This window comes from Zingiber officinale, chromosome 1A (genome assembly GCF_018446385.1).
Source record: "Zingiber officinale cultivar Zhangliang chromosome 1A, Zo_v1.1, whole genome shotgun sequence".
Taxonomy (NCBI): domain Eukaryota; kingdom Viridiplantae; phylum Streptophyta; class Magnoliopsida; order Zingiberales; family Zingiberaceae; genus Zingiber; species Zingiber officinale.
In genome coordinates, this window is record NC_055987.1 from 86153191 (window position 1) to 86225279 (window position 72089).

General features: G+C 39.4%; 1 protein-coding gene across 1 annotated transcript; it reads left to right on the forward strand.

Annotated features, from left to right (window-relative positions):
* Window positions 1-6385: 6385 nt before the first annotated feature.
* Window positions 6386-53859, forward strand: LOC122026611 (protein SUPPRESSOR OF GENE SILENCING 3 homolog). Its single transcript, XM_042585348.1, has 6 exons — window positions 6386-6751; window positions 9464-10534; window positions 33155-33452; window positions 52514-52758; window positions 52934-53091; window positions 53505-53859. Exons 2-6 carry the CDS (start codon window positions 9470-9472, stop codon window positions 53728-53730), a joined length of 1992 nt encoding a protein of 663 aa, XP_042441282.1. The 5' UTR covers window positions 6386-6751; window positions 9464-9469; the 3' UTR covers window positions 53731-53859.
* Window positions 53860-72089: the final 18230 nt, after the last annotated feature.

Here is a 72089-nt window from a genome sequence, read left to right on the forward strand (position 1 = left end):
GAGCTACGGACATGTATGTGCCTCGGTGGATGCACAGGAACCTTTTCACCATCCTATATAACGAGCTCATACTTCGCCGGAGGTACGCGTTCTACAAGTTTTGGAGCTACTTTTTCTACCACTTGCTGGCCTGACTTGAGCGTCGGAGGGTCGCCGTCGGGAACCCCTTCCCGGCCCGACTTCTGTGCAGGTTCGCCGGAGCTTCGTGAGACTAGCCGGAGATCTACATCAGCAATCCGGAGAGCGTCACGTGCCTAGCGTCCGTTGATTCAGCATTCGGACAGGATCACATGTAAAAATAAGTCTTTACATATTAATTTTTGTGTTAGTTTATATGATTTTTATTTTGTTAAAAATGATACTTTTTATTTATTTATTTTCTGATACAGGTAGCAAAAGAAGATTGAAATGAGAATGATCTCCTGAGTACCAGATTATCTTTTATTTTATCCTTGATTTTGAGATATTGTGGTATGAGATTGTTGGATATTATGTTTGTTACAATGTAAGATCCGACAATTAAATAATAAGGGTTATTGGAGTAATAACCTTATTGGATTTTCTATAAATTTTTAGAAATTTTTCGGAAATTAAACGGAGTCTGTATGCCACGTTTTAAGGGGATCAATTATTGGGTTGTGAGAAAGCCTATTTGGAATACCTATTTCAGTTGGAAGTTGATTTAGGAATAAACTTAGTGTTTAATTAAATTTAACCTAAGTATTAAATCAAAACCACCTCCTCTCTTCATCCTCATCCGATCCCCTTCTCCCATCTCCGCAAATTCTTGCCTCGCGAGTGCCTTCTTCTTCCTTAACTCATCACCGACACAGATGCCGATCATCAACACTGATCGTCGACTGGTGACCTACCTTAACGCCGGCACAGATCCATCATCCTCGACCTCGAGTTATGCCTTAGCTTTAATCGACGTCGCTGAGCCCTAACCTCTCGGTTTGCTTTCGATTTATAGCCATCGGTGGTCGAGCGCTACCCGAGCGTCGTCGCTTCTCTATTTATTTCTCTCTCGATCTCACGGCGCCGCCCGATCGTCGTCTGCCTTGTCGCGCGACACCTATCGGTCGATGCCACCGATGCCGCCATTGTCGCACGTTGCCGGTGGGGCAAAGGTCCGTCGATCTTCTTCCTCCGGCCAATTGCCACCTACCTCTACAATTGATCGCTACCGATCCACCTTGTGCCCTAGTTGCCACCATCGGAGAGCTTCTGTTCCAATATGAGGCCATCATCCAATCCACTACCGGTAGCTCCTCCCCATTTCGTTCATCTATAGTACTATGCATTCAAAATGTTTTCCCTATTGTAAGTTTCCTAGTTGATCGGAACTGAAGAGTGTCATCCACAACAGATGGCCTTCGGGATCTCATTGTGAGCAGATTGTTGACCTCTCCTGCTCACTGCCATTGTCGTTGAGCTCAGTTGCCAGGGATTTATTGTAGGGAAGGGGGTGATTGAAGAAGGTAAGCCTTGATTTTGGTTTCCAGGGTTTGTGTAAACCTATTTGCTTCCATAAGTGGAATAAGATTTGGATTAATCTTTGGATGTGGTTGACTGATGGTTAGGTTTTGGTGTCAACGGATTTAAGCTCCTGCTGAGATATTGGAAGCCGATCCTTATTCATACATCGGTGTAAGTCTCCATTACTATTTTTCCTCTATGATTTCCACTGTAGACTATTTTATCAAGATTTTTCCACTGTGATTCATGTTTTGCTCTGATTAAATTGTAATTTGTGAAGGAAGAATTCGATATTGGATTGAGTTAGATTATGTGGGTTAGATTCATGATGTGTTGATTATTATGTGGATTGATTGTTATTGAGACGAATGTTTTTGGTTGAATGGAGAATTGATTCATTGTTGGAATTGGGTGAGTTTTGGATTGATTGTGAGTGAGATTAATTGAAGTGGATGAATTATGTGGGGTGGATGCATGATGTTTAGTAGATGATACTAGGGGTTGAATGATGAGTAGTTGAGATTAATCATTAATTAGAGTAATTAATGATCGTTTGGATTAGGGTTTTCCCTATTAGCTGGATCTTAGGGTTTAGCTAAATATTGCGTATGTAATTAGCTAAATTGTAAGTATGTGATTTGCAGAACTTTGATTCGAGACGAGTATCTCGATGTGGGATTGTTTGGCATGATCTACAATTAAAGACGGGTACTTTTAACTTATCTTCTTTTGATATTGTCAATATGATATGCATAGTATGTTATAGCTAGTGGTAATTGTTAGGTTTACATCTGCCCTGGTTTGTCACTACCTGATACCTGTGCTATGCCTTTATTTTATCAGATATGTGTTTAGGCCTATATCATCTTGATTCTTGCCCTGTGCACTTATGTTCATAGAAGTAGTAATATACGATGTATTCCTGGTTACAGGACTAGCTATTAGTTATACCTGACATGTGTACTTAGACATTATGATACCTTGTTTATTGTTATGGATTCATTGTTCTTTTTGGTACATATTAGATGGAGGCGCATATTGTCAGGTGATTACATGCTTAGTGTCATGCACCATCTTACATGATTGCATGTTGTGCGATGGTTGACACCTTTGTAGTTGAGCACATCGCAATTACATGATCTGCACACACAACCACTCATGGGTTAGTGGTACATCAGGTAGGGTGTGTGCAGTTGCTATGTTAGGGCTCCGTTGGTCCGCTCATAGGTAGTGGTGACGCAGCATGGTAGCGGACATGGATCCCTCCTCTTGACTATGACACAGGGAGATGAGAGTTTCAGCTCCCTCATTTAGATAGAGTAGGAGGATAGGTGTACTCCGACAATATCCTGTCCACTCGGTCACTCAGGAGTAGTGATGATAGAGTGCACAGTTATCATAACCCTACCCATTCAACCTTATCATCGCGATAACGGTGGTTGACTGGCGTCAGGGGTGACCATGTCATTTGTACCATATGCATGGATTGCATTTATTTGTGTGTGATTGCTGCACTTTGGATGCTGCATTTTGGTGGCTGCATATGATTGACATGCATGCAGGAGACATTATGTATTTGGTCTGATGATCCTGCATCTGTTTGTATGGTTCACACTCTTATGTCAGGATAGGAGGTCCTGATGAGTACAATTTCTTCCATTGTTCAGTTTGCTTTACCTATTATTGTTCAGGGGACTGTACTGCATGATTATTACTATGCATGTTTGCTAGATACCCGCTGAGTTCATTAAACTCACTCTGTTGATTTATATCTATTTCAGATTGAAGCCGTCAGGAGGTTGCAACTGCTAGTCCCCTTCCCATGTCGCGATGGTTTCTATTTTTGGTCTTTTGTTTCCTTGCTATGTAACCTATAATTGGTGATGTGTAGTTCTTACACTCGTGGATTTTTATATTGAGTTTGGGTTTGCTACCCTCGTTTTTCCACTGCGAATGTTTCTCTTGGTGGGTTGTGTTTCCCTCACTGTAGTGGAGTAGTTTATATATATCTGTGATGTTTTAATACCGTTTCACTTCTTTTCGTATTGTGTTGTCAGTCGGAGGCTGTCTTATTTAAATTGCGCGGAATGCTTTATTTACTTTATGGTATATGTTTCGGTCGTGTTGGTTGAGGATTGTGAGGCCCTGAGGGCTATGTATTCAGGATTCATATTGTCACCGGTACAGGGAAGATGCTGCCGGATTTTCGTCAGTAGGGACTCCTCCAGGGGCGTGACATACAACTTGGTTGTATTTATTTTTGTTGTTGTATTGTTGACTATTCTAACTTGGTTAGTTGTATTGTAACTTGGTTAGTTGTATGTTGTATTGACGCTTGGTTGATGAAACATATTGTTTGTTAGTTATATTTGGAGATATGAAAGATGTTTGAATATATTTGTGATGATGAATGCTTTTGTTTATGTTATTGTGTTTGTATTCATTTTGTATTTATGTCATAATTCAATTTTGTTGCACTTTATGTATATACGGTAAATATAAAAAAAGAAAAGTTATTAGGAATTTTTATTACTTTTGCGATGAATTTTGTGACGAAAAATAATTTATTGTAAATCTATCGTAATACACTATTTTTATCAAAATTTTGCAACAAAAAATAATATTTGTCGTAATCTACAATAAATTCAGATTCGTTACAAATCTATAACAAAAAACTGAATTTGTTGCAAATTTACAACAAATTTGAATTTGTTGTAGATCTGTTCAAATTCATTGCAGATCTGCAATATGAATCTAGAATTCGTTACAAATCTACAAGGAATCTGAATTTGTTACAAATCTGCAACGAAATCAGAATTCTTTTAGATTTGCAAAGAAATTCTAAATTTGTTGCAATTTGCAACAAATATAAAAATTTATTGCAAATTGTGATGAATTTAGAATTCTTTGCAAATTGCAACGAATTTTGATATTTGTTAAAAATTGCGACAATTTTTTATATTCGTTGCAAAAACTATATTTTTGGTTGTAGAAATGTTTGCGACTAAAAATTTTTTTAGTTGTAAAATCAGCGACAAATTTTGCAACGAATAGGATATTCGTTGTAGAATTTGCAACGAATTTTTAATTTTTCGTTGCAAAATTTAGGGACGACTGATTTGCGACGAAAATTTTTTCGTCGCAAATTTCGTTGCAAATGCATTTTGCAATGATTTATTTTGAAATTCATGGCTAAATTTGTCCCTAAATGATTGATTTTTTTATTGATTTTTTTTTATTTTGGTAATATACTAATATTAACTTGTATTCTGTTTATTTTTTTTAATTATTATTTTTTTATTATTGAAAGTTGTATACAATATATAATAATTATTTTCATTATTTAATATATAATCTCTCCAAATCTAAAATCGAAGGATATATATATATATATATATATATATATATATATATTCTATTATTAAATTTTCATTAAAAACTTTTCTATTTAATCTTTTTGCATTTAATATTACCTAAGTTTATATATTTTATTTATCTATGTTTAACCAGTCATATAAATGCCCAACATTAAGCTGTACTGAAATTAGAAATATATTTTCATTCTTGTGTTTTTTTATTAAATCCCTATCCAATTAAGCACTATTCATTGGTTAAGTATTTTGTATATATTGTCATATAGTTTTACACATAATTCAATCCATTATTCTAGTAAAAAATCTATTTAAATATAACTATTTCTATTTTTAAAATAATCAAAAAATTATCCCTCTTTCAAAAATAAATACTAGCAATCATAAAACTACAAAATGTAGTAAAATCGATTTCTTTCACTAAGGGTAAAACTCCCCACATGTACTCCATAGTCTACCCCTATATGCCTATCCAAATCTCTTGAAATATAAACTTTTATGCAAACAATTTAAAAATTCAATCATATTTAAAAGATCTAACCCAAGTATAAATTTCATTTTTTTTTACATAAAACTTAATAAATAAAGCATAACATAAAAATTCTAAAATTAAAAGGAGTTCTGTTATTACCATTATCATCACGAAGAATATCCTACTTTTAAAAATATAAAAATAACATCTTATCTATAGTTTATTCTCACTATCTAATTGTAAAAATATGAAATATGAGTTTGATTATCTTACACTTGTTTTAGTCAAAGTTGCTATAATCAAAATAGCTATAGGATTATATATATTCTTACAGATTTAGTTGGTTAGAGGTTGATAATTTCATTATAGTGATATAAGAGATCAATTTCTATCCTCTAGCTATTTGACGGTTGACTAAAAACTGATTTAATAATTTATCTCCCTTTACTTAATTCAAGGATGGGATGTGAGAAATGTTTGAGATGAACGTATTCATCTTTTACTATTAAGAATTATATAGTTTTGGCTAAAATATTTTTAAGATAGTGAAAATTAGGAGATTATTTTGATATTATTTAATAATAATAATAATAATAATAATAATAATAATAATAATAATAATAATAATAATAATAATGTCAATTTAAAATTCTATCGAACATTATGTAACCGAAAACATTATATTTATAATCCTTGTCTAATATAATCCCTACTCAACTTCTGAAACATCTACTACATATTTATCAAGTCATTTTGCTGGTGAGCTGTATTTTGTTTTTTTTTCTTCTAATTATGCCATCTATTAATTCTAACTTCTGAAACATCCACTACATATTTATCAAGCCACTTTGTTTTGCGAGCTGTATTTTTTGTTTTTTTCTTCTAATTATGCCGTCTATTAATTCTAGCTAGTCTATTTCAAGTCTTTTAACTTTTGAATGCATGGAATTCTACAGTTGTAATCCTATAACCGTATTTTTGAGTTTTCCAAAAAAAACACTGTATACTACATTAGTGTTGACAATTGTGCGAAATTGCAAGTATGAAAAGTAATGACATGCCGTGACTACAATCAGTCCGCAGTACAGTTTGGGGTTAATTTTGAGACGGGATCCCCGCGTCGTCGCAGATGCTTTTAGGTCATGGCGACGCTGCGATCTCACTGGTCTCCGATCCCTACGCTCTCTGATCCAATGCCCTCCCTGTAACGCCCTCGCCTTCCTTTTCACTCAAACCCTCCGCTAGTGAGACCGCCGGCGCCGGCGCCGGCGCCGCCACCACTCCGCTGCTTTCTCCTCCTCCCCTCGTTCGCTCTCCTCCGTCGCCAACACTCCCCCTTTTCACTCATCTGCGGTGCAGGTGCGTCCGCTGCCACCGCTGCTGTCCCTCCACACTCTCATCCCTCTCCGTTGCCGGCTGTGCGGTGCTCGTACGTGATTGGTTACGTTTCTTGATATAGAAAATTTCATAGTTTAATTTATTAAATTTTGTTAATGATAATTTTAGGTGTGCAATTTGTTGTTAGTGATAATTTATTAAATTTCGTAAATGATAATTTAAGTGTTTAAGTCGTTGTTGATGTTAATTTTTTTTACATAAAATTCCTTGTTAATGTTTAATTTGACACATGAATTAAGCACTTGGTTGTTTGGGAATGATCCGAATGAACTTTACCATATGAAACATTTCAACTCCTCTATTTGATGAGATAGTTTTAAAATGAACTATATTTGGGATATTTAAAGTAAGATAATCTTCATGCTACAAAATTAACAATATATTTACTATAACAGCAATATCCACAAATGTTCAAAACTTGAAACATATAATGCGCTATAACAACTCTCCCCTTTCCCCTTGATTTTCTATCTTACTTTAAATTTTGCATGATCCATGAACTAATTTAGCTCAAGGTTGTTATAAATGAATATAAATATAATATCTTTCAACAAAGCTTTGATAGTGCATGCATTGTAGAGTCAATTTGTATTTTTTGGGTTTTAATAACTCATTGGGTTTTTACCAATTCCATAATTTAAATCTACTATTGAATTTTTAAAAGAGTTGTTTAAATTTGCTAAGATTTTATGATAATCTAATCATTCTTTCATGGTCATTAAAAGGGGTTAGGATCGTTGTATTAATTTATCTTTTAATTTAATAAAATTTCCCCTATTTATTCATCGAGAGTTTGTGTTTGGCATCATGATTTGTTCATACTACATCACTTTATTTATATGAAACAAAATGTTAGGCAATCTTAGACTCTGTATATTCTGGAGGGTGGATAGAAGAGGGAAAAGAATTAATGGTGGAAAAGGATTAATTATGGAAAAGAAAAGAAAGAGAAAAAGAGGGAAAGAAAGGAAGAAATGAGGAGAAACTTGCAGCAGTGGCTAGGCTATGGCCATGAATTGTGTCCAGACCACAATCACAACCATGAGCTCACCTCGACCTCATTGTTGGGGGTTGTTGGTTCGCCAAAGCTTGTTGTTAGGGGTTGTTGGGTTATAGGTTTACTTGAGAGTTTGGTTAGGGAGGAAAGAATATTCGTTCCATCCAATTTCAGGTGGAAAAAGGGTAAAACTTAATCCACAGAGATTACAAATCCTTTCTTTCCCTAATTTTGTGTCAAGTAAATGGAGGAAGTTGTCTTCACTCTCGTGCAATCGATTCTTTTCCAAGTCTATCTTTTGTGGTAAACAAGGCATTAGAGTAAAAGAAAAATAACAAGGTTGCAGTAAAACACAACATTAGAAACCTGAAAGCAAACACTATCCATATAAACAACAAGAAAATAAGCTAGTATTAGAACATCGTATCGTCATCTATTTCAATCCATAGTATTAACTTGGAAGATGATGTTTTGGTTCTATGGATTGAAACAAATGATATTATTTTTTAATACCAACTTATTTTCTCATTGTTTATATGGATAGTGTTTGCTTTCACATTTTTTTATTTTATATTTTTTCAACTTTGTAGTTATGATGCTTTTGCTCTATGACTTCATTTCCTATAATGGAAGAGATGTAGCATGAACAGATCACGCCAAACACAAACTCTCGATGAACGAATATGGAAAATTTTATTAAAGTGGAAGATAAATCAATACATGGTATCTTATCTCCTTTTATGCATTGAAATTATGGTCGAGTTTTTGTAAAACATTAAATAATAGATCTATTCTAAAAAACCTAATGATTTATTAAAATCCAAAAAACCTATTAACTAGTTAAAACTAATTACTTAACCCTAAAGAACTCTTACTAATTCAAACTCTTAACTACGTTTGGAAGGAAACAACTAGGAAAGAAAGAGCACAAGGAAAAAATTTCTGTATGACTTTCCTTTGATGAAAAGATGACATGAAAAAATTGTTTATCCGGTTGTTTTCTTTGATGGAAAGAAATAAAGAGTGAAGAAATTTCCAAACTTTATTTGTTAAATATTAAAAAAATGGAAAACATAAATCAGAAATAGATTATAATAGTTTTTTTTTTTTTGAGTTTTTAAAGCTTGGATTTGAGTTCCATTACAGATGAAAATGAGGCTTCTGCTCAAATAGGATGGCAGTAGTAAATCAGAAAACTAGGGAAAGATTTCCTCAACTTTATCCTTCCCTCTAGTCTTTTCACCAAAGGAAACGGAGGGAAAATGCAGCTAGAACAAACTTTGTATCACTTTATTTCCTTTATATGTTCCTTCCCCCTTAGGAAGCATGCCAGAGGCTAAACCTTTTGGGTGTTGGCCTCCATCATGAACTAAGAATAACCTGATCCAAAGCTTTCTAAGTCATAGAATGGAGCATGCAATATTCATTGGTAGTTTGGCCTTAAAACTAGCATCTACCTTAACTATGTTTTACTTAAAATAATAGAAAATTATGTAAAAGGATGCATTAGTTGATTTGCACCAACATGTGAAACACCCTATAAAATTATTTTCCAAGTTTACCTCTAGATTTTTCACACAACACCAATATTGTTATACACTGTTAATATTAAAGATAAACTTTCGAAAATTTTATGAGCACTAATGGGTTGTATATCAACCACTAGATTAATTTGATTTGTCCTTTTCATATTATATTTAGAAATTTCAACGTGGGTAGTGATGTACTTCACTTAATGGTAAACAGAACACAATGAACTCCAAAAAAGGTGCAGGTAAGGTTTCTTCCACTTCAGCTGTAGGGGGTAATTCATCACGAGGTAAAGGTGCTGAAGATCCTGATTCTGGAAAAGGCAATAATGTGTTGAACAAGGGCATGCCTGGTTTGGGCTTAGATTCTCAGGAGAATGGGTGGGAGGTGTATGCAAAAAAATCCAAGAACAGAACTGGTGGAGCTTCATCAAAACCTTGGGAGTCTTCAAATACTTCTTCTAAACCTTTGGGTCATGTAGAAGGGATCCCTAGGCAAGGATGGGGCACAAATGTAGGAGTTGGCAGAGCCTCTGGGAATAACTGGGCTCAAGCCAGTGATTATCGTAGGCCTGGCGGCAGAGGAATTGGTAAGCAGCAGCAACCTACTAAGGGCTGGGAGACACAGTACGTGGCCCCACCTGCTGGTCCAGGTGTAGTGCCACCACTGCAACACGGTTGGCAATGGGCTGCAAGAGGCGGGTCATCAGGTTCTCAACCGAAAATCTATGGACCTGTCTCTCAAAATCAACTTCAGGATGGTTCCTTCGGTGGAGATTTTGACTCTGATGATAATATTGTAACTAAACAAAAAGATCATGACTCTGATTCTGATGATGATGATTTGGTGGATGATAGTGATGGTGATCTCAGTGATGACTATGATTCGGATGCTAGTCAAAAGAGCCATGAAACTAGGAAGAAAAACAGATGGTTCAATGGTTTCTTTGAGGAGCTGGATAAACTGACTGTTGAAGAAATCAATGAATCAAATAGGCAATGGCATTGCCCTGCATGTCAAAATGCTCCAGGTTCTATTGACTGGTATAAAGGACTACAACCTTTAATGACCCATGCAAAGACCAAGGGTTCGACAAGGGTAAAACTTCATCGAGAACTTGCTTTACTTTTAGAAGAGGAGCTTCGTCGAAGGGGAACAACTGTTGTACCTGCTGGTGAAGTATTTGGTAAATGGAAGGGTCTGAAGGAGACAACTGACACGGAAATAATCTGGCCTCCAATGATGGTTATCATGAATACTATACTTGAACAAGATGATAATGACAAGGTACATAAACACATTTATTCCTATATTTTGTCTTTTCTAATCAGTAAATTTATTTTGGTAGTGCCTGCTATAGTGCTTTGTGATTCAGTTATAACTTTTGGTTTTTGTATTAGTTTAGTATAATTTTCTTTTTCTAATGATTTGTCTGAAATTAATTAATTCAATTATATTCTTCTCTATTGTTTGAGTTCTTTTGTAGCCTGATTTTTCTTCCTTGAAATTTGTCTAATGAGATTAACAAAATTAAATAAATCAATTAGATATTGATTGCTCATCTTGTCACGCCCTAGGGAAGTCCCTGTCCGAAGAAATTTCGGCATCACCTCCCCTGTACGGATGACAATATGAAACATTTCTACAGACACAATATACATCAGCCTATGGCGGCTGGATTATACACACAACCACGCAGTTATATATGCAGCCAACTCGGCTGATACTACAAAAATACAACCACGCAGTTATATATAAATCTAACAGCCCACTCGGCTGTACCAAAACCAAACACAGCGGAAATCCAATAGACAACACATACAACTATAACAAAGGCTGGCAGGCTGAGCTTACATCACACAACAAAACAACACTCCGAGAACAAAGCGAACCTAAAGCTAAATACACAAATTATATCAAAATCTAAATAAACAAAATGGAGCGGATCTTACGATGTAACGTGGGGACCGGCGGTAAGATACTCCAAGCGACTCCATAAACAACATGGTACCTGAAAAGAGTGTCCACGGGGTGAGTTCAACAACTCAGTGGGTAACAACTAATATCATAATAAAGAAAATAACAACCTAATCGTGCGTACGGTCTCGATACTGAAGGATAAATCGAATGAATAAAGTAGGAGAAAAGCATCTAACGGGACCGGGGTATAAACAGTGTCGCTGACGAGAGTGTCATAAATCACATGCATGCGTATCGATCGTATCATCCGTATAAATCGCAGAAGTAAATCGTGAAACAGCAATAATAAATGCATCGTCGTATGATCAAATGTTATGGTCACCACGGCGCGATCTCATCATGTGATAGTGAGACCAGTGGGTAGGGTGTGACAACCATACACTCTGCCATTGCTCACGATGGTGGCGAGGTGGACGGGATCTTGTCGAGTACACTATCCTCCCAACCCAAATCATAAATGGGGAGCTCGATGCTCTCTCTCCAGTACACGGCGGGGAGGAATCTGCCACTACTGCGTGTCACACTACCGTGAGCGGACCAACGGAGCAAAGCAGTCGAACCGCCTGGCTACACTGCTACACTAAACCGGCCGGAGCTAAGCAGGAGGCAGAACCGTTACGGCTACGCTGGTCACCGGACCAGCGGAGCAAACAATGTAATCGCCACACACTGCGATATACCACTAACCCACGGGTGGTGGTGTATGCAGATCGTATCGGCGATGTGCTCGACAATAATGGGCGGACTATCGCACAGATGCATCGTGCGAGATGATGCATGACACTAAACATGGCAATATCCTGAACAGTATAGCAATATCCATATATAGATATAAAATGTGTACCATAGGACAATGAATCAAATCAAAGGTACACAGATCATATAAGGTATCAAAACCCTAGGTCCTGTACATATATATAACATGATTGTGTCACTACCCCTATAAGCATGTATAATCAGATAATTACTAACATGATGTGCATAACAAATAAACAAACAAACATGTAACAGATCGGGTAGTGATCAACCGAAGCAGATAAGAAAAACACAATCGTTGCTATTTGTTAAAATCATTACTATGCATATCAAATGACATAAAGTCAAAGTACCCGCCTCCAAATCGAAAAGTCCCAATCGGTCCAAATTCGACGTCGAGATACTCGTCTCGCATTAAAGTCCTGTATTACCAATATATACAATTTTTATTTAGCTAATATCCAATGAAATAGCTAAACAAAAATCTCTAACACTAATAATAGGGCAAACCCTAATTAACACATAAACAACTAAATACACAATCCATTTCCTATACTTAATTCAACCCATAAACCTAATAAATCTACACATGATCGTCTAACTACAAAACATATCAAATATTGACCCTTACTAAATTCACAGCCGAGGATACTGCTACCGGAGAAGGGTAGCTGCTGGAAATTGTGACCGGAGTTGTGAGTCACCCTTAAACGGTGATGCTCGAATCCACAGCCAATATTAACCTAGAGTATGGATCGTTAGTCAGGAAATACACCAGTATAAATTGATTATCTCATACCTAAATCAAATCTATCATCACAATAGTCCAACAACACAGAATCTACAACAAGGGTACGATTCTCTACTCCTTACCTCACCACCTAGCCACTGTTGACGCTGGAACAAGATGGGCCGGACCAAGAACACCACAGAGTACAATCTCCCTGCTGGAATCTTTCCCACTGGTCGGATCAAGTTGAGATCAAGAAATAGAGATAACAAATCAAGCAACGACCAAATTCTAACCCATCTCACCTTCTTCCTCTCCACTGGTCGAAGGTGATCAAGAATCCGACGACAGTGCTAGGGCACGGGTGAAGTCGGCTGTCGGCACTAGGGCACAACTTCTATCGGCTACACCTTGGCTGGCGCCAGCGATCCGGTGGAAATCAGTCGGTTCCCCCCTCACTGCGACGGCTAGGGCTCGACTCCGGGTCGGAGTGGCAGCGACGCTGCTCGGCGCAATTCGGGGAGAAGAAGTAAAAGGAGAGGAGGAGAAGAAAGCTCGGCGCCGCGCGGAGGAGAGGATCGGGAGAAGGGCTCGGTGAGGAAAGGGAAGGAGATGAAGAGGATCGGCTCAGGGACGAGGAGTGGCTTTGTACTTGGGCGGAGAAAGGAACCGACGAGGAGCAGCGATTAGGGCACATGTCGCGACGGGAAAGAAGAGTGGCGCGCGGGTTTTCGGCGAGGAAGGGAAACGAAGAAGAAAAATAAAAATAAAAAGAAACGAAAAAAAGGAATTATAAATATAAACATTTCCTCGCTTAAATGGGTAGCCTAAACAGGCTTTTCCCGGTGCCCAGTTTTTATCCCCGTAAACTCGTCCATACGATCTCCGAAAAATTCCAGAAAAATTTCCAAAATTTCCGAAAAATTCCCTAAAAGTGTTATGCCCATTTTCGGTATTTTACACATCTTGGGTATTGATATTCATTCAATTAATGTGTTTGTCTTATTTGCTTAATAGTTGAGTGCTCAAGAAATTGGCTAAAAACTTTGTTTTCCTTTAACTTCCTTAGCCCTTATAACTACTCAAGCTTTCCCTTACTGATGCATAGTATCCGACCACTTTAGAACTTTAATTCATGGTTTAGTGCTGAGTGTTTTATGTAAATTCTGATATTAAGCTACATTTAATAGCTCAGGTATTTGATTTGAACGGTTACTTTTGCACTAGCTCAACTTAGGATTTTAACCAATAATGTTCCATGCAAATGTGAATCTTGACTCCTTTATCAAGAATGAGGTTCTAATAATACATGTTGTAAGTAGTCCAAAGTGGCAGAACTTTTTGTGACAATATAGTAAACCCTAGAGATGATACATTTACATGCTCAAGGGACATTGACATTATTGCTTGGTGTCGATTTGCTAAATGTTTTTGTATTTCACAAGAATGCTATATAGATGCTACCTTTACAGGAGACCCGACCACGGTTCGGAACTGTTGATTCAATGATTCGAAAAATTTTGATCATTAATCTTAACATTTAAAGGTGATTACGATTCATGACTTACAACTATCAGTTATGGTGTAGTTCGTGGTTCACGACGGTTCAAAGTTATTATTTATATTTTATTTTTTTTTAAATTTAAAAATTTATAAAAATAAAAAAAGACTTATTGATTTATTTAAGTTGCATACATATCCGTTTAAGATATAGAAGAATCAAAGTTTATTTAATTTGTTTACCTTTTTATCCCTATTACTTTAGAAAATGACGTTTTTACTCACTTCTATTTCCCATTTCCATAGTGGTAGTTCCTTTAGTATTGAAATCTTCTACCTTGTCCTCTAGAAGTTGCATTCATTGAGTTCCTTTTACGACTCTCGTGCAATCAATACTCTGTGTTTTAGCCACTTTACTTTTTAATCTATATTTTAAATAATCTTTGTAAATATTATATAAAATTCTTTTTGAATTTTGTACAATAAAAGCAAGATCAAGAGAAGATGAATCTTTAAATGAGATTAAGACATAATTCATAATTAACATTCCATGCAAAACATCTAATTTAAGTCTAACATCTAAAACAAATGCAACTTAATAAATATAAAAAATATAATAAAAATATTACTCTTATTTTGCCTTCATTGCTAACACACAAGAAGATAAAAATTCAATGATATTCATTTAAAATTAAAGCTATGCTACAAAAATCCATTACAACTAAATGAAAAGTTCGGTTGCGTTCTTAAATATTTTTAAAATTTAATAAATACTACTATATATGTTATATTAGTGCGAAAATAAATATACATTGGTATTATTAACATTTTATGCAAAAATTAAGACAATAGTTCTCTATATTGAAATGAATCTTGTAATAATTTATACGTTCAGTTCCAACATGTTGGTACATTATGTGGAAATTTTGTAGGTCACATTCTATTAATTTTATAAAATCTACCCCTTATTTCATTATATTAGGATGTGACCATAAATATGAAATAACAATTTTATATAATCTAAATTGTTTTTCTAAAATTTTTAATTCAACTTTCATGCATAGATTTAAAACATGACATACACATCAAATATGAAAAATATAAACCATTAATAGCGGATTGACATACAATTTTAAGTTCTTACTTGCAGTATTAAAACTATCATTAACAAATAATATTGAAAATATTTTAGAAGATAATTCATATTCTTTTAAAATTAAGCACATCAGTAAAGATATGTTGTGATCGGTGTGTGCTTCATTAAACACTTGATATGCTAGTAAATGTTTTTGGTTTGACCGAGAGTTGTCAATCCAATGACAAGTCACACTTATACATGAATGAGTTTGCCAATCGTCACTTCAAATATCAGAATATAAAGATACCTTTTTATTTCATTTATTAAATTCCTTAAATAAATCCTTTTTTATCTTGTCTTACTAATTTTGTAATTGTTCAAGTGAGTCTGGTTCAGGGAACATATTTAACCGTTCCGTTAAGTAATTTTTGACAAAAATCCTTAAATGTACATTTAGAACCAAAACTAAAATATATATGTTTAAAAGAAATAAATCTAACTTATGATTCTTTTAATTTAATATTAAAATATTTAAATAAATTAGAATCGGTATCTTCATTAGTCTCCATTAGTCGATGAAAATATGAATAATTGTGTTTGAGAATTGACTTCAAACTCTACTCAATGCTTAGTTTCAATATATCTCTAGAATTTAGCAATGATCCTTAACTACCATCCGATTGGAATTTGTAAGATGCATTGCAATATATACATTTTGCATGCATCTCTTCATATGGAAGAGGAATTTTCTCATAATGTTTAGTAAAAATAGATGATTTGAAGGAGTATCTCGAACCTTGGAAGTTTTGATACTTTTTTGTCTCAGTTGTCGGAAATGGCTTTGGTTCATCATCAGTAAGTTCACTGTCATCAAGATCCAAATTCGGAATTACCTTCTCTTTTCTCTTTCAAGACTGAGATAAGCTTTCTTCCATTTGAATTGAAGACGAGAAGTTGAAAACAATCGAGCTTTGGGTATTAAGAATCAAGATTAGAGAAGTTAATGTAAAAAGAATGAAATGGAGTTGTCTATATTTATAAAGTTTGGAGAATAACAAGTAGTTAATCATATTCATTTATCAAAAATATGATTAAATAATATGGACCATTCAAATAAAAAACACCTCAAACTGTAGGAACTATCGGTTAATGGAAGTTTCTAACGGCCGAAACCGCTGGTTCAAACGACCCTCCTCTAAAATGTCGATTTAAACCATCGGTTCACCGATAAATTTGGGTCGGAACCATAAACGACCCGTCTAGAGATAAGTTAGTTATGTTCTAACCGATTGGACTAGGTCAACGGGTAACTGAATTGGTTACCATTTCCATCTGAGTCTAGCAGACCCGGCCTTTAGGTAGGTCTACTTTACAATGCACCCAAGAAAGCTCACAAATAATTCATGCATATCCTGTCGTTGATTAAACCTCACTAACACATAATTCATGCATATGATGTCATTGATTAAACCTCATTAACACATAATTCATGTATATCAGGAGCAAATGACCCCCATGGCATGGTGCAATGGTAAGTGCCACGCCCCGAGGTTATACTTGTTCGCCTAATCGGATGGTACCCCTAGTAACGATATGAAAAATATGATATCGAACCAATTCAAGCCAACACAAACACCAATGCGATATAAAATCACTAAACTCATAACAATTGATGCGTATATGTATGCATATACATGTGAACATACTAATCTTACAATTATACTATTATTATGAAACCTATTTAACGAAGGAAAGAAAATAATAAATAGCGGCAGCAGAACAAAAAATAAAACAACTTGATAGAAATCCAAACTAGAGTGGGATCGACAGCCATGACCTCTGAGTGACACGACACATTCTCTACTTGCTAACTTGGAAATATAGGAAAAACAAGGGGTAATGAGTACAAAATACTTAGCGGGTATAAGAAGATAGTGCATGATCAATATATAAGGAGATCAAAAGGATGCAGTTTCAGGTAATAATACTTACTACAAAAGTAAGGACACTGACATAAAATTATCTACTAAACAAACCATAACCAATAACGTAACTCATCACTAGGTATAACCAATAAACCACCTACATATGATAAATACATAACAAGCATATAACGAGTCCTAACTGCGTGCAAACTCATGCTACCACTATCTGGTCGTCACTGTCTGCCAGCAAACTTATGCTACCACTATATGGTCTAGTGGGCAGACAGGTGAAGTAGCTATCTAGCTTCTCAGCTACGGACTGTGGGCGAAATCACACTACCACTATCTGGGTCTAGTGAGCAGTCATATGTATCATGATTGCTTATGATTTTCTCAACAACGAATGGGAGACAATGACCGACAGGATATACCAACCGTTACTAACGTCTTTCTCAACCACGAATGCGAGACAATAGTCATCAGGATATACTAATGTAACAATAAGAAGAAAATGAATCACATCCGATATAACACTCTATAATCATATCTCGGTCTAATTTCACTAGTGTATAGACATGAGCCTAAATAACCAATAAGGTCTAGTAAAATATTCGATATCCTACACTACGGTATGATTGTTCTAACAATAAACACAAGCTCAAATCATCAACCAGGGGTTAAGCTGGATACTCAACATCCTACACTACGGTATGGTGATATCATACATATATAAAAATCAAGCATGAAGAATCATGAGACTGCATAGATATAAAATGAATCATCTCTAAGGTCAAGAATACAAGGTCAAGCTCAAGAGATAATATGAATAGAGTCAAGATAAGCAAATAAATGCTACCTAATCAATATATAAACAGATATAATCATGCACTAAGAACAAAGATCTAAAGAAGACAAATAGGAATTACTCACCTCTAACGTAGAGTGTCCAAATCGTCTTCTAGTCAGATGATCTATCTCTAGCTCATATCTGCAAACACAGAATACGAAGAAACTCTAAGGATATATTAATCATTTAATTCGTTAATTAATCAATTAACTACCGAGTTAATTTAATTAACCGACTACGAAATCAATAATTCAATTAACTCTTAATTGATATTTAAATCAATTATCTATCCGATTAATATCCAATTAACTAAGGTGAATTAATTAATCACTCAATCTACTATTAAGCTATTAATCTTTTAAATATCACATTAATTAGTTAACTGCTCCATGAATCAAGTAATTAATAATTATCATATCTATCAATTAATCATATTATTATCTAACTAACCAAAAGTAATTAAATCTGTTAAGTAATATTAACGATTATCAATAACATTTCTTAACCCATAAATTAATCTGATTACTCATTCTATGTTAAGCTATTCAATTAACTATTTAATTAAATCAATTTGTTAATATTTGATTAAGCTTACCTCTGGACGAACACAATAGTCGGCGAAGACCACGACCGATGTCTCCCGACATGCAGGAAGAATGATGGAGGAGGGCCACGACGGTGATGACGTCTAGGCAGCCGAAGTGGCAGCTAGTCGGCATTGAGAGGAGCAGCCACGTGCGAACGCATGGACAATAAGGGAGGTCTGCTCGCGGTGGCTTGCGTGGGTTTACAGTGGCTTCAGTAGAGGCAGTGGCCGATGGCAGGCGTTGCACTAGTCCCGTTGGCCGACGATGGAGAAACAATGGTGCTCGCGAGGGAGATAGCTTGACAGAAGACCAAGTAGCGCCGGTGGTCAGGGAAGGAGGACACGGTGCCAGCATCATCCGGGTGCGTGGATGGAGTAGTGGTGTAAGCGGTCGGTGCGAGGGAGCGACGACGGTCTCTCGCATGGCGGACAACACCGCATGCATGGGGCAAGGCGCGGAGAAGAGGGGCGGTGACCTGCGATCAAGGCGCCAGAAGGCCGACGATGGAGATGGAGGAGAGGGACGCGAAGCCGTGGCTAGTAAGCAGAGATGGCGCGGTCGTCCTTGCGGGCAGGCGTGTGCTTGCAGGAAGGAGAACGGTGCTGGCAGAGATGAATACTAACCTAAAAATAAAGAACGGAGGAAACTTAGGTTTAGAAATATTAACTTAGGTTAATAGATATTATCAACTCCTTTAAATGTGGTATTTCTAAATAGACTTTAAATCTTATCCATTTATCCCCATAAAATCTAAAACGACTCATTTAAAATCTAGAAAAATTTCTATTAATTCATATAAACTTATTTCTCTATTATTTATCAATTTATTATGCTATTATTTTCCTAAATAAATTTAATTATCTAAAATTTTAACCTATATATATATATATATATATTTAATATATTACAGTAAGTGGTAGGATGAACTCTCATGTAATGAGGGTTCAAAGCTCACGCCGGGCATTCTTGAATGTCTACGGAGTTCCAATCACCGGTGACGTTGTGCCGTCCTCTCAGAACCCCATCTTCGCTTCTTGGATTTACCCAGGTGGCTGGTGGGAAATTTCTATGAGGCCGACCCGGTCACCTCCATGATTAGTCGCAGTGTTCTAAAACACGCCTTAGGAGGCTGCCTAGGTGCTCGGCGTCGGCAACTGCACCGGAAAGGCACTAGGCGGCCCTTCATTTAAAGTCCTACATTCTATCCGATTTATCTGCTCATGCTGGTTCGATCGCCTCTAGCCTCCTTTGTGTCTCGCCTCTTCCGGAAGCATATGTTCGATGATCGGTAAGTTTTTCAATAATTTATTTTATGCAATTTTTTTCCTCTTGCGAGCATCGCGGGATGTGTCCGGGAGCGCGCCCGCCGTAGAGCGTTCAGTGCTGTGATGTTTTTAAAAAAATTAATTTATTGTTTATTTAATTCAATAACTCCTAACTTAAATAGGGTAATTCGAATAGGCTTTTATACACCCTAACTAATTATCCCAATAAACTATATAAAAAATATATCTAAAATTAAAATCTTTTCATAAATTTTATTAATTTATTTATATTCTAATAATATGATATTGAAAATTTTAAAATTTTAATAAATATTATTAATTAATTTATATTATGATATTTTATATTTAAAATAAAAAAATTCTAATAAATCTTATTAATTTGTATAAATCATATTTATATTCATAATTTTATATTTAAAATTAAAAAAATTCTAATAAATTTTATTAATTTATATAAATCACATTTATATTATGATAATATTTTTTTACTGATTTATATCCTAAATTTATTCTTAAATTTAGGGGTGTAATCGAATCGAGCTAAGCCGAACAGTAAGAAGCTCGAACTTAGCTCGAGTTCGCCTAGTAATAAAATTAAATAGCTCATGCTCGACTCGACAAAAGCTTGTTTAAAAATTAAACAAGCTTAGTTCGAGGTCATTTAAGATAATTAGCTATAATAATTATATATATATATATAATAAGATAAACGAGCCTCTTAACGAACATGTTCGCGAGCCTCTTAACGAACACGTTCGTGAGCCTCTAAACGAACATATTCGCGAGCTCATGAACTAAATACTGTAAAGCTCGAGCTCGGCTTGATGTTTTTGAGCTTGAAATCAAGTTCGAGTTCGGCTCGTTAATTTAATCAAACAAACTCGAACAGACTTTTTTTTTTCTAACCAAGACTCGAATAACTCACGTGTGGCTTGACTCGTTTACACCCCTACTTAAATCACTTTTAGGTTATCATAATTACAAGGATAAGCAATCCATCTTTGACGACATCAGTCACTCAACCTGAATCCGAAATTCTTGGGAGAAAGTCAAATGACATTGGATGGGAGTATGGAATGTTGATTGATCTTAAGAACCTCGACAAAATTAAATGTAAGTTGTGTGAAAAAATGATATTGGGGGAGTATAGGATCAAGGAGCACATAGGAAATATACCTGGAAATGTATCCGGTTGTCGAAAAACATCTTAATGATAAAAATAAGTGCAAATAGACTATTTTAGAAGGGAGGAATAGAAAGAAGAATAAAATAATGGAAGAACAAAGTTGTAGAGTCGAGATGATTATTTCTCTAGACGAAGAAGAAGGTCTTGAAATTAAAGGGATAGATAGAATTAAAAAACCTCTTCCACTTGGCCCCATGGATAGATATACATCGGTAATTGTTCCAGAAAATGTAGGTTCTGGGGGTAAAGTGCTTTGTAAAAAAATATAAATGAAGCTCTTTTCAAAGAGAGAACTCAACAAGTTCAACAATATATTGGGAGATGAATTTATGAAAATGGAATCCCATTTAATGATGTGGATAGTGATAACTTCAAGCAACTAATGGAGGCAGTGAGTCAATTTGGATAATGATTTAGGCTTCTAATTCAATATCAGCTTAGGGAGTCACTATTGAAAGTTGAAGCTGAAAGAACAAAGAAAGAGGAACAGAAAGAAAAATAAAATAATAGAAGAGCAAAGTTGTAGAGCTGAGATGATTATTTCTCTATTCGAAGAAGAAGGTCTTGAAATTAAAGGGATAGATAGAATTAAAAAAACCTCTTCCACTTGGCCCCATGGATAGATATGCATCGGTAATTGTTCTAGAAAATGTAGGTTCTGGGGGTAAAGTGCTTTGTAGAAAAATATAAATGAAGCTCTTTTCAATAAGAGAACTCAATAAGTTCAACAATATATTGGGAGATGAGTTTATGAAAATGGAATCCCATTTAATGTTGTTGATAATGATAACTTCAAGCAACTAATGGAGGCAGTGGGTCAATTTGGACAATGATTTAAGCTTCCAACTCAAGATCAGCTTAGGGAGTCACTGTCGAAAGTCAAAGTTGAAAGAACAAAGAAACTGCTAAAGAAACATGAAGAAGAATGGGTACTCGATCATGACAGATGCATGGAGTGATAAAAAAGAAACATCTTAAATTTGTGTGTTAATTACAAGCAAAGTACTATATTTTTAGAGTCTAAGGAGTCTTCAGACGAGACACATACTATGGAACTTATTTTTGAGTATGTTGACAAGTGTGTTGAACAAGTAGGAGCTTATAATATTGTTCAGATTGTAATAGACAATGCCACTAATAATGTGATTGTAGCTAAATTGATGAGAGAAAAGTGACTTGGGATTTTTTGGAGTTTATGTGCAACTCACACTGTTTATTTCATGCTTGAAAGTATTGGTAAGCTTCTACGATATAAAAAGGTTACTGAGCAAGTCAAGTCTTTTACCATTTTCATTTATGCTCACTATAAGACTTTATCATTGATTAAAAATTTCATAAAGAAGAGAGACATAGTCCGGCCAGGAGTTATCAGGTTTGTATCAAATTTCCTTACATTGCAAAGTTTGATTGAAAAAAATCTAGTTTAAGGGTCATATTTACAAGTGATACGTGGGAGAAATGTAAATGGTCAAAAATAAACAAAGAAATTGACTTACTTTACTGTGATGAGCATGAGTTTTTAGAATGGTGTGACACTTTATTTGAAAATATTTGCTTCTTTGGTAAGAGTTCTTTGATTGGTAGATGGAGATAGAAAGTCATCCATGGGGTTTCTATATGAGGAGCTTTTTCAAGTTAAAGAAGATATCAAAGTGGCCATGAACAATGTGGAATCAAATTATCAGTCTATCATAGTGATTTTTGAGTAAAAAATGATGATAGACTTGATATATCATTACATACCACTGTATTTTTATTGAATCCCTATTTTTACTATAAAGATAGTTCTATTCCTCTTTATGAGGAGGTCGCGATTGAGATTTTTGAATGCCTGAAAATTTTGCACGCCAATGAGTTAAATCTACATGATATAATTATTAATAAGGAATTTACAAAATGTAGAGACAAGACTGTTATTTGAAAAAATATTGACAGCAAAAGCATGTGAAAAAAATGATGATACTTTAATCCATGTGCATGGTGGAGTACATATGGTGCTCACACACCAAACTTGCTAAGAGTGACATTGAACTAGTATTTGTCCAATTTAATGTTAGATTGTTGACAAACAAAAAAGGAAAAAAAAAGGAATGTCGATGTACTTCTTATAAAAGATGCTTCAAATGCACAGGGTTGGATTGTGGATGGTGGGAAAGATGATAAAGTTGAACTAGGTTCTGGGCTCACATGGTAAATAGTTGATCAAGCAAGTGGAGCAGATGAAAATTTACAACCCCGAAGAAGTTCTAGAGTGAGAGAACTTTACGAGGATGATTTTGCATTCGAAGAAGAAGAGGAGGATCACAATGATGATATTGAGTTTGTGTCCGATGAAGAACAAGTTGTTAAAAATTATGGAAAAGAAGTAGAATAAATTTGTAATATTTTGTTGTGTAATTGTGAACTTATTTTAAATTTGATGTTACTGTGTTGAAGTATGTGATTTATTACGTAATTTATGTTGATACCGTGGAATTCGCCTAGCGACGCCTATCCCTGCGTAGGCGGCTTAGGCGCTAGGTGCTGTTCTAGCGCCTAGCGAATTTTGGAACCTTGATTAGTCGGTTCCAAAAGCTAGATACCTAAATTATAAAAAAATTGTATATCAAGATTAAATGATAAAATCTTTGAGTAGTGGTAATATTGGTGAAACTAAAATTGTTAGGGAAAAAAAAAATTAAACTCAATTATTTGATAGGATAACAGATGTATAAAAATAATGGTAAGAATGATGTATATTTTGCTTCATTAAAAACAATTTATTAATAATGCATAATATAAATAATGGAAATAATTTCACTACTTTTTTATACTTTTCTTTTTAAATATGTTGCTAAAATAAATCCACATTGAGTGTAACTTGAACGGGCTTAATCTTAATCACTTTATCTACAGGATAAATTTTGTTTAATCCTAAATGTACTTTTACTGATTATAAAACTTAAAATGTTTATTTCATTTAGTTTGATTGGATATTCATTTTTTTAAAAAATAATTTCAAATATAAAAATTTAAATAAATTAGATTTGGTATTTAATATCAGTAACCATTTTCTTGAATTCTAAGTTTTGTAACATTTTATTTTAAGAAACCTTTATTTTCAAATTTAAATATGATTTTATAAAAAAATCTTGAATATGGAAATTTCAAATTTAATTTAGTTGAGTTCAAATCCAATTTTGTATATTTAATTTTTTAATTATAAAAAGGTTAGTCCTATGCACGAAACTCCTATCAATACGAGTTCTGGGGAAGGGTCGGACCACATTAGGTTTATTGTAATTTATCTAAATTTAATTTAGTCGAATACAATTTTAATTTTTTAATTATAAAATTAAGTAAATTTATTTATTATAGTTTCAACTTAAATATAATATTTTATGTTTCAAAATTTAAATTTTTTTATTTTTTTATCTATTCTAATAATTATAAGAAAAATTAAATTAAATTAAATTTAAATAATAAAATTTTAAATTATTTTGCCTAATATAATAGTTTGTTTGTTACGTTGTTCTTATCAAATGCTTATAAATAAACTTAACATAATTATATAAAATATTTGTTCTTTCAAACAAAATTTACATTATCGAAAATGAATATATTTTATGAAAATATGAACTCAATAGACAACACTTTAAATAAATCAAGAGTGTGCATATGTGGGTCTCAAATAAAAAAACAGGGCAGCCCGGTGCACGAAGCTCCCACCATGCGGGTATTGAGGAAGGATCTATTGTACGCAGTCTTATCATACTTTTTTGCGAGAGGCTGTTTCCATGACCAGGTCACAAAGAAACAACTTTATCGTTGCACCAAGGCTCCCTTTTAGCACTCAAATATTAACAAAAATAATCTTTAATTAATATATATTTATATTTAAAAATAAAAAAAGTATCGAAACTAAATTGGTACAACACGATACATACTGAAATTGTATCGTTCTGGTTCTGGTCTAATACTGAAATTCTGACATGTTTCGAAATCTTAAACCTTTGGTTAAGTATTCTAAAATTGGCCTGGTTCATTAAATTTAAGTTGATTTTGTTCATTTTAGAATGATATCTAAGAACTTTCCAATTAATTTCTTTACCTTTGTAGCTTATGTTTTGAACTTTTCCATTGATCTGCATGGATTGCCCAATTTTCTGATAAAGATCAGATTAGCATTTGTTAAATTGGTAAGGTGGTCAATTTGTATCACTATTTGCTTGACAATGCTAAACAACATAAGTACAATTAATGAAATAATTTCAGATGTTGAAGCATTGTTAAATTTTGTAAGTTCATATCAGGTCAAATTGAATTCACATATTTAGTTACTCTACCCAAAAGGTGCAACTTGTGCAAGTTCGAGTGAGTTTCTTGGTTGTAGTAGTCCTATTGAAAAGGTTAGAAATAATTGATTAAGCTTCGAGTTAAACATGGTATGGTGGCCTGAGAATTTGAAGTGGATTAGCTTCTTATTGATCAGGTTGATTGAAGTTTCCAAGTTCGTTAAAATGAGGTTGCTAAGAGACTGTCTATACCTTATCTTTGGATGAGAGCCATGATACCAGGTTCACAGTGCTCAGGCAAATTATATATATATATATATATATATATATATATATATATATATATATATATATATATCACGTAGGCTTTGACTTTAGCTCAAGCTCAACTTGACAAACACTTGTGGGTTCTGTTAATACTCCTGGTAAATCAATGATAGATTTGTTTAGGAAAAGGGTAGTGGAAAGGAATATCAAATCCGATTAAACTATTATACGATTCGAGAAAACTTCTCTTTTATTTCAATAGCCTTGCCTCCTTTTATATACAAATTATATACTCCTATTTAAGAAATTGAAATCACATAATATCTCCTAATCAATTACAACTATTATCAAATCAAATCTGGCTAAGTATACAATATCAAATCAAATTTGTAACTCCCCCTCAATCTAGGCGGTAGATACTTTCCAACCGGATCGTGTTCATCTCACTTAGATTAGGTTTGAATAAGGCCTTGATGCTTTGATAGAATGTAGTTGACGGTGATTGACATATCATCATCAATCAATCTCCACATGTTTGGTACCGTCATGGTGGACAAGATTCTTGGCAATTGTGATAGCTGAATGGTTGTCACATAAGATTTGAGTTGGGCTTGATATCTCAACTTTGAAATTGTTTAGCGGTCGTTTTAGCCATATCCCCTTGCAAATACCGAGGCTAGTGCTCTAAACTCAGCTTCTACACTACTTCTAGCGACCAATTTGCTTCTTGCTTTGTCATGTTACTAGGTTTTCCCAAATAAAAGAGCAATATCTTGATGTAGACCTTCTTTTATTTGGAGACCTTGCCCAATTAGCATCAGTATATATTTCTAAAGATCTGTTGCATGATTTCTGAACATAAGACCTTTCCCTGAATCTTTCTTCAGGTGTCTCAATATACGATTCACTGCCTCTATGTGATACATAGATGGATTACTTAGAAATTGACTCATTGAAAAACTTATGTCCGGATGTGTATGAGTTAGGTAGATCAGCTTACCCACTAACTCTTGGTATTGTCCCTTGTCAGCCACTAATTCATCAGTTCTAGGCATAAGCCTAGTATTGGGATCCATGGGAGTTTCATTCGGCTTGCACCCACTCATTCCAATTTCGCGCAACATATCAAGTACGTATTTGCGTTGGGAAATAGATATGCCTTTGTTGCTTCGTGCCACTTCCATTCCTGAGAAATACTTTAAGTGCCTTAAGTCTTTGATCGTGAATTCTTTGGACATGAGAGACTTGAGTCTTCTAATTTTATTACCATGATTTCATGAAAGGATAATGTCATCAACATACACAATGAAAATTGTGATTTTCCCATTTGGGAAGTACTTAGTGAACAAAGTGTGATGAGCTTGTGACTAAGAGTATCCATCATTCTTTAAGACTTGTGAATTTGTCAAACCACGCTCTTGGTGACTATTTAGGCCATACAATGGTTTTTTGAGTTTGCATACTTTTCCTTTTGTATCACTTTTGAATTGGTTTTTTACCATGATATGGAAGTTATGGATGATGTGTTTCGCTTCTGATTTGTCTTTCATTAGGAATGCCTTACATAATCTAGTGTGATCATCAACTAATAGTAGGAACCACCTTGAGTTTGTGAGACTCAGAGTACGAGATGGTATGTCACCATGGATGAGAGCAAAAGGTTGTGTATGCTTATATTGTTCGGGAGAGTAAGTGTTTCGAGTATGTTTTGCAATTTGACAAACTTCGCATTGAAACAAACTCGGATTTTTATTAATAAAGAGTGAGGGAAACAAATACCTTAAATATGAAAAATTGGGATAACCAAGTTGAAAGTGCCACATTATAATATCACTTTCTTTATTGGACTAACTACTATCACGAGACTTAATTGACATGTGACTAACTAAATGACGGGAAGATAGATAAACATTAAGGAAGTAAAGGCCTTGAACACAGCATTGCCAATCGTCTTCCCGGTGCTTAAGTCCTGAAACACACAAGAGTTAGAAAGGAATTTAGTCTCACAATTGAGATATTTATTTAATCTACAAACAGACACAAAATTGCAATCAAGGTCAAAAACAAATAACACAGAATGTAGAGTGAGTGTGCTTGAGAGATGAATGGTTCTGTCCCAACTACTTTAGCACATGTCCCATTTGCTATACGCATCAATTGCGGTTTCACATAGTGAAAAAGTGGAGAAAAGTGATCTATCACCTATCATGTGATCTGAAGTGCCAGAATCCACAATCCAAGGGAAGTGGGTAGATGTGTGCATTGTTGATTGAAACAATATGTTTGCCTTGAGCTGTTGGAGAATATCAAGTTGTTCCTTAAAGAAAGGAATCGAATTGTCACTCTGAAAGGAACCGAGTTGTCACACTATGTCATGGGTGTGGCTGCGACATTTCCCTTTGCTTCGCGGTCTCGGGAGGGCTTACAATTCACTGCTTTCCCTTGAAGCTTCCAACATGTGTCTTTGGTGTGTCCTTGCTTTCTCACACGCGTCCTTTCTTCGACCGATTGTCATTCATGTTGTGAGTAGGATTCTGGGCAGCTAGCACTTGCTACAGTTTGACTTGAGAGGCTGAATTTTGGGGTTTGGTTGTCCCAACATTACCCGCATACGGCTTTCTTCCCTTTGGACTTCTGAAAATGCCTCCCAAAGATTTGATAGTGGTTTTGTGTCGAGGATTCTACCCCTTACTGCAACCACAGACTGATTAAGTCCCATAAAAATCTTAGACATTCTCTTGGTCTCACAAATCTCTTGAAATATGTTTGGTCTTATGAACACTTTCAATTATGAGTTTCAAAGAGATCCACCTGTTGCCAGTAACAATTGAGAGTTGTGAAGTAGGTAGTTATTGAATGATTACCTTGCTTGAAGCCTTAGAGAGTGCTAATAACAATTGAGAGTTGTGAAGTAGCTTGTCAAGTATTACCGAGTTGATAATACTTGAAAGAAAGCCAAGCTAACTAGTGAAAGGGTATATGTTATACATTTGAACTATTGTACGTTCTAAACTTGACACTCTAGATGTTTACCTTTGCACCCCTCAAAAGAAGATTGACCAGGAAAGAGCAGGTACTTTCTTTGCCATATGATCTATTTGAAAAGTTTCTTCAAATGAACAAGGATGTCTTGTTAGCCCATATCTCTGAGTTGATAATACTTGAAAGAAAGCCAAGATAATGAGGAAACAGGAATACATTATCCGGTTGAGTAAAACAGGTTGGTATTGTGGAGGGATTGAGTCATCTGCCAGGAGAGCCTCCTTTATAAACCTATTAATAAATATTCTAGTTGCTTGTTTCCCTTTGCACTTGTCATATTCCAATTACTTATATTGAGTGCTTCCAACTACTGGGTGAATTCCTTAAAGTTACTGAATCTGCTTATAGGCAATTTCTCAAACTATCAAAGCACCAAGCCTCTAAAGGATGCAGTATTCTGACAAAGCAGCTTCCTGTATTTTTTCCATTAATAAATTTTTAGATTACTTGTCCATCCTGTCCTAGTAACATCAAATCTCTTCAGTCCTCTTCCAACGTCTTATGTTGTGTGCTTCCAATATTGGTTTTCTGCTCAAAGTTGCTGAATCTGTTCGTAGGCAATTTGGTAAACTATCAAAGTGCCAATCCTCTTGAGAATATAGAAATTCAACATATCATTATATCTAATATTTCTCTGAGGATGTATGAACCCTAAACGCTCTCACATGCTCTGACAATCAAAGATTTCGTTGTTGGTTCATTTATGGCATCTTAAAGCTCGTTGTTTGAATTCCTCCTGAATGCCTAAATCAAACTAATTTGTGTGACCAACACTACCTCATTCGCTCGACCTTGCTGCTATCAAATTCTATCTGTTTTGGCATTGTTGCCTTCCTACTTTTCCATCTTCTTGTCTCTTCAAAGTCCTTGCTAAACTACTGTTATTGGTTGTGTTCCTGCATCTGAATCTATTTTTTTAAGCCCATCATCGAGATCCTATGGTGGACATTATCACCGACATAATTTGGAGTTGATGCTTCATAGTTCATCTCACATCTCTTGATATTGTTACAAATTCTCTAATTGAGCTTGCAATTCCTATTAAGGTCAACAATTTCATCAGGCATGACAAAGTGTTTATCTCAACAGCAAGTGGAAAAACATTTCTTAAGATACCTCTTGCACAGCTCAAAGGCATGCCACAACTGCCAACTCTATACTAAAGCTTTCTCACATATGACACCCAGCTTATTAGTCAAATTTTGTATCGATTATATCCTGCCTTGCTAGGTGCACTCTCGATTCATGATTCGAGTAGTTCAAACCACTAACAAAATGTGGAAGGATGGGAATGAGGACCAAAAGTGGATTAACTTCATACTTGCCAAGCAATTTGTCGAAGGTAAGAAGAATTTGTAGGGGTTGAGCCGTTGAGCTGTGGTGTTATGTGTTGATGTGAAATCCCACCAAACCACACCCCTATAGCCATAGTTGTAGAGATTTGGGATTGAGTGTGGTGTTCAAGGCTTAGAAGCAATCATCAGTTGATAGTTGAAGTCTGAATGACATCTTTAATGGTCGAAGTGCAACTTGCAACGAGGTCATACCAAGGCAATGAGTTTTGGTGGGCATAGAACTAGGCATGTCGTGCCTTCTTTCCCTACCATGCTTGTGGGAAAACATTTCACGTTCTCATTCAGCATGATCATTCAACAATGTCTTAGGCATGGCTTAAAATTTCATATTGTGCCGGGTGAAATGGACGAAATTTGTCGTTGCTCGACATTGGTACCGCGGATTATGCCGCCGCTAGCCCTTGGCGATCCCGAGGCCGCGGGGTCGCAAAGGCCGCGACGACCACCCGCGAGATCTCGAAGGTCGCCACGACCTCTGGTGGGGTCACGGAGGCCACCACAACCTCCCATGGGCCGTGGGTGCAAGAAATTATACTTAGGCTTTAATATTAAACTTATATTAATAATTTCAATCAACTCGTAGTTATAATAATGATAATCTAAATAAGCTTAATCAAATCCTTAAAAAAATTATTATATTAACTTAATATATATTTATATGTATTATTTATTTTAATTTTGAAAAATATATAATTAATTTTTTTATTTATTTACCATATGAGAGTGCCTCGATCCCATATATATATATTTTAAAAAAATATTTTATTTTATTTATTTTTTTAAATATTTAAGTTATTTTTTATTTTTAATTAATATATTTAATATTTAAAAATACTGAAATCATATTGGTACTGTATCGAAATTGTATTATTCCGGTCATAAACTGAAACTCCAATATGACTTGAGATTTTAAACCACGACCCTAGGTGTTGAGCTTGGAATAATTTATCGAAGTTTATACCAAAGTTTAAAATTTTGACCTATGTCAAGGTTTCAGTCCCGGACTAGAACGATACAGTTTCGATATCGTATTGTACTGTGCCGACATAGTTTCAATATTTTTTAAATATAAAATATATCAAAAATATATATATATATATATAATGAGATAGTTTTATTAGGCTTAATTAAACCTATCTAAATTATCCCAATCATAGCTAGAAGTTGATTAAAATTATTAATCTAATTATTTAATTAAATCTAAGTTAAACTAACTTTGGTGTCCTGCCCTCACCTATTCCACGCCGCGACTGTTGTCGGGCTAGCCCAATTAGTTCGGACTCATCGCTGGCCGCGCGACATGTCCGGACTCGATGTCGGGCTTGTACGACGTGTCGGGAAGTGTCGCTGGCTAGCGCAACGCCTTCGGATGTGCTGCTAGGCCAGTGCGACAGGTTCGGATGTGTCGTCGTACCTACTCAAGATGTGTCGACCCAACACGACGCCTCCAGAAGCATCGTTAGGTCCCCGCAACGCATCCGCGGGGCCTTGGGGCATGCCGATCCCCCGAGACCGCATTGTAGGGTCGTATGATCCCCATGGCCACGCCGAAGGTCGCACGACCTTAGCGGCTTCTTCGAAGGTGCCTAGCGGCCGTGTTGGAGGGGTCACGCAGCCCCGGGCTTCGTCAGAGGGTTTGTACGACCTCAGGGCAGCGTTGGAGGGTTCGTGTGACAGGGGCCGGAGGGGGCGCACCGGAGGGGCTTTGTAACCCCCGGGGCAGCATGGGGGGGGCGGGCGCGCGAGTCTTTTTTTAAAAATTAAAACTGAACTTATGGGTTGATTATCTCAATTAACTCATAGCTATGATTGGGATAATCCAAAGAGGCTTAATTAAATCCTAATAAAATTATTTAATTAATTATATATTATTTAAATTTTAAAAACATATAATTAATTAATTAATTATTTATTTATCTCTATATTTTTTATTTTTTAAAATATTTTTTTAATTATTATATTTTATATTTAAAAACACCGCGGAGGAGTCGGTGACTTCCGTGGCAGCGGAGAGGTCGCGTGTTGAGACTAGGAGGTTTTAATTAAAACTAGATTAATTATCTTAATCAACTCTCTAGCTATGATAGAGATAATCTAAACAGTCATAATTAAACTCTAATAAAATTATTTAATTAACTATATATTCTATTTATTTTAATTCTAAAAATATTAAATAAATTATTTATTTATTTATCTCAATATTTTTTTCTTTTTTTTTAGAAATTTCTTTATATATATATATATATTTATATATTATTTTTTAAATATTTTATTTTTAGTTAGTTTATTTTATATTTAAAAGATTATGAAATCATATTTGTACGATATGGTACCTAAATCGTATCGTTCTAGTCATAGACCGAAATTCTAATACGCCTTGAGATTTTAAACTATGGTTTATATCCGACTTAAGAAACATTTTGGGTCCTTATTGATAGGTTGGCCTAGCAGTTATTCATTCTATATGAAATCCTTCCCTTTTTTATGTGCAGATAGTCTTTCAGCTAAAAGTTCTCTGCTGTTGATCTTTTCCTTATATTTGTGGTTCTAGGCTGTATTATATCCAAATTTCTATTCTTTCACTCAATCTTTTGAAGAACTTGTTGGTGCAGAATTCTTAATGAAAGTCTGTGTAATTGGATTTACTTGGAAAAGAAATTAGCTTGTGTTCTTGGATGAAGACTTTGGAGAAAGCTTAAGAGTGAGCATGTATACTTTTTTGTAGCCTTTGATTTTTTCATAATTTTCAAGTGAAATTTTGTCAGCAAATCCTATTCTACTTTCACTAATTTGAATACTTTTTGTCAAAATATTGCAATTAGTATATCGGAAATCCTCCTTTACATGCCCCATAAGCTAAGTAGTTTTGTGTTTTTGAATCTTTTGGAGAATTTTTGTACAGCATTTTATATCCATTGAGTTCACTTTGCTAATATTACAAATCAATTGAACTTGCATCACACTCATGCTAATATATCAAAAAATATTCTGGTATTAGCATCCTGCAAACGTAGTGCTCCTGTTTCTTCTTTCTTACATCTGCTGTATATGAGAATTTGATCCATATTTTGTCTCATTTTGTTCAATGATACAGTGGTTAGGTATGGGAAACCAAGAGCTACTTGATTATTTCAGTACGTATGCAGCAGTGAAGGCCCGCCATTCCTATGGACCTAATGGGCATCGAGGAATGAGTGTTTTGGTTTTTGAAGCTAGTGCAATGGGCTATTTGGAAGCTGAGCGGCTGCATAAGCACTTTGCAGAGCAAGGAACCAGTAGAGGTGCATGGGAACATCCTCGGCGAAATCTATTCTCTGCTGGTGGTAAACGTCAACTGTATGGTTACCTAGCACGAAAAGAAGATCTGGATACCTTCAACTACCACTGTCAAGGTATGTCTTTCTTATCTATTTTACTGCTGTGTATTACAGATGACATCAGATATTATATGAGGGAAAGGTGGTTTTGAAAGACCATGGCTTCTTTGTGAATGTTCTTTCTTTTGTTATATGTTTCAATGAAGTTTTGGTTCTGCTTTACATACCTGATTTGTTATTCAACGATAATTTTTTTACAATTGATGAGTGAAGCAGTAAAGGTTGGAATTATAATATATTTATTAAATTATGTACTTTTAGAGTAGAAAATTAAGGAATATTTGGTCTTCTTTCCCCCCTAGCCATTTTCGTTTTGTATCTTGTGTTGCAAGAGTTTGATAGCATTATCAAAGTGCGTCCTTCCTCCTCCCTTTCATGTATCCTTTTCCCCCTTTATCTAATGAATGCTATTGTGGGAATACATGATTCTGTAACCATATATACGCAAAAAAATATTATGATAGCGTAGCTAGTTTCCATAGAAGTCTTGAAGCTTCAACATTGCCCTTATCCATGAATTGTTCTTACTTTGATACTTGATTTGATTCCTTCTTTCTTAACTCTTTTTTTTTTAATTTTGTATTTTATATTTTATTCCTAATTTATCATCTCTTTATCTTAATTTTCTTTACCTAGTCTTTTACTCATCTCTTTTTGTTTAGATTTTTCTATTATTATTCTTTTTGTCATCTTTTTCCTTCCCGCCCCTCCTTTTGTCTACATCTTTTTGTGTGATCTACATTTTTTTTATCTTCTAAACATTTATCTTGTTCTTTTTTGTTTCAATTGCCTCCTTGTCATTTCATCCACCACATAATATCTCCACCTTTCACCAGTTTATTTCCACCATCAACACAATTGTCATAATGTTTTCCATACATCGGTTAGACAATTTGTATAAGTATGCTTATTAGACTACACTAATAAATCAATGAAATAATTCTTTTTCTTTTTTTGCTTCTCTCTTTCAATTATAATTCTAATATTATTTTTTTCTCCCGCCACTTTCAATTAAAATCTTTTTCCCTTCTCTGATAATGCCCGTGTGGATAACCTTTTTTATCAGCCGCTCTAGGCTTGATATATTAATTGCTCATGTCGTTACCATCTTATTTTTTTCTTGTAAATGCCTTTCCTATTTTCTTAATTGCATGGTTCCTTTCCTCTCTTTGTTTCCCTTTTTATTCCATAAAAACTCCACTGGTTCCTCCTTTATTGCTCCTCTCAGTCTTTATTTTATTCTCTTTATGATCCGGTGATAAAGACGGGGGACCCTCGCTGGCGGAAGGTCAACGGCACGTGGAGGTCAAAGGTCTAGAGATTCAACTCGGAGACTGGCCGACCGGACGAAGCATGCCGACCGACCGGAGCTTGCCATGGCCGACCGGCCGTGAATCCCCCGAACCGAAGGAAGACAACCCGACTGGGGGTCGGGTTTCCGATGCTCATATGTAAAAAGGGTTTCAAGGCCGAGCGGGATGTCCGTTCGTCCGGTGCACAAGGCAGGAGCAGTCTCATCCGAGCATATGACCGATGCAGAAGTAATATGTCTGCCGAGCGGCCTACTCGCTCGGCCCTGGAACAGACAGGGAACGTAAGAGGACAAAGGAGACAGGGGATAATATCATCCTAGGACAAAGGAGACAAAGGATAACATCATCCTCGAGACACCTGCAGCCGACAAGCAGCAGAGTTGGCGGCCGAGCCGTACACAGGATCATACGGTGGAAGCTTCCACCGTCACATCCGGGATATGCTCGGACGATTGCGGAATGACGCTAGAGGTACTTTTCTGACACAGGCTCGTTAAGGTATGTTTGGGGAAGCGTGCACGCATTGGGAAACGTGCGCAACTCTTTACTGTAGCCACATTACGCTGCCTCTTTGCCTGACTTGAGCGTTGGAGGGCCGTCGCCGGGAAACCCCTCCCGGCTCGACTTCTTTGCAGGATTCGCCGGAAAGCTACACCACCAGTCGGAGACAGCGGAGCGTGCCACGTCCCCAACGTCCGTCGACTCGGCGCTCGGACAGGATCAAATTGGCACCGTTTGTGGGAACGCACCTGAATCCGAGCCAAGGAGATGGAAGAAGTTGGACGTCAACTTCTGGTAACGCTCTCTCCCGAGGAGCTCGAAGCACTCGTCCAAGCGCGAGCCGCAAAAATCGTGGAGCAGCAACAAAAAGCTCAGGCTGAGCGGGCAACGCAGCAGGCGACATCAGCCTGGGGGGGCCGAGCGCCACCGGAAGACCGGCAGGAGCAGCTCTCAATATGGGGGCAAAACAAGGGGCCGACCGACACTTAGATGGGGGCGCCGCCCGCCCCGATATCTTTTCATCGGGCTCTGTTCCAGACGCCCTCGGAGGTGGCGCAAGCTAACCAAGACAAGGGATCTTCATCGGACGAAGCACCCATCCGGGACGTCAGAAAAGGAAAGGCGCCCCGATCGGACGCGTCTCCCGAGCGGACCAACCGATAGTTCTCAGATGCCATTCTTCGCGATCCACTGCCGAGGCATTATGTGCCCCCTGCGATCGGGGAGTACAACGGGACAACCGACCCAGACGACCACCTGGGTAAGTTCGACAACACCGCCACTCTGCATCAGTACACAGATGGTGTGAATTGCCGAGTGTTCCTCACCACGCTTTCGGGATCGGCACATCGGTGGTTTCGAAGACTGCCGGACGGCTCCATCACAAGTTTCAAGGAATTCCGAACGGCGTTCCTCCATCATTTTGCGAGCAGCAGGCGCCACCAGAAGACAAGCATCAGCCTGTTTGCCATCAAGCAAGGCGCGAGGGAGCCGCTCCCAGCGTACATTCAGCGCTTCAACCAGGTGACCATGGATATTCCAACAGTCACCTCGGAAACAATGGTGAACGCGTTCACGCAAGGGCTCGTGGACGGTGACTTCTTCCGATCGCTCATCCGGAAGCCGCCTCGGGACTACGACCACATGCTGCATAAAGCCAACGAATACATCAATGTGGAGGAAGCCCAGGCGGCGAGAAGAAAAGAAGCCCAGAGCGACCAACCAGCTCCTGCCGAGCGGAAGCAGCCCATCAGTCACCAGCCACCCAGAGGACCGCGAGCCGAAGCCGCCCGTCCTCATTAGCACACTCGGTCGCACGCCGTCCAGCAAGTCGCGGCTGATCGGCCCAAGCCAAGGGGAAGGTATGGACCCCAATGTTTTGTTCACTCCATCAGTCGACCACTCACAATACCCGCGACTGTTGGAGCCTACCCCCCATCGCTCATCCCGCACCAAGGAGTTACCGCCGTCGATCGCCTTCACCAGATCGGCAACATCGACAACGGAGCCCCGTGCAAAGGATAGAAAGGCGATCCCCCGAGCGGCATCACCGTCAGCAGCACGGAGCCCACCACCGAGCGTCAAATGAATGACCTCGACCTTCCGCTCGGGAGGAGGAAAATAGGGGCAACGCATCTTGGGGAGAGATCAACATCATCGCCGGGGGCCCGACCGGCGGAGATTCCAACAGAGCCAGAAAGGCATACGCAAGGCAGTTGACGATCCATTCGGTCGGCTGCAGCAAGGAAAGGGCGAGCGGACCCGAGATCAGCTTTGGGCCCAGGGACCTCCAAGGAGTTGAAGTCCCTCATGATGACGCCCTGATCATTCGAGCGGTAATAGCCAATTATACTATTCACCGCATTTTCATTGACACAGGCAGCTCGGTCAACATAATATTCAAGAAGGCCTTCGACCAACTGCAAATTGACCGAGCCGAACTACTGCTAATGACGACCCCCCTCTACGGATTCACGGGGAATGAAGTCTTGCCGGTCGGCCAAGTCCGACTAGCTATCTCGTTGGGCGAGGAGCCGCTCAGAAGGACAAGGACCACCACCTTCATCGTGGTGGATGCTCCTTCTGCATACAACGTCATCTTGGGGCGACCGGCTCTCAACGAGTTCCGGGCGGTCGTCTCTACCTTTTGCCAGAAGATCAAATTCCCGGTGGAGGATCAAGTAGGGGAGGTGCGGGGAGACCAGCTGGCCGCTCGAAGATGCTACGTGGAGATGGTCCGAGCCGAAGCCAAGTCCGCTCGGAAAGTGCCGCGGGTCGAGGTACATGCTATTACTGAAAAGCCACCTTCTTTAGTTTATGAAGAAAAGGAGGAGGTGCAGATTGACCCTTCCCGACCAGAGGCCACCACCTTCATAGCATCCGATCTGGAGGAGAAGCAGAAGGAGAAGTTGATCAAATGCTTGCGGTGAAACTGCGACGTCTTCGCCTGGTTGACCCATGAGCTGCCTGGGGTCTCGCCGAGCGTAGCGCAACATGAACTTCATGTCCGGCCGGACGCTCGTCCGGTGAAGCAAAGGAAGAGGGACTTCAGCCGAGGCGAAATGTAATCATCCCGGAGGTCGAAAACTTCTGAGGCCCACGTAAGGGAAGTGCATCCGAGTTGGCTTGTCAATGTGGTTCTGGTCTCAAGCCGGCAACAAGTGGAGAGTCTCGCATCGACTTCGGGACTTGAACAAGGCATGCCCGAAGGACTTTACCGCCTCGGATCGATCAACGGTGGACTCCACTACGGGTGAGAGCCGATATACATCGCGATGCATACCAAGGCTACCATCAAGTCCGCCCGAGAAGACCAAGAGAAGGTCACTCACACACGACGACGGACGATATTTATCTACAATGTAATGCTGTTCGTCTCAAGAATCGCAGAGCCACCTACCAATGAACAAGGTCTTCGGGGAACAGATCGGACGCAACTTGGAAGTGTCGTGGACGACATACTTATCAAGTCCTTCCGGCGGCCGATCTCTACGCCGATACGGAGGAGACCTTCCAAACATTGAGAAGATATGGCGTCAAACTTAACCCTCGAAGTGCTTGTTCGAGTAAAGGCGGGCGCCTCAGGTTACATTGTGACCGAAGCGGGCATGAGGCGAACCCCAGCAAGATAAAGGCATTGCAGGACATGCCGCCTCCCAGAAATCTCTGAGAGGTGCAGCGTCTCACCGGTCGGATAACGACGTTGTCGAGGTTCATCTCTAAGACCGCCGATCGGAGCTTGCCATTTTTCAAGATTCTCCGTAAAGCCACCAAGTTTCAATGGGACGAGGAGTGCGATCGGGCATTCGAGGAATTGAAGACTTACCTGAATTCCCTACCCGTGTTGGCGAAACCAGCCGTAGGTGAGCCGCTTCGCATTTATTTATCTTCAACTGAGCATGTTGTTGGCTCAGCATTAGTAAGGTCGAGCGGCGAGGAGCAGCCGGTGTACTTTTTAAGCCATATCTTAATGGATGCTGAGTCTCGCTACACTGGTCTCGAGAAGTTGGCTTTCGCCTTGGTACTTGTCGCTCGGAGGTTGCGCCCTTACTTTTTGGCGCGCACCATTATTGTGATGACGAATAGCCCGCTAGCAAGGGTACTCTTGAACCCTGAAGCATCCGGACGACTCATCAAGTGGACGACGGAGCTCAGCGAATTTGACATCCAATACCAACCCCGCTCGGCGATCAAAGCACAGTCCTTGGCAGATTTCGTGACCGAAGTACAAAAGCCCGAGCCCGAAGCCACATAGAAAATATATGTGGACGGATCGTCCACTCGGCTCGGAAGCGGAATTGGGATCATGCTACTTTCGCCTCAGGGAGAGCGGATGCATTTGTCCGTCCGGCTGGACTATCGGGTAAAACAAATAATGAGGCAGAGTACGAAGCCCTCATAGCCGGATTGCAAGCCGCGCGACATGTTGGAGCCAGTCGGGTCGTGATCCACTCGGATTCCCAGCTTGTCGCTCAGCAACTCATGGGTGCTTTTGAGATAAACAATGCAAGACTCAGATTGTACGCGGAGGCCTTTGAGAAACTCAAGACCGGCTTCACCGAGGTAGTGGTCCAAAAGATACCCCGCGCGGAGAACTAGGTGGCAGATGAATTAGCCAAGCTCGCAAGCTCGATATCGCCGGTCGTCATCCAGCAACCAATCGAGCAAGTATCTTTGGTAGCGCATATAGACCGGATGGAAGACCTCACATTCCCCAGCGATTGGAGAACAACCATCATGGAGTTTCTGCGCTCAGGGGCCACATCATCCGATCGGGAAGAAGCTCAGCTACTAAGGAGGAGAGCCGGCCGGTTCACTCTCATCGGAGATTAGCTTTACAAAAAGACTTTTTCCCGACTGCTGCTAAAATGCGTCAGCTCAGAGGACGCAGAATACATTCTCCAGGAGGTACACCAAGGATTCATGAGGTCATCCGGCCCGATCTTGCTAGAAGATTCTCATTGCCGGATACTTCGCCAACGCTACACGAGGACGCCGCTCGGACCGTCGCGAACGTGTATTTCTGTCCGGTACCACAGTTGCTCACATAAGCCGACAAGAAATGAAACGTCCACGATGTCTTGCCCATTCGACCAGCCGTGTGCGTGGACATCGACCCTTCCTACGGCGACGGACAACGGAAGTTTCTATTGGTGGTAGATTACTTCTTCAAGTGGGTGGAGGCCGAGCCGCCAAGATAACCGGCACACGGTCAAGAAATTCATCCGCAAAATATTATCCGCGTTCGGCGTTCCGCCGGCTCGTGTCTGACAACAAAGTAGCATCGTCGGAAATCAGCTCGGGAATGGTGCAAGGATATGACATTGAGCAAGACTTCACGTCCGTGGCGTATCCCTAAAGCAACGGGCCGAAGTAGCCAACCGAGATACTCCGACTTGCCGCTCGACCATATGGGAGGAAGTCTGGGACGAGCTGTCGGGAGTCTTATGGGCCATCCGACGACCCCAAGGAGGGAACAGGAGTGACCCCGTTCCACCTAGTGTATGGTGGGGAAGCGGTCGTCCCGGTGAAGTCGGCGTAGAGTCCGTCCGGATCGAAATCTACGACGAGTTCGAGCGGAGGCATGGGAATTGGACTTGATCGACGAGGAGCGAGCCAAAGCGGTCGTTCGGCTGATGGCCTATAAGCAAAGAATGAAGCGTAACTACAACCGCGTGATTCCTCGAGCATTCCAGGTGGGCGATTGTCGGAAGAAAGTGGCTGGCCGACGAGGTGTCGGAGGCGCCCTGGGCAGGACCCTTCAAAGTCGTCGAGAAGCTCCGATCGGGAGCCTACTATTTGGAGGATGAGGATGGACGACGGCTAGAGAGACCCTGGAGCACAAACCACCTCCAGCCCTATCGGGCTGGATGAAAGGTGCGCTGATGTAATGTATTTCATGAATATTCCGTGCGAACGTATCATTTGGTTGCAGGAATCAAAGCTATAAGATCAAAACAAAGGCATGAGCATTGCGCACCGAGCGGGTAGCTGCAAGATTGCGTGGTAAAGACCCCGTGCCGTTCGGCCGGGAGTATATTATCCAAGCCAAATGCTCGATGGCGAAGACCCCGTGTCGTTCGGCCGGGAGTATATTATCCGAGCCATATGCTCGATGGCGAAGACCCGGGCCGCTCGGCCGGGAGTAGATTATCTAAGCCAAATGCTCGATGGCGAAGACCCCGTGCCGCTCGGCCGGGAGTATATTATCCGAGCCATATGCTCGATGGCGAAGACCAGGGCCGCTCGGCCGGGAGTATATTATCCGAGCCATATGCTCGATGGCGAAGACCCCGTGCCGTTCGACCGGGCGTATATTATCCGTGCTATAATCTCATTATTGAAGACCGTCGAGCGGCGACGTTAAACTCTAGAGTCGAACCGGCGACTATAAACCCCCCGGCTTGAAGATCGTCAAGCGGCGACGTTAAACTCTAGAGTCGGACCGGCGACTATAAACCCCCCGGCTTGAAGACCGTCGAGCGGAGACGTTAAACTCTAGAATCGGACCGGCAACTATAAACCCCCCGGCTTGAAGACCGTCGAGCGGTGACGTTAAACTCTAGAGTCGAACCGGCGACTATAAACCCCCCGGCTTGAAGACCGTCGAGCGGCGACGTTAAACTCTAGAGTCGACCAGCGACTATAAACTCTCCGGCTTGAAGACCGTCGATCTCCGACGTTAAACCCTAAAGTCGAACCGGCGACTATAAACCCTTCGGTCGGAAGACCGTCGAGCAGCGACGTTAAATCTTGGAGTCGAACCAGCGACTATAAACCCTCCGGCCGGAAAAAAAAACAAAAAAAAGGGAGGGGTCGACCCGTGAGTCGAGAGGCCGATCGACCAAGTTACCAAAGGTACTTAGTGAACCTCTAACGGGGATTCCATTTAAAGAAGTGGGGGTGTTCAGGCGAGCGACCTAGTTATAAAGAATACTTCGTGAAAAATTCCTTTGGAAAGCAAGGCAAGACGAGAAACGATTAACGAGAAGAAAAAGGGGGAGACAAGTATTGACAAGTATAGTTTGCGCTCCGATCGGAGGACACAAGTATTGACAAAGAGTAAAAAGACGATATATCTTCATTAAATTCAGGCCCATAGAGTCGATCAGAAGGGTTACAAAAAACATTACTCAAGGAAATATAAACGCTCCTCACTCTATGGGCTCGAAGATGGACTCCGGAATAGCTTCCAGCAGGCCGGCCATGTCTTGAGGGGGAATAGAGGTCTCCTAGTGAGATGACCCTTGACCTTCAGGTTAACAGTTGTCGCCCGGATAGCCCATTCGAAGGACAGAACTAGCCAATCGCTAAATTTATCACCAAATGCGTCCGATCGAAGGTAGTTCTGTTTCATCACCTTGAAGCGGTCAGCTTCTCCGTCCTGGTATTCCTTTAGAGCCGCTCGGGAGGCGTCAAGAGCCCCTTGGAGCTCTTCCTTATCTGCCTGCAGTTTAGCTTCAGTGGCAGATCGACTCTCTTTCTCAGCAGATAGCAGGTCGGTCAATTCTGTAACGCGCTGTTCCAGCGCTCGGACCTGCACCTTCATCGCGTCCAGATCAGCAACGACCCTATTTTTTCTGTTGGTGGCTACAGTGATCTGGTGGTCATGGGACTTGAGTTGGACTTCGAGTCCAGCTACCCTGGTTTCCCGGCCGGAAGATTTATGCCGCTCGGTCACTAGTAGTTTTTCTATTTGGGTCAGCTCGGACCTAAGCGTAGCATACGAGGGCCCCTCAACCGGCGCCCCTCCAGAAATTTGGAGTTTCTTTAACTCCTCCTCCAGTACAGCCAGACGATTGCTAATCGCAATGTTCTCCACCCATTGCTGCGTTCGGATGGGATAATGTCAATAACCTGGTGAAGTCATCGTAATAGCGTGTTAAGAAACATACTGTCACGCCCCAGAGGAGTCCTGTTCGAGAAAATTTCGGCAGCATCTCCCTTGTACGGTGGACAATCTGAAACTTTTCTACATCTCATATACCTTAGCCACAGGCGGCTGGAATAATAACAATAAATAAAAACATTCACCACGCAGTTTATAATAGTACATCACAATACTACACTGACTCGAAATCCACCCTACTCCACTCACTCGTAAAACTCAAATCCGACGAAACTCACCTCTTCTGCCGTCCAGGCAGGCATGTAGTAAAAACATATCGAATAGAACATCCATCAATATTAACAGAAAAACATACGATGTCCAAGTATCCAAATAACCAAGTACACACATAAGCAAATAAAAAACCAAACCAAATGGTAAATAAATCCTCGAGGTCTGCAGGGATCTAGCACTACGTGCAGTGAGGACTAGCGACTGGAACTCCCTCCGGACAGCATCAACCTGAAAATAACAATGAAGGCGGGGTGAGTCCAACACTCAGCAGGTACAATTGATATGCAAAGTAAAGAAATAACACCTAGCACTAATCATGCGTACAGTCTCCTGATAAAAATAAAGATAAATGCAAACCGAAGTAGACAGGAGAGAATCAGACTAACCAGACCGGTATAAGGACAAACAACCGAAGGTATAGAAGACCAGATGACGCCAAACATAGGTATCCAAACAATACGCAGATATAAACGCAAAACACAATCACAACAATAAATGCATCACGATATGATGCCAATGTCACGGTCACCCCGACGCCACCACCCAACTCATAACAAAAGTGGGACCGAGTGGGTAGAGCTGCGACAACCGCGACTCGCATCACTACTCCTGATGAGTGATCGAGAGGACGGATGTCCGGAGTACACACGCATCTACACCAAATCATAAATGGGAGCGAATGCCTCATCTCCAGACGTTATGACGGAGGGATCTCTAACGCTACACACACACACTACCCCCGAGCGGATCAACCGAGCACCGAAGAGCCAAACCGACGCTTACCACGCGGTCACGCTACCCACGAGGCCACAACGGAGCACCGAACAGTGATGAAACTGGCAAAGTGCTCAACAATAATGGAGCAACCTATCGCACAGCATGCGATCATGCAAATGGTGCATGTCACTAAGCATGGTAATATACTAAACCAACCTCTGGACATATAACAATGGGCACCATAGTGAATAACTCATATCAAGGTATACTGATCAAATAAGGTATCAAACCTAGGTCCCGAACATGTGTAGCATGGTTATATCACTACCCATGAGCATGAAAAATCAGGAACAGGATCAATACGAGATGCAAACAAACAATCAATCAAACAGGTAACATGTATTGGGCAGTGATTAACCGAAACAAATAGGAAACACAATTAATGCAACATATTATTTTCATTACTAAGCATATCAAAGACAATAAGTCAAAAGTACCCGCGTCCAATAAAGTGGTCAAATCCGGTAATCAAGATACTCGTCGAGATACCGTCCCGAATCAAAGTCCTGTGTCGAACATATAGATATATTTTATTTAGCTACAATTCAAATGAATTTAAATAGCTTAATAAAATCCACGAACTAAATCAGGTAAAACCCTAATTAACATAACCAATTGCCTACCCAAAATTAAATCTAACCATTGACTAAGGTTAATGGTCTTAACCCTAATCGTTCCATTAGATTCATTTAAAACCAACTCAATCTACAACAAGAATCCGCCATCAATGTATCATCCTATAACCAAATTAGGTACGTATCAATTCATACATAAAACACATTTTCACCTCAAATCACAGCTGGAGAAGATTCGCTGTTGCAGCACAGTAGACGAAGTTGCTGCCAATAATCCTATCCGGAGCGAGGTGGAACCGTTGCCTAGCAAGTCAGCCCTTTCAAATAAGCACCTAGACAAATCAAACGTCTAATTCACAGTGTGTACATGCTCAACCATGCAAGACCAAATCAAAGCTCACCTTGGGGGTCTGATCACCTTACTCACTGTCTGCACTTCACAGCAACCCGAGACTGCGATCCAGCGCTGGAAGGGCAGTGTAGCACAAAGGGAAACAGTGGCACAGAGAAGAAGTCGACGTCGGCACCACTTCAAGAAGTAGGCAGTGGCTAGGGCTGAGGAATGCAAAGCTGTGGCCACCGGAGAGAGATGGTGGTCGTGGGTTTCCGGCTAGGGCACGCGGCTGGATGAGGGCAGAGGGTGTCGGAGGAGAGGAAATCAGCGTCAGGGCTCGCTACACTGCGTGCGTCGCCGGCGACAGTGGCGTCGGGTCGGAGTGGCGGCGACGCTGCTAGGGATCGGGTCCGGCGCTCGCTGTGGTGGCGGGAGAGGATGCTAGGGCGTAGCCTCGGCAGGAGGAAGCTCGGCTAGGGCACGGGATGGCCGGCGGAGACTGCGGTAGTCGGCGGTCGGGCGGTGCCGGGTGGCTAGGGCAGGGAGATTAGAGCTTCGGCGTGAGAGAAGAAGGGAAGAGGGCGCGGGCGGTTTTCGGGGAGGAGAAACAGAGGAACCGGCGAAAAATAAAGGAAAAAGGAAAATTAAATAAAGGAAAAGAATTAAGAAAAATTCAACTTTTCCTCATTTAAATGGGGTAACCTAAACAGGTTTTTCCGACCCCATTTTTATCCCCGTTAACTCGTCCGTACGAGCTCCGAAAAATTCCCGAAAAATTTCCAAAAATTCCGAAAAATTCCCTTATTAATATTCGCCTATTTTCAGTATTTTACACATACCCCGGTGGCTTGCTGCATATGACTGTCCCCTAACTGACCGGGAGTCATCAGGGCAACTCGAGCCCTCGCATCTTTCCACGTCTTGGCGAGCGGCCCTCGGATGGTAACTTGATGCTCGGGAGCAGTGGGCTGATCCGTCGCCAAAAGGAACTCCTCGGTGGGAAGACGGAGGACGAACTTGATCATGCGACGACCGCTCGGATCGGTTTGGGAAGATACGGCTCGACTGGATGACTCGCCGAGAGGTGCAGAAATAATGTCCGAGCGCTTGAGTCGAAGGCGGACTCGGGGCACAGAACTAACGGGTGGCGGCCCAATCGAAGCTGCTGGCTGGTCGAGCTGGGAGGGAGTCCGATCAGACGAGATGGCCTCATGTGCGGCGGGTAGCGGATTGATTGCCTCTAAGGGGGCTCAGTGGGGAATCGCCTGCCGACCGCTCTGCGTCCTCTGACGTAGGCTGCTGACCGGCCGAAGAGATAGCATCCCCGGCCGCTCCAGTTGCAGTGACCTGAGCGGCAGACTCTCGGGCCTCAGTTGGAGTTCCTCCACTTTCGCCCTCATGCGAGCCGACCGGCGCGATGCCTCGATCGGCCATCTCCTTGGCTGCCACCGCCTCAATTTCGGCAGCCTTCAACTTCAGCCGATCAGCAACATTGGCGCGCCACATGATGTCAGCTGCGTAACAGAAGAATAAATCAGTTAGACCAAAAGGAAAAAGGACAAGGAAAGTGCTTACCCATGCTGCTCGGGAGCTGCGTTCGGATCGGGCTCAAGCCGAATATGTACAACACTCCCTCGTGAAGTAGTTTATCGATACTGAACCTCTGGCCGGCCAGTAGATTGGATGCATAAAGATAGTCCGGCTGGCTCTTGTATTTACCGAGGTCAGGCGGGCTTGGCACGGTGGTCTGCCATTGGGTGCGAAAGGACGGCAGTTCGGGAAAGCGAAGGTAAAAATAGTTTTCCTTCCAGTGTTTGTTTGAGGTAGGCATCTTATCGAAGAAGACGAGGCCGATCCGCGACTGGAAGAGGAAAGTACCCCACTCGGACTGTTTGGGATAGTAAAAGTAATGGAAGACTTTGGGGACTAGGGGAATGTCGTGCAGCTTGAAAAGGATTACTATGCCGCACAGCAACCTAAAAGAGTTGGGGACAAGTTGGCCGAGCGGGATACGGAAATAATTACAAACCTCCCGGATAAAAGAGTGTAGAGGGAAGCGCAGACCGGCCACGAATTGGTCGCGGAAGAAGCAAACAGTGCCGATCGGCGGATTATGGGGCCGATCGGAAGAGGTGGCTAAAACTAGTCTATGGTCAGGAGGCCGTTCAAATTCGTTAAGGAAGCGTCCCGCGTCAGTTTCGTCGAACCGGCTAACTATGGTCATATACCATAGGCCAGGAGGAGGATCAGAAGACTGCGAGGTGCTAGCCATCGCCGGAACAGTAACGAGGAAGGAAGGACTGAGGAAAGGAAAACAAAAGGGTTGACGGAGGAGACTGAAACTACATTGAACGAAGGCAAAGACTACCAGAAGGGAGAAAACGGAAGAAAATAGAGATAGGAGAAGGCTTACTGAGAGCAAAGCGTGAAGGAGAAGGTCGAAAGTTCATCGGAGCACCGAGGCAAGCGAACGTCGGGAAGATGGTCGCGAGAGGAAGCACCAAAAACGCGAAGGCAAGAACGATGGAAGGAGGGGCAGCGTCGGCGCTTCATAAACCCCGGCTTCAGTTCACCACAACCGTCCGATCCAGGTCATCGGGAGGAGCGATGACATCGGACCGTCGGATTTGAATCAATGCCTATCAAATCGAAGCTGATGCCCTCGCCGTACGATGACGGCGGACTTGCCAGGTGGCGATTAGCAATTGGGCGGCATTTAATGAGCGCCATTACTCGCGCGTGGGCAACTTAATGAGGATTGACACGAATTCCGAGGAGACCCGACGACTCCGACCGCCCCCAAAACAGTAGCGCAACAAGCAGCGAATGGAGATCAAAATCTGCAAGGCATAGCCATCAACTCGCCGGTCGGCCGAAAGGGCCTCCTATAGCCGATCAGAAATACACTTTTAGGAGCGGCAAAGTGAATGTCGTTCGACCGAACTCATAGTCCAGTCAGTCGGACTTAGGGCCTCCTTCGACTAGACTTGAAAGGGAGGCATGTGATCCGGTGATAAAGACGGGGGACCCTCGCTGGCGGAAGGTCAACGACACGTGGAGGTCAAAGGTCTAGAGATTCAACCCGGAGACTGGCCGACCGGACGAAGCATGCCGACCGACCGGAGCTTGCCATGGCCGACCGACCGTGAATCCCCCGAACCGAAGGAAGACAACCCGACTGGGGGTCGGGTTTCCGATGCTCGTATGTAAAAAGGGTTTCAAGGCCGAGCGGGATGCCCGTTCGTCCGGTGCACAAGGCAACACAGGCAGGAGCAGTTTCATCCGAGCATATGACCGATGCAGAAGTAATATGCCTGCTGAGCGGCCTACCTGCTCGGCCCTGGAACAGACAGGGAACGCAAGAGGACAAAGGAGACAGGGATAACATCATCCTTGAGACACCTGCCGCCGACAAGCAGCAGAGTTGGCGGCCGAGCCGTACATAGGATCATACGGGATATGCTCGGACGATTGCAGAATGGCGCCAGAGGTACTTTTCCGACATTGGTGCTCGTTAAGGTATGCTTCGAGAGGTCTATATAAGGTCCCATTTCTTCACCGGAGGTAGGCTGGTCTGAATCTCTGAAGCCACCTCTTTGTTATTCCCCGCCTGACTTGAGCGTCGGAGGGCCGTCGCCGGGAAACCCCTCCCGGCTCGGCTTCTTTGCAGGATTCGCCAGAAAGCTACACCACTAGTCGGAGACAGCGGAGCGTGCCACGTCCCCAGCGTCCGTCGACTCAGCGCTCGGACAGATTCACTTTCCTTTCCTTTTATTTCTCTATTGCATCCTTTATCTCTTCATCTTTTGCAGGAGTGATCAATTACAAGGAAAAATTGCTCTTTCATATTCCAATAATTAACTCACCACCACCATTAATTTCTTATTCTCATCCATTCTTAGTTTTATATTTCCTTTTACTAGCTTTTATAGTTGGATTTCTTCTACTGGCTTTCGAAGTTGGATTCCTATCGTCCTTCAAATTTTTTTACCTGTCCTTATAGTTGGATTCCTTTCTCTATACTCCATCATCGACAATTTATCTTGCTTGACCTTCATTGTCAACTTTTCTCATATTCTTTTTACCGGCCTTGATTTCTTCTTTTTTTGTTCTTTTGCTTGGTCTTCATTGTTGATTTTTTCTTTAATTTTTTAGGATCCTTTTTACGGGCTTTCATAGTTGAATATTTACCTTTTACTCAGGCTTCATTGCCTTTTTTTTCTTTTATCAATCGTCATAGCTGGATTTCTTCATTGCGTTAGGTTGCCAACCAACATTAAAACTATGACAAATATTCAATGAACGAATTCATTAAATTATTGTGCTAATGTTAGGTCCTTCCCTAGAAGGAACACGTTTAGGGTCCGATTGTAATATCTCAACAAAGACCGCTACATCTCTACAACTCGGGTGTAGTACTAAATATGTAAGAGTTCGCATTGTAGGGTCCGACTGGAACGTATCGGCAAGGACCCCTCCATCTCCATGAGAACTTGGGTGTAATGTTAAATAAGAAAGAGTTTTTACATTATAAGTTGTATAAGAATAAATATGATAGAAAAACTAATAGTCTAAGAGTTGGAATGTGGAATATAGGAACCCTAACTGGTAAATCAATGGAGGTAGTAGATACGATGATTAGGAGAAAAATTAATATTTTGTGTGTATAAGAGACAAAATACTAATAGTCTAAGATTTTTTTTTATAAGAGAATGGGTAGGCGAGAAGGCAAAGATGATAGAGAATTCATGTTTTAAGTTATAGTACACAGGAAAAATTAAAGCAAGAAATGAAGTAGAAATTATTGTACATAGTTCGTTAAAGGATGAAGTTGTAGGAGTAATTAGAAAAGAAGATAAAATTATAGCCCTTGAGATAATAGTGGCGAAAGAAATTCTTAATATAATTAGCGTATATACATTGTAAGTAGGATTAGATGAAGATACCAAATCAAGGTTTTAGGATGACTTAGATGAAGTATTACAAAATATTCCGCCAAATGAAATGATTTTAATATGAGGTGATCTAAATGAGCATGTCCGAATGAAAAATGAGAAAATATAAGAGGGTACATGGAGCTATGAGTTTGGAATGAGAAATAAAGAAGGGAAAACTATATTAGATTTTACGATAGCATATGACCTTATATTAATTAATACGTTTTTTAAGAAAAGAGAAGAATACTTTGTCACATTCAAAAGAATATTATAAGGTCATTTCTGGACAAAACTTAACTATTCAAATATAGATTAGTAGTGTTGGATATACGTCTCAAGCATAGTTTCAATAGAAAGAAAATATATATGACTCCTAAAATTAAGTGGTGGAAGTTAAAAGATGAAAATTAAAATATATTTAAGGAGAAGGCAAGAGTATAAGCATTAGATGAAATATATAGTGACTCTAATATGACATGAGATAAAATGATATCAAAGTTGAAAATATATGGTGGTCTAATATGACATGCACCACTAAGTAAGGAATCTTAGTGGTGGAATGAGAGTGTCCCCTCGGGACGGTCTAGTGGCTAGCGCATGAGGTGCTGCCACTATGAGTTTTGGGGTTTGAATCTCGGCATAGCCGAGGTAAATGCCTCCCTCATGCGCTAGTCACTATTCCAAAGGCTAGTATCCACACGTGATTTACCTCTTCTGTGTTGGCCCTAGGACGGGTTGACGGGGGCGGTGAGGGCTAGCGTAGTCGTCTTTTGCCACCATTGGTGGTGGAATGAGAAAGTATAAGAGAAAATGAAGGAAAATTGAATAACTTATAAGAAATTATATATTTGTAAGAATGTTTTTTTTTTAAAAAAATATATAATAGTCCAAAAAGAGACTAAGAAAGTAGTGAATGAAGTAAAAAATAAAATTTTTGAACGATTATATTAAAAATTGAATACAAAAGAAGAGGAAAGAGACATTTATAGAATAGCCTAAGTGAGAGAAAGAAAGACAAAAGATTTTATCCAAAGAAAATGTATTAAAGATGAATGTAATAGGGTACACTAGTAAACGATGGAGTAATAAAAGAGCGGTGGAAGACGTATTTTCATCAATTTTTTAATGAAGATTTAGGTGACCAACTTAACTTAGATAATTTAAGTAGGTCAAATGAGTATAGAAATTTAAATTTTTATCGTAGAATTCAAACTTCAAAAGTAGAACAAACTTTAAATGAGATGTAGAAAAGTCGTTGGACTAGATGATATTCCGATAGAGGTATGGAAGTGTATAGGGAAATAAGGTATTGAATGACTTACAAAATTATTTAACATTATATTGAAAACGAAAAAAGTGTCTGATCAATGAGGGTAAGTACTCTAGTTCCCCTTCCTTATGCGCCAGTCACTATTTCAAAGGCTAGTAGTCACCCGTGATTTACCTCCTCCGTATTGGCTATGAGACAGGCTGATAGGGGCGCTGGGGCGAGTATAGTCGTTAGAGCTGTCAAACGGGATGACCCGTGGCGGGGCGGGTCAACCCACCAAAAACCCAACATTTGGTGGGGCGGGGCTGGCCAACCCACCATCTCGGCGGACTACAAAATCTTCAACCCAACCCAATTCAAGGCGGGCTACGGGTTAGGCGGGTCAACCCACGGGCCTATAAAAAAATTTAAAAAAAAATAAAATAACATTAACAGATAAACTGATCAATATGTAAAAACATCACTAATAAGTGATAAACTTTGGCGATAAAGAAGAGTGAGATATTGCCAGCGACAAAAGAAACTAAGAAGGAGATTCAACTAAACTCCAGCTTTCCGACTTTCCAAGCCCACTCATTCAACGAGGACAAAGCAGCCTTCCACTAGGCTATCCTATCAGGGAGCGTAGGCAGAGAGCTGGGTTGAGGATGAGGCTTTAGAACAATCAAAATAACTGGAACCGAGCGTATTATAACTAATGGCCCAGACCTGAAGAAGTGAATCCAAGACCTGAGGAGTGAATACAAGACCTGAGGAGTCAATCCAACAAAGGGAAAAGAGAATGATCACTACAACAAATAACGACAGAAGGGAAAAGATAATTATACATACAACAATTAACGACAAAGAGAAAAGATAATTATACAAGAAGTAACGACAAGTTGCTTAGAGCTGATACATTAACAAGACTAAAGAAAAGACAGACTAGAATACCTGAAATATACTACAAAACTAAACATTGACATTAACAGATTCTACAACTTACAAAACAGATTCTAATTTCTATCAGATTCTAATTTCTAATCTATGGTCTACAACTTACAAAACTACAAATCTACAACATAAACAATTAACCAATAAGAGATAAGACTTAAAGAGATTACACAACAATAACCAAAACTACCAAACACATAACATCACTACACCACAGCAACTCAGCAAGTCAGCATTACTGCCAGTCTGCCACAGTAGCAAATAGAAAGAAATTAGGGACTGCAGATTAACGTGCCACTACACGTCTACACGACTACACACCAATAGTCACTGTATACCAATTAAAGGATTGCAGAGGGTTAATAAGAATGTCAAAGGATTGCATTGCTCAATAAAGTTTTACTTGTGAGTGCTGTTCTAGATTTCAATAATTTATATAAGCATTTTTCTCACCTTTGAGATAGTTTGCTCCAAAGAAAAATTCAACCAAGAATGTTAAGCTGGATTTTTTATTGCAAAATTATTGGGTTATCTTGCAAGAGAGCCTTGAAGCTTCAAATTCTTGGTCATGCACTTGCACGCATATGTTCATGTTTTTTTCTTGGCTTTGGCAAGAGAAACCATGTGTTCATATCAACGACATATGGCTTGCTTCTATTTGATTGACATTTTAAGCTAGTTTCATTTTAGGTAGATTACTTGAATCTAACTTCTAAAACATACAGCTTTTGGCCACCAGATAATGAGCAGTTGCCTTATTTGTTTGCCTGTCCTTCGTGTTATGTGGATTAAAAATATTTTCAAAATATTTGCAGGTAAATCTCAACTTAAATATGAATTGAAATCATATCAGGAAATGGTTGTAATCTCAATGAAACAAATGAATTTGGACAATCAGCAACTAGTTTGGCTGAAGAACGAATTCGTTAAGAAAGAGAAACTATCCAAGACTGTTGAAGAAACGTTCGGTATGTTAACCCAAAAGTTGCGGGAGACCATGGAAGAAAACAGGATTGTAAGACTTAGGACCAAGATCCAACATCAAGAGAACAAAGAAGAGGTAGTTTCTTTATTTTATTATTGCATAAGTATTACATTTTTATTGTGTTCAAAATTTTCATTTAAAGTTTTTAAGAGTTGTGCACTTGGTATCATGTTGTAAGATAGTGGAAGTGTTATTACTTTTCTGCGAGCTTAGGAACCTAAGATGACCTTATTGTTTTGATGATTTTCAGATGGATTACCAAGAACACTTTTTCAAGGAACAAATGGACAAGATTCACAGTGCAACTGAAGAGAAAGAGCGATTGTTTGAGAAGTTGCAGCAGGAGGAGTGTGCAAAGGCAAAGCATTCTGATTTAAATTCTGGAACCACTGAAGAGAAGAAGCTCAGGTATTTCTTTTGTTTTGCATGTTTAAGTAAATGGAAAATCTCTGCAAGTATCAATGATTTTCTAATCAAACATATTATACTAAGTGATGAAAACTGGTTGCTTCAACAGTCAAAAATTTCTTGTAAAGTAAGAAATCTCTAGTAAAAGTTAAGAGGCTTTATTGGTTATACTATTTGTGTGGTTGGGGTGAGCGTAATCACTTTTGTTACTATGTTTATCTGCAATTTTGTGATGCTTGGTGCTATTCATTTCTGATGGTGATCAATGATGTTTTAATACACTTTTCTGATCACATGTTCTCTATTGTTTCAAATTAATTTTTTTTTTGTATTTTTGGATGTAACTTTTTGTTTTTTTTAATAACTTTAGAACTTTGGTTTTACTTGAGGTCTATTTAATGTTTTGGTTGCAGGAAGGAAGAGATTGCGAGGTTCATTAACAACCAAGCAAAAGGAGTTGAAGAATTTGAGGCTGAGAGAGATAAATTGATTAAGGTCCATGAGGAGAAGAAGGTTGAACTCAGGCGACGATATCTGGAGGAGGAAGTTAAACTGGAGAAGGAGTTTGATGATGCTCTTACCAAACTGATGGAGAAGTATTCCCCTGCTACCTTCCAGGCTTCGAGAAGCAGTTCTTAGGGGGAAAAAAGGGTTGAAGCAGAATGATACTGAAGGAATTTTCATAATTTTGACATGTAGAAACCAAAAGAAATTCTTTAGCTGTTAACAACTACTGATCACATGACTTTAAAACTTAACAAACAGTTCTAAGAATAGAGGAAGAGATTTGATCTGACAATTTAACTAGTGCGTAACCATTCTCTTTCTACTTTTATATCGGTTCAATCTTGCCTTGATTGAATGTGTGATCTTTTGCACCACTTGCAATATCCTCATGGTTTCGGAGGTGAGTTTCCATGAATTTCTGAAGAATCAATCTAGTTTCTCTTTGTTCAATTTTGCATGCGAGAATTGAGGTGATTTCTTGTACTTTTTGCAGCAGCTCCATCACGTGTTGCAGCTCTCTTATGTCACTACATTTTTAATTTGAATCTAATCTTAGAGTTTTTTTAATGTTTTTTACATTTGTTATCATCTCATTCTTCTAGTAATTCGTGATGCTTGGCTAAATTATTTTTATGGAAGTTTTGGACTATATAAAGATTACTTTTGAAAGAAAAAGCGATAAAATACCCTTTTCTGAGAGAAACTGGGCACAATGAACCTCTCTTATATATGGTCATTCTTTAATGAATTCTTAAAGATACTCCAGCTTTGTTGGAACGTTCTTTTACCATTGTGCACGTTCAAAATTTAATATTATTTAAAGAGTAGTTTGGTGGACGAAGGTTCTATTAATGTGGGATTATGAGAAAGTATCTATTATACTATCATCTATCTATTATATTATACGTAATTTTATTTTATAAGAGGTTATTTTGAGTTTCAAATCCGTACTTTCTAAGTCAAATAATAATAATTTTATTATAGTGCCGAGTTTCCATTCAATATTATTTACAAAATAATATATATATGTTTAAAGGTCTTACAAATACATATTTATAGAACTTTTGCTAATGCCTAGGATATACAAGCTTTAGTATTAATAACTGCATGGCACAATCGTTAACACTATCATGTAACATGATTTAGAATCTTCCTCCCTATTCCATTGCTTATTTTAAGAGGGTTATCGATTGTTCATTGTGGTAAATTTTGTCCCGATCAATTCAATATTTGACTTGCACAGGCTATGCTCATTCATCGATCATTCAAATCCTAAATCTAACTAAACAACTTTATAGTTTCAACATTCAATAGTTGACTACACTTTGTTGTTGGAAATTATCAATGTTGATCCAACAACCTAGGTCATGTTAGTCAACTTATTGATAAGTTGACGATTAGAACTAGTGGAGTTTCAATACGATAATGTAGATCTAATTCCTTTTATATTCTCGATGTACCTTTCTTGATATCATCGTCATTAACTTGAACTTAGTGGTCATCGACTTAATAGTGTTGATCATCGAGTTATCCCTTCAGATATCGGCACACCCCTTTGGATAAGCTTATCTCTTCAGATAAAAATTTTAAAGTAGAGGCGAAGGCTAGGCCTTATTCCTTAAGACGATATTATCTTACCTAGATGTTTACAATTTATTAGCAATCACCTCTCAAAATACAATAACCTACGACTCTAAATATTAGCACTGTAAATTTTGAGTCCTGATGAACTTTTGACACCTTAGAACTCATTAAAAGGGAGGAAAAGAAAGATGGAGAAGAAATCTCATAACTTTTTTTTTTTATAATCTATGTATCCAGTTCTTCGAATAGACTAATCATGGAGGTGATCGGTCAAACTATATGAAAGTTTCTTATCAGCTACCAAGATAAATCTGAAAGTACAAACAACTTGTCGCTCACCATAATCAACGTTTTAGGAGTGTCTTCCCATGGGAGAGAATTAATTTCATAATGTACCATAGCTAGGAATTGATATGTAAATGTCTGATTAGCTATGAAAGCACTTTACAATTGCACCACATGTTGGGACAGAAAACTCACAATTAAAGTTGCTTGTGGTGCTTATTATTTGTTATTCTAGAAAAAATGAGAAAGGGGGACTATTTATAGGGCTGAAGGAACCAATATGTGAGCTATTAATTAATTAAATTAATAAAACCAACTAATAGGTGTATGCCTAAGGCTGAGCTATTAATTGATTTAATTAATTCATCGGCTATTATTATCTTTTAATTAATCAGTAATCAATTATTTTTTTTAATTAATTAATTAATTAATTTTCTAGCAAAGTTAATTTTGATCAATTTCTCATAATTCCATAAATAGCTCCACACAAATTGATATTCATGCATATTCGAGTTAGCACTTATGTATTTACATCCACGAACTTATATTTGTGTTGAATCATAACAAACTAACCCTTCATTATTTGAATAATCTTAGATATTAATTTCTCATTTAGTCAATAAATTAGTTGACAATGATCTACATGTGAAATAGTCATCCATGTATATATTCAATTTATTAGTTACAAAAATTAATTTTTTAACAATCTCCTACATGAAAATTTTGGATAAGTTTTACGTCTCAAATAAGAGTTCTAGTGGAAACTAATTGTGGCAAGTGCCCCCGTCGTACCCGACCCAAGACCATCACGGGGGAGGTAAATCGCAACATCCGAGCGGGCATGTGGCGGACAGGGTATAATACGAGGATAGGAGATTTATTCCCCAGCTACCCCGAGGATCAACCCTGCCGCCTCATTGTGGCAAGTTCCGCCACATACTAACCCGGATGACCCACGGGGTAAAAACTGTATGAGTAAACTTTTTATAGTGACCGACACCACCGCCGAAACGCCCCCTTATCAGAAACCCCTGAAGGGATTTTTGGGTGAACGGTACCACTTAATTGATAAGAGCCTGCGCAGGGGGGTGCTCGAACCTGACACCTCAGTCAAAGGGTACAACGTCATAACCAGCACACCCCTGGTTCGGTTGTTTCTAGTGGAAACTAATGCATCAAAAAGAGGTAGCTTAAGACTTTGAAACTTTGCTGGTGGAATATGACTGGTGTCCAATGAATATTATGTCTTGAATTGTTTAATTATCGGTCAAAATCAAGACAATCATATATACACTATAGCCCCCTAAGGTTCTACTGGTTTTATATCATGTCCAATTTTACCATGGACAAAGTTTGGAAATTCATAAGTGCTTACAATTTTGAAGCGACCCCTCACTTTGCACTTATACAGGTGATCTCCTATCAAGAGTATCCTACAATACCCCAATTATACTTTCCGCGATATAATATATGAATCATTAAGAGTCTTTGCTCACCCTATACCCATTTTACAGATAACAACTTTTCACCCCCCGAGAATGAGTTTAAATAATAATTATTTTTAGGTGCCTCAAACTTTATAACTTAGTTGTCCCTTTTAAATCATGATATTAGGATCTCTAATTAACATGGTTGGGTTACCATTACTTAATTCTTATATTGGGTTTTCACTCATTCCCCTAGACATGCAATATATTAGATCTTTCGGTAGACCTCTTCAATATGTATGATTCTCCATATTTAATAGAAATCTTACCACTAAAGATCTACCACTTTATGGTATTAAGTCTTCAACAAATATTTCAAGACTTATCATATCACATTAGTGCCCTTCTCTTAGCTTGTTGGCTACCACAATGTATTATAACTATTGGCACATATCTATAAATTTATATACATTCAACTCTTTAGACCCCAATTTAGGTTTTTACATTTTATCCAAAATACGCCTACATTTATTGGTTCATCCCCACATTTATTAGCTATCTAGAAAGGTTCATGACCTTTCTATGACTCATAGAGAGTTTTCATCTCTATCTTAGTGGATTTTGCGATTTTTCGTGAGGATAACTTGTCCCATAATTTCTAAGATAATTTCACACTTATCAATATAACATTTATCATCTCACTAATTCACAATTTCATATTTTGCAATTGAGTTGAGTAAGATAGTCGGTTGACTAATGTTGCTCTTCTTGAAGAGACATTCCTCAAACAATATCTTGTATTCTCTTCTTGATTGTTATAGATGATTTGGTTAGTTGATTTTTCAACCACATTTCTAGTGTTTATTTATTTGTTTTTTTAAACACTTCAAGGATCTTATCAACAACTTTTCATATCTCCTTTAATATTAATGAAGGGATATTCTTTGCGATGAAAGGCAAAGGTTGTAACACCTTTGGATTGCACAAAGTCACAGTTCTTGTTCAAAACCATGCGTCCTCATTTGACCTTTTGATTGCACTGAACCAAAGTTTATAATTGCTCGATAGAAGTTTGACCAAGATTACATTTGTTTTTAAGAATTACTTGATCTAGAGAGCATGCACCCCTTGGTCTTCCGATTTCACTAAGCCAAAGTTACAATCATCTGATCGGAATATTAACCAAGATTGTACTCAATCTAGAAAGTATCTAGAAAGTATGCATTCCTTGGTCTTCCAATGTCACCGAGTCAAAGCTATGATTGTCTAATCGGATGTTGAACAAGATTGTACTTGTTCTTGCGAATTACTCAATCTATAAAACATACATCCCTTAGTCTTTTGATTTCGCTAGATGTTAGATTGGAGTGCTAACCAAGGTGCATTTGTTCTTTGAGAAGTGCTAGACTCAAGAAGCATGCATCCCTTGGTCTTCTAATTGTGTCAAACCAAAGCCATGACCACCTAATCAAAATTAGGCCGATAAACAAGCCAAACCGAGCCATGTTTTGTAGTGTTCAAATTTGTTTGATAAGGTAATCGAGCTAAGCCAATCCGAGTTGAGCCTGATTGTTCAAGTTTGGCTTGATTTCTTTTTTTTTTTTATGAGCTTGAGCTTGGTTCGTTTAAATGTTATCGAACTCTCAATTCAAGCTCGTTTGATTATTTAAAAGTTTTATATTTTAAGCTTATTTGATTAGTTATTGAGCTTGATAATATAAATTTATTTATTTGTTTTAAAAGTTTCTTTATTTATTTAGCAAGTTGATAAGAGTTTTATTGATAAGCATGGTTCATGAACATTATTCATAAATGTTCACGAATATTGTTCATGAACGTTGTTCACAAATATTGTTCATGGACGATAATAAGCTGAACACATATATGTTTAAGTTTATTCATTTAATTAAACAAGTTATTCATTTAATTGATCTTGTGTGTATTGAACGAACATAAACAAGCTTTTACCAATCTGAACACCAAGTTTGTTCATAAACATTCGATTCATTTATAGCCCTAATTAGAATGTTGACCAAAGGTGGATTTATTTTTCAAGAAATACTTAACTCATGAAGCTCGCATCCTTAATCTTCTGATCATGCCAAGCCAAAGATATGGTCGTTCAATCATAGTACTGACCAAGATGCCTTTATTCCCGAGAACCATCCTTAGTTAATGCAATCAGATAAGATCATAGCTAATCGTTGAGTTATGTTTTGTGCCAAGGAAGTATCACGATACGCAAACTAGGTTTACACCCGATCACCATTCACCATAAGATTAGAGAGGATTTTATCGCATGTTGAGCAATAAATCAAAGTGAGTTTATTACTTGTTGAGCGTGAAAACCAAGGTTGTAAGATTGCCCATTTAGCTCAATGCCAAGGACATGTCCTTTGTGTTAGAGTGTATACTAAAAGCCTAGCTTTTGGTATAAACATTTATCTAGAAATAAGAATCACATTGGTCAAATGACTATATTTATGATAAATGTAGTTGTTCAATTAATTTATATTGTAGATAACATGGTGTGTGGTGTCACACACAAAAGATCATGTTATCAGTACCTTATAAATTATAAACAGTAGCTCACGACCAAAATGGAAAGGAACAAACCATTAGAAGGTCGTAGTGTAATTAGGTATCAGTTTATCTTGACTGTATAATTACACTAGTACACTTAGAGTGTATTGAGTAGGACCATTTGAGGTCGTTTCTTTTATACTGGTTTTATAAAGAAACAAAGACCTCAGTTATTATGGAAGTGTGTGCTCTTAATCCTAATATAATAACAAGCACATATATTTGATATTTATTTCTTTAATTTATCAATGGGTGAGATTTAGTTCGATGAATCAATAAGCCCGATAAGTTGGGAAATGGTATCACTTATAGTGTGTGTTGTTGATTATAGAAGGAAACTGTGTCCTAGAGATACTAGGTTGATAATGTCCTCAAGAGGAGCTCATAAGGATTGTCATGTTAAACCCTTGCAGTGGACCTAGTCCGACATGATGATAAGGTTGAGTGGTACTACTCTTGGACTAAGATATTAATTAAATGAGTTGTCAGTAACTCACTTAATTAGTGGGCATTCGATATCTTAAACACAGGGAGACTAACACACTCATGATAAGAAGGAGCCCAAAATGTAATTTGGGATTGGTGCGGTAGTTCAATAATAGTTCTTTAGTGGAATGAATTATTATTGATGAAATTAAGTTGTGTGTTCGGGGCGAACACGGGAAGCTTAATTTCATCGGGAGACCAAAACTAATTCCTCCTCTCGGTCCCTATCGTAGCCTCTTGTATATAGAGATTTATACCCACCATATACCCACCTTCTTACCCAACCAATAGGGGTCAGCCAAGCTAAGCTTGAAGCTCAAGCTTAGGGCCGGCAAAGCCTAAAGGTTGGCCTTAAGGTGGCCGGCCAATAGCTTGGAGCCCAAGTTTAGGTGGCCGGCCACATCATATTAAAAAGGATTTTTTAAAATTATTTCTTATGTGGATATCATAGTTTTAAAAGAGAGTTTAAAAATTAAATCTTTCCTTTTAAAGCTTTCTACAAAAGATTAAGAAAAGATTTGAAATCTTTCCTTATTTGTAGATTAAAAGGAGATTTTATTTTTAAGACAAACTTTCCTTTTTAACCATGATAATAATTTAAAAGAGAAGTTTAAAAATTAAATATTCTCTTTTATTAGTTTCTACAAAAGATTAAGAAAAGATTTGATATCTTTCCTTATTTGTAGATTGAAAAGAGATTTTAATTTTTAGAGATAACTTTCCTTTTGGAAATTATCCACATGTTTAAAAGAAGAATTTTAATTTATAAAATTTCCTTTTTATTAACCACCATGAAGGGAAAATTATTGGAGAAATTTTTTATAAATTTCTGGAGACAAATTAGGAAGTTTTAATTAATTAAAACTCTCCTTGTGTATAGCTTGATGGTGGCCGGCCATGTAAATTTAAAAGAAGAAAATTGTTTTTAATTAAAATAATTTTTCTTTTTTATGACAAAAGAATTAAGGAATTTTTTTATTAAAATTTCCTTATTTGTCAAGACCAAGGATTATAAAAGAGGGGGTAGAGGTGCCTTCATGGGTGATCAACTCTATTATTCTTCTCCTCTCTTTTCCTCCTTGGTGGCCGGCCCTAGCTTCTTCCTCTTCTCTTCTTCTTATGGCCGGCGGCAACCTCTCTTGGAGCTCTTGATGGTGGCCGGTTCTAGCTAGGAGAAGAAGGAGAGAAAGGTGGTTTTGTTTCTTGTATCCCTTGGAGCTTGGTGGTGGTGGCCGGACCTCTACTTCTCTTGGAGAATTGTGGTGGCCGAAACTTGTAAGGAAGAAGAAGGTGCTTGGTGGTTCTCATCTCGGAAGATCGTTGCCCACACAACATCCGAGGTTAGAAGAGGAATACGGTAGAAGATCAAGAGGTCTTTCTAAAAGGTATAACTAGTAATTTTTCTTTCCGCATCATACTAGTTATTTTTGGAAATAATACCAAATACAAGAGGCTTACGTTCTAGTATTTCGAATATATTTTTCGAAGTTGTGTTCTTTTGTTTTATTTTTCCTTGTGATTTGATTGTTCTTTTCGGTTAACCTAAAGTTATTTTAGGAAATTAAATATTAGATTTCCATAAAAGGTTTTGTCTAGTCGGTGGTGGTTGCTCCCATATCCAAGAAGGCCATGTGCCTCGCCACGTCAGTACTGGGAACCAATTATGGAAATTAATATTTAATGGAATTAATAACTTAAGGTGATTTGGGTCGAACGTGTTAAGTTCCGCAGGAGACCCAAGTCAAAACCTAAAAGAACGAATAGATTAAGTTTTGGATCAAACGTGTTAAGTTCCGCAGGCGATCCAAAATTTAATTTAAAAGAACACATGGTAGCTAGGAAAAGGTTCAGACCTTTGTACAAATTTTTTGTACAGTGGAACCTCTAGGTTTTCCGAGTAGCAACCAACACTTTGGTTACAATTGAATTAGTGCAAGTAAGAAATCCTTTTGGCTTCAGCATAAAAGGAGTTAAACTCGATCTCTTTGTTAATTGCAACATGTTTGATGCAATTCTTTTAACTCATCCAATTTGACTGTCATATGTCTTGTTTCATCTTGAGTCAGACTCAAGTTTGAGTTTTAGCCAAGTGGGCATGAGTTTCAATTGAATCTTTCCATTAACGCCTTCTCAAATAATAATTGTTGAATTAAGCTTACTTTGGTCTCCTGGAAGCTGCTCCAGTCGTCCAAACACCAAGGTCACTGATAACAACCATTTTTGACATATTATTTCACTCTCATATTTGATGTTTTTACTCATCTCATATGATTAAATTGTCATTCCTATCATGTTTTGAGTGCAAGAGTTAATTTGGAGCTTCATTGTAATTCTCCTACATTTAGAGCATTATTTACTAAGATTTGAACTTTATCTTGTAGGAGATCAAAAGAGAGCTAAATTAGAGTTCAAAGAGGAGTTGAAGCTCATTACAGAAGCCAACATGGCCTAGTCATATGTGTTCCTTGACATAGCCTGACTGTGTCTCACATGAAGCACACTTGGAAGCTCTAACTGTAAAGTTCAACATGGCTTGGTCATGCCCTTAGGCACAACCATGCTACTACCCTCGGTTTCCATCATGCCCTGGCTGTCCCGAAGGGCACGACTGGGTGAGATGGAAGAATGTACGGGAGATCATCATCTTGGCCGACATGACTTGGACTTGACAAGGAGCACAACAGTGCCAACCTTGTCGTTGGTCATTTCAAGACAGTATTTAGGCCAAGTTCAGATCTAGGGCAAGAGAATCTCTTTAGAATCATCTCCTTCAACCTTCATCAAGCCTAGCCATCATCTCCACCTCCTTTCCTCCTAATTAGGAGGAAGGGTGATAATCTCCACCTCTCCTTCTCGAATTAGAGAGGAGAGTCCACTCTAGCTCTGAGGAATCTCCGACGAATCACATCCCCCACTTCACAAGCATCTCCACCTCTCCTTCTCGGATTAGAGAGGAAGAGAATCCATTCCATTTCCGATGGCATTCCCTCGAACTCAAACAGATTAGGAAAAGTTCGGATTCTCCACCACATTTTAGGATTATGAAGCGTGTTTTGTTCACCGCCGCCACTTTGTCAACATTATCTCTTCTTTGAATTAGAAGAAGAGGATCCATCTGTTAGAGTGTATACTGAAAGCCTAAGCTTTTGTAAACATTTATTTTGAATAAAGAATCACATTTGGTCAAATTATCTACATTTGTTTGTAGTTGTTCAATTAATTTATATTGTAGATAACATAGTATGTGGTGTCACATACAGAAGATAATGTTATCAGTACCTTATAAATTATAAACAGTAGCTCACGACCAAAATGGAAAGGAACAAACCATTGGAAGGTCGTAGTGTAATTAGGTATTAGTTTATCTTAACTATATAATTACACTAGTACACTTAGAGTGTATTGAGTAGGACCATCAGAGGTCGTTTCTTTTATACTGACTTTATAAAGGAACAAAACCTCAGTTATTATGGAAGTGTGTGCTCTTAATCCTAATATAATAACAAGCACATATATTTGATATTTATTTCTTTAATTTATCAATGGGTGAGATTTAGTTCGATAAATCAATAAGCCCGATAAGTTGGGAAATGATATCACTTATAGTGTGTGTTGTTGATTATAGAAGGAAACTGTGTCATAGTGATCTAGGTTGATAATGTCCCCAAGAGGAGCTCATAAGGATTGTCATGTTAAACCCTGCAGGTGGACTTAGTCCGACATGATGATAAGGTTGAGTGGTACTACTCTTGGACTAAGATATTAATTAAATGAGTTGTCAGTAACTCACTTAATTAGTGGACATTCGACATCTTAAACACAGGGAGACTAACACACTCATAATAAGAAGGAGCCGAAAAATGTAATTTGGGATTGGTGCGATAGTTCAATAATAGTTCTCTAGTGGAATGAATTATTATTGATAAAATTAAGTTGTGTGTTCGGGGCGAACACGGGATGCTTAATTTTATCGGGAGACCAAAACGAATTTCTCTTCTCGGTCCCTATCGTAGCCTCTTAGTTATAGAGTACTATACCCACCTTCATGTTGGGGTTGCAAGGTTGCAAACATAGTCCCATATTGAAAACACATGGAAAAGATCATGGGTTTATAAGAGAAAGATATCTCCATTGGCATGAGGCCTTTTGGGGAGAGCCCAAGAGCAAAACCATGAGGGCTTAGGCCCAAAGTGGACAATATCATGCTATTGTGGAGATATCTAAATTCTTTTCGATCCTACAATTGGTATCAGAGCCCGGACTGCCAGAAGGTTTAACCACTGACTGTGCACAAGAGCTATGGTCTGATTGAACCATGTGAGTACAATATTGACCTCGAACAAAGAAAGTGGAGGCTCCTATGTTCGGATCAAGAGGACCAGACACCAGGCAGGAAGTCCTTGTAGGTCGGGTGGACCGAGGGGCAGGAAGTCCTAGTTGCGGCTAGGCAAGGAAGTCCTAGTAGGTCGGGTGGACCGAGGGGCAGGAAGTCCTAGTAGGTCGGGTAGACCGAGGGGCAGGAAGACCTGGTGGGTCAAGGATCGGACGTGGGAAGCCCATGGTCCTTTGTTTGAGGGGGGGATTGTTGGGGTTGCAAGGTTGCAAACATAGTCCCATATTGAAAACACATGGAAAAGATCATGGGTTTATAAGAGAAAGATATCTCCATTGGCATGAGGCCTTTTGGGGAGAGCCCAAGAGCAAAACCATGAGGGCTTAGGCCCAAAGTGGACAATATCATGCTATTGTGGAGATATCTAAATTCTTTTCGATCCTACAATACTTGTTAGGATCCTTCGTACTCGGCTAGAGAGGGGGGGTGTGAATAGCCGCCCCAAATCGATCGCGTTTCTTCCTACGATTAGGTTAGTGCAGCGGAAATACAAATAGAAACGAAAGGAGAAGAAAATCAAACCTTAACACAGCGATGTACGAGGTTCGGAGATGATACTCCTACTCCTCGGCGTGTCCGTAAGGTGGACGAGCCCTATCAATCCGTCGGTGGATGAGTCCCCGGAGAACCGGCTAATACAATATACTCCTTGTGGGTGGAGAAACCTCGCCACAATATTTGCAACAGCAATAGGAGTACAAATAGGAACAAGAAAACAAGAACAGAAATGTAAACTACACTTGCTTGCCTTCTTGAAGTCAGCAGGAACCCTGGGGAAGCAGCAACTTCTCGGATCCAAGCCTAGCTAGAAAACCAAGAACAGGAAGAAGCTCACGCGAAGCTTTAGCACCCAACGAGCTCAACAAAGCTCAAGAAGAAGAGAAGCAGTCAGCAGAGAAAACTTCCAAGGAAGAAGAAGAAACTCAGAAGCCCTCACCTTTATACCGCCAAGAAGAAACAATGAAGAAACTAGCCGCTATGTCAGAACTCGATCGGCTACGGACCGATCAGTCAGGCCGATCGGTCCCCATCGAGCCGCACGTAACCTTCATTCGATCGGTCGGACCGATCACATCCGGATCGGTCCATGCACCGATCCCAACTCGCCGTGCTTCGCGACATCGCTCTCGACGGTCCCGCATCGATCAGATGGCCCGACGGTCCGTGGACCGATCACCGCTTTTCGACGATCGGTCACCGCACCGATCGTAGCAAGCAGGTATCACCGATCGGTCCGGTGACCGATCCGAGCTTGGTTTTGCCCAAACCAAGTCCCAAGACTTCAAACCAATATCCGGTCAACCTTGACCTATTGGTACTTCATCCCTAGCATCCGGTCACTCCTTGACCTGCTAACTCCTCGCCAAGTGTCGGTCAATTCCTTTGACCTACTTGGACTTTCCAACACCAGAAGTCCGATCATCCCCGATCCATCCGGATTTTCCTCGCTGCTTCACTCACGGGACTTTCACCGCTTCACTCACCAGATTTCCACCGCCTAACATCCCGCTAGGACTTTCTCACCGCTCGCTTCACTCACGTGACTTTCCCACCGCCTCGCTTCACTCACGGGACTTTCCACACCGCCTAACATCCCGAGTTAGGACTTTCCCATTCACCTAGCTTCACTCACTAGGATTTTCACCGCTTCACTCACCGGGATTTTCCCAATGCCCGGCTTCACTCACCGTGACTTTCACCTTCACCTAGTTTCACTCACTAGGATTTTCACCTGGATTCACTCACCAGGATTTCACCTGGCTTCCTCACTGGGACTTTTCCGTGCCAAACTCCCTGTTTGGACTTTCCCCGTGCCAAGTCTCCATACTTGGACTTTTCACGTGCCAAGCTCCCTGCTTGGACTTTTCCAGTGCCAAGTCTCCATACTTGGACTTTTCCAGTGCCAAGCTCCCTGCTTGGACTTTTCCGTGCCAAGTCTTCATACTTGGACTTTTCCCAAATCAGGTCAACCAGGTCAACTTTGACCTACGGTTGCACCAATAATCTCCCAAACATCTATTCTTGTCCCACATCAAGAATAGAACTCTCTCACGAGTGTCAAACATCAACATGCAACACAACTAGGTCAACCTTGACCTAAGGTTGCACCGATAATTTTCCCAAGTCAAACATCAAAATACAACTCGAGTCACGTCAACTCGAGTCGGGTCAACCAGGTCAACCTTGACCTAAGGTTGCACCAACAATCTTTGATGTTTGACAAACTCATAATCAAGTTTACCTTAACATACCTAAACGTTCTCCATTCTCCCCTTTTGACACACATCAAAAAGAGAGAATCAAGGTCAAGAGTTTCTTCCTAATGAAAGTCCCATACCTTTCATTGAAACTCTTAATTTCCCCCTTGATACTAAACTCAACAATCAACTTAGTGATAACCCCATATCACTAATCCTCAAAAGTCTTAAGGAGTAAAAACTCCTCCTAAAAGTCAACTCCCTCTTGACAATTAGGTAAAACTCCCCCTAAAGGTCAACTCCCCCTTGACCATTGCACCAACAATGTCTTGGAGAGTTTCAAACCCTTAGAAACCTAAACCACAAACTTTCACAGCCGGAATTTCAGATATACAGTTGAAATTCAGCTTTTGGCACGCCCTGATCGGTCACCAGACCGATCAGGATCCCATTGGATCGGTCCCCAGACCGATCCACATTCACTGGGATCGGACTGCCTCACTGCCTCTTACTGGATCGGTCTCCGGACCGATCCACACTTCCCTGGATCGGTCCAGTGACCGACCCAAGATCCCTTATCAGAATTACTGAATTTCTTTTACCCGAAATTCAGAAACCCATAAACAATTCCGGAAAATTTCAAAATTATGAAACTTTGAGGATACACTCCTCATAACATATACTATCAAGGAAAATAGTTTTCTATGAAAATAACTTCCATTTTTCAATCTTGATACAAAGTTCAAAAACTTTGAAATAGTTCAAGTTTAACTCAACTTTGTATCACAATGTTCAATGATGAATGCTATCACTAGGAAAGCTTCATCAAGGTTTTTCAAATCAATTTTAAAATGCTTTTAAAACCATTTGAATTTAGGACCATAATCTTAGGGCTAGATGTACATGACTTGTACACAAGCTTTCCCTATGATCCTCAATTTCTTGAATTAGGGTCATCTAGGTACAAGAACTATGCACCTTGATCCTAACTCATGATCCTAATATCTCACACACATTTAAAGTGTATCAACACACATCCAAGTCAATTTTGATGTGAGATATGGGTTTAGGTATCTTAGACTAAGGTCTCATGTATTTTCTAAACACAAATTTGATCTCAATATCAAAGTGTGTTTTTCATCCTTAAATCAATTCAATTGATTACTAATGCAAGAGATGATGACATGGCATAAAATGGTATCATCAATGAAAACATGTGCCAATGTCATGATGTCATGGCATAAAGTTTGAAACGAAACTAACACATGACATATAGATAACCTAAGCATTATCATGACATTTCAAATGATAATAAAATAAATATGATGTCATGGCATGGCATATGGCAACCAATCATGGCAAGTTAGCACAAATAAAATACCTAAATCCCTATCTAAGTATCCTTAGCCTTAGCTAACTTAAAATCTAACCCTAGATTGCCCATATATCCCTAAGAAAACCAAAATTCCAATTATGGTATTTCTCTAGGTTTTCCTCAAATTGTGCCACTTAAGATTAAAAATGATATTTCCACCATTAGGCACATTTAGCTCTTCAAAGGAGTAAATGATAATTCCATTTCATTTTCAAAAGTTCTCAAAACCTTGAAAATGCTCCTTGAGTGTCAATTTCCTCAAAGTTGGGTTAACTACCCTTCTTATTGGAGTTGACACTCTCTAACCCATTTATGGGGTAGAGAAGATGCTCCTAGGAACCCAATACCTATTTGAGCTCATTGGGTTCACTAAATATTCACTAGGGATAACTTCCCTAGCAACCCTCCTAATGAGCCTCTTAGGCTTTAAAGCCTTGGTCATTTGGGTCTCATCAAGGTCAACTATAGGGGTGACTCCCCTTGTGACCTTGGTAATGGTCTTCCTAGCCCTAGGTTTTGTTCCATAATCAAATGGAACATTGTGGTAAGTGGGCTTCACCATTTGGGACTTAGGTTTGTGACCCAAACCTTTCTTGTCCTTGGACTTGGGTTTTGACTCTTAAACCCTAGAGATGACTTCTCCATGTTTTTAAGAGCCTTTTCAAGTATCAAGTCTTGACCTCAAGACTTGATTCTCCTTCTCTAATACCTCAATTTTTGATTTGTCATTTTTCTTTGAGGCATTCCTAGGCATGTGTCTAGTTGATTTGGGATTCCTACCTAGGTTCTCCTTAACCTTAGATGAGGTAATTCTAGGGTTGGCTTTCCTAGTGTTATCCTTATCTAGGCTCACATGTTTGGCACCTAAGCACATGTATTGATTCCTAAGGTTATCATGCTTGTTATTATCGACAAGTGCAATAAAATTCCTAGCATGCATTTTATTAGAGTTGCAAAAATGAACCTTAGAGGTTACCTTAGGGTTTGCCTTAGCTCCCCCTATCGATGTGCCCGGTCTCTTGCCCTTGTGAGGTTGCCTCCCCCTCGGACAATGACTCCTATAGTGTCCCCTTTGCTTGCATTGGAAGCACACGATGTGCTCCTTGCCCTTGCGTTTCGGGACTCCGGCTTCCTTGACCTTTGGCGCCGGTGGAGTCTTTCTTACCCTCTTTGGACACTTACTCTTGTAATGTCCAAATTCCCTACACTCGAAGCACATTATGTGTAATTTGCTAGAAATTAAAATGCTTGAGTTACCTAGGGTTGAGGATGGATGAACGCTCTCATCTTCATCCCTTCCGGAGGTAGAAGCTTCTTCTTCTTGCTCCGATCTTGAAGAGGAACTCTCCTCCTCTTCTTCTTTAGATGTTGAGTGGCCCTCAACTTCTAAATCTTCTCCTCCATGATGTGAGCTACTTGGCTCACTTAGCTCCTCTTCATGGCTTGAATTTGAGCTTCCCTCATGGAACTTGGCCAAGTTATCCCATAATTCCTTGGCATTGTTGTAACCTATCTTACACAAGATGTTAGTAGGCAATGAAAATTCAATTATTCTCGTTACCTCTTCGTTGATTTCGGATTTGTGAATTTGTTCTCTTGTCCACTCCTTCTTCTCAAGTGGTTTTCCTTCCTTATCCACCGGAGGAGTAAAACCTTCTTGTACACAAAACCAATTCATTATGTTAGTCATAAGAAAGTACTTCATCCTTACCTTCCAATACGCGAAGTTGCCGCATTCGTAGAAGGGTGGAATGGTGATGTCTTCTCCATAGAGATCCATCTCTAGCCCGTGCTCCCCCGGGTGTTGATCCGTCGAAGAGCGGCCTCGCTCTGATACCACTTGTTAGGATCCTTCGTACGGCTAGAGAGGGGGGGGGTGTGAATAGCCGACCCCAATCTTTCGCGTTTCTTCCTACGATTAGGTTAGTGCAGCGGAAATACAAATAGAAACGAAAGAGAAGAAAATCAAACCTTAACACAGCGATGTACGAGGTTCGGAGATGATACTCCTACTCCTCGGCGTGTCCGTAAGGTGGACGAGCCCTATCAATCCGTCGGTGGATGAGTCCCCGGAGAACCGGCTAATACAATATACTCCTTGTGGGTGGAGAAACCTCGCCACAATATTTGCAACAGCAATAGGAGTACAAATAGGAACAAGAAAACAAGAACAGAAATGTAAACTACGCTGGTGAAGCAGCAGCTTCTCGGATCCAAGCCTAGCTAGAAAACCAGCAACAGGAAGAAGCTCACGCGAAGCTTTAGCACCCAACGAGCTCAACAAAGCTCAGCAAGAAGGAGAAGCAGAAGCTTCAGGCAGGAGAAAAACTTCCAGAAGAAGAAGAAGAACCTCTGTAGAAGCCCTCAGCCCCTTTATACCTGCGAAGAAGAAACAGCGAAGAAACTAGCCGTTGCGTCGCAACTAGAACCCGATCGGTCTACGGACCGATCAGGGCCGATCGGGTCCCGCATCGACACGTAACCTTCGCAGATTCGATCGGCCTCAGGACCGATCAACTCCGGATCGGTCCACGCATCGATCCCAACTCGGCCGCGACATCGTCTCGATCGGTCCCCATCGATCAGATGGCCGATCGGCCGCGGACCGATCACCGCTTTTCGCCTCTGTTGCTGGCGATCGGTCACCGACCGATCGAGCAAGCAAGGTATCACCGGATTGGTCGGTGACCGATCCGAGCTTGGTTTTTGCCCAAACCAAGTCCCAAGACTTCAAACCAATATCCGGTCAACCTTGACCTATTGGTACTTCATCCCTAGCATCCGGTCACTCCTTGACCTGCTAGAACTCCTCGCCAAGTGTCCGGTCAATTCCTTTGACCTACTTGGACTTTCCAACACCAAGTCCGATCATCCCCGATCCATCTGGATTCCTTGCCCGGCTTCACTCACCGGGACTTTCACCGCTTCACTCACGAGATTTACACCGCCTAACATCCCGCTTAGGACTTTCTCACCGCTGCTTCACTCACCAGACTTTCCCACCGCCTCGCTTCACTCACCAGACTTTCCACACCGCCTAACATCCCAGTTAGGACTTTCCCATTCACCTAGCTTCACTCACTAGGATTTTCACCGCTTCACTCACCAGATTTTCCAATGCCCGGCTTCACTCACTGGACTTTCACCTTCACCTAGTTTCACTCACTAGGATTTTCACCTGGATTCACTCACCAGATTTCCACCACCTGGCTTCACTCACGGGACTTTTCCCGTGCCAAACTCCTGTTTGGACTTTCCGCGCCAAGTCTCCATACTTGGACTTTTCACGTGCCAAGCTCCCTGCTTGGACTTTTCCAGTGCCAAGTCTCCATACTTGGACTTTTCCAGTGCCAAGCTCCCTGCTTGGACTTTTCCGTGCCAAGTCTTCATACTTGGACTTTTCCCAAATCAGGTCAACCAGGTCAACTTTGACCTACGGTTGCACCAATAATCTCCCAAACATCTATTCTTGTCCCACATCAAGAATAGAACTCTCTCACGAGTGTCAAACATCAACATGCAACACAACTAGGTCAACCTTGACCTAAGGTTGCACCGATAATTTTCCCAAGTCAAACATCAAAATACAACTCGAGTCACGTCAACTCGAGTCGGGTCAACCAGGTCAACCTTGACCTAAGGTTGCACCAACACTTCATACCCATGGTGTAGGGGCCAGCCAAGCTAGCTTGAGAACCAAGCTAGGGTTGGCCAAACCTTGGTCCATGGGTGGCCGGCCCTAGCTTGAACCTAAGCTTAGGTGGCCGACCCTATTAAATTAGAAAAGAATTTTAATTTTGAATTTTCCTTATGTGGAAGATATAATTTATTGAAGAGATTAAAAATTAAAATATCTCTTTTATAAGTTTCTACAAAAGATTAAAGAAAGAGATTAAATCTCTTTCCTTATTTGTAGATTGGAAGAATATTTTATTTTTCTTCTTTGTAAATTATTCACATGTTGAAAAATTAAAATTATAGAAATTTCTTTTATCAACCATGAAGGGATTTTAAAAGGAAATTTTATTTTTTAAAATTTCCGAAGATAAATAAGGAATTTTAATTGGTTGATTGAAAATTGCCTTGTTTGCTTCCTTGGTGTGGCCGACCATATACACTAAGAAAAGGATTTTAATTTTAATTAATTAAAATTTTCCTTT

Coding starts and splice junctions, on each gene's coding strand:
- LOC122026611 (XM_042585348.1), top strand. CDS start 9,470: ATGAACTCCAAAAAAGGTGCAGGTAAGGTTTCTTCCACTTCAGCTGTA. Junction 33,453..52,513: donor CTTCAACTACCACTGTCAAG/GTATGTCTTTCT, acceptor AAATATTTGCAG/GTAAATCTCAACTTAAATAT. Junction 52,759..52,933: donor ATCAAGAGAACAAAGAAGAG/GTAGTTTCTTTA, acceptor GATGATTTTCAG/ATGGATTACCAAGAACACTT.